This window comes from Sminthopsis crassicaudata, chromosome 6, assembly GCF_048593235.1.
Source record: "Sminthopsis crassicaudata isolate SCR6 chromosome 6, ASM4859323v1, whole genome shotgun sequence".
In the NCBI taxonomy this organism is placed as follows: Eukaryota; Metazoa; Chordata; class Mammalia; order Dasyuromorphia; family Dasyuridae; genus Sminthopsis; species Sminthopsis crassicaudata.
In genome coordinates this window covers 104316877-104388965 of record NC_133622.1, presented here as the reverse complement: position 1 = coordinate 104388965, position 72089 = coordinate 104316877, and the positions used below count along the sequence as shown (strand labels likewise).

Sequence of the window (72089 nt, the reverse complement as noted above, 5' to 3'; positions counted from 1 at the left end):
TTATCTTTAAAAAAATCATTCTGGGAGAAAGAAGAGTATCTGATTTTACAAGATACATGGCTACACATGTCTGTGTTATCAGAGAAAAAAATCAAGACCTGAGGCTGCTTGATGAAGGATGTAGTTGTACTGTTGTTGTACTTTTTATTATAAGTGTACACAACACTTTACAATAGGTAAGATCTGCCAGAGAACAAAAATCCCTACCCCCAAAGCATTGACAGGTTGAGATAAAAAAAGTCCAGGAAAAAAATCTATGAAGTCATGTGAAGCTGGAACATAACTTATCAGGTGAGTTTTCAAAATTCTGCTGAAGCTGACAGATGGCTGGATTTGTGAAAAATGTGACTTTCTTTTTTGCACTCTTCTGGATTTGCTGGACTGAGAGTGGAGGGCAAGGACTGTTTTAATGATGCACAATAATCAGGGTCATGAATGACTACAGGGAGTGAGGAGTGAGGAGCAAGTCACACTTTCTTGTTCTTCAAATGTATGGAGCTCATGATATGTGTCCCCCCTCTAGCTTTGTCTGATCAGACAAAGTTGCCTGTGCTTATCTGTTGGATAGTTCACTCAGGGACAAAAATATCCTACCAATTTTTCCTGTTTTGACTGGACCTGTGATTTCCTCAGTGTGGGGTGATTTTAATGAGGGAACTTCCTCCACCAATAGAGATCAGTATGCTGTGGGCAGCTAATTGTCTTAGAAGGTTGCCTAGAGCACTGACTAATTCATAGCTTTCCCAGAGAGACGCAGATAACACATAGCAGAGTTGAGAAGGGCAAAGGAACAAGCATTTATCAAATACCTGCTTTGTGCCAGGCACTGGGCTTTACAAATGTCTTCTCATTTGACCTTCATAACAGTTTTGTTGTTGTAGATGCTTTGACCCCCATTCTATGTTGAGGACACTAAAGCAAGACAGAGGCAAAATGACTTGTCTAAGGGCAGGTAAGTGATACAGTGAGAAAAATCATTTTTCTTGAAATCAAAACTAATCATGTTCATTAATTTAAATCTGATCTCAGATATTTACTGTGTGAGGCTGGGCAAGTCATTTAACTCTGTTTGCCTCAGTTTTCTCTGCATATCTCATCTGCACAATGAGCTGGAGAAGGAAACAACAAACCATTCTAGTATCTTTACCAAAAAAAAACTAAATGGGGTCACACAGATTTGGACATAACTGAAAAATAATTAAACAACAATAGTCATTCAGCAAATAAGTTTTATTATATACATATATAGTAATACCTCAGCCCTAACAAGGGTTCTTGGCCATGGACCCCACCTTTTTGTAGTCTAGAAAGTCCAAGTATTCCCTCTCAAAATAATGTTGTTAAATGTATAAAATACCATATAGAAGATTAATAATAATGGTAATGCCTAGAATCATATGTCAATATAAGATTCACAAGGAGTATCTGCAGGATGTTCCTAAATTCTTACTTTAATAGTTTAAAACTTCTCTAAGACTAAGATCATTCTGTATATTATCTCTTTTGGTCCTTAGAAAAATCTTATGAAGCAGGTATTTGTTAAGGACCATGCCTAGATGAAGAGGCAGGTCAATTTTCCGATAGCCTCCACAGTTGTGAATCATAAACTTGAAGGCGTTGCAAAGCAGCCTTCACAGATATTCCTTGAGATTGGGAATGAAATAAATTGGAGGCAAGAGGGAAGAGGAGAGAGGTCAGACAATGCAACTCTCTCTCAGTCTCCTTGTATCATCATCATCATCATCCTCTCACATGAAGAGGTCCATTCTACAGGTCTGAGTTAGACCTCCAGCAGCCACTGGCAGATGCCTCCCATATCACAAGATATGGTGCCCAATGTGGGGGCATAAGAAACACAAGAAACAAAGAAGCAGCAGTGCTTGAGAGCTGTTTGTGAGTGGAGTCCTCCCAGAGTTCCTTTGGTAACCCGCAGGGAAGAAAAGGGAAAAGAGGCCCAGTAAGACGTTTTAAGTTGGGGTAATTAAATGGGCCAACACATCAAAGGGCAGAGCCAGGAGACTGATGAGAGATTTAAACGCCTGTTCTGACTATAGTTCTTTTCTCCATTTGAAAGTTTGCTTCCATGACATCTCACAAGCTTCAACACTTGCATAGTGCTGTTTGCATTCCCTAGCACATGGACTCAGATATCTTAGCACGTGGACTTAGATAACAGCTAATGCATAAACTTACTGACTATGCTGTAGGGGGAAAATAATCAAGTTTCCTTGAAACAAAAAATGGGGAATTGTTAAGGACCATGCCTAGGTGAAGGAGCAGGTCAATTTTCTGAAAGCCTCCACAGCTGTGAATCATAACACCCTTGAAGGCTTTGCAAAGCAGCCTTCACAGATGTTCCTTGTGGATTGGGAATGAAATAAATTGGAGGGAAGAGGGAAGAGGAGAGAAGTCAGACAATGCAACTGCCTCTCAGTCTCTTTGTAGCATCATCATCTTCTCACATGAAGGGATCCATTCTACAGGTCTGAGTTAAACCTCCAGCAGCCACTTGTAGGTGGGCTCCCATATCACAATAGGTATTAAAGATGATAACATAATAATCACTCCCATTTTGCATATAAGGAAACTGAGCTGGAAGAGATGAAGTCATACCCAAGGTCAAGCAACTGGTATCTGAATCAGAATTCAAATTCAAATCTCCCAGACTAAATCCAGCAAGCAAATCTCCAAGAATTATAAATGAAAGTAAATATAATGAAATGCAGCTATCAAAATTTTTGTAAAAATTCACAGATCATAGGTTAACAAACAAAAATTTTAACCTCCCTGTTTTGTTTTTACAAATTGCTGTTTGGGGAGGAAAAATAAGCCCAATCTTCTTGTGATGAATTTCTTCAAGTGTTCCAAGGCTGATCCTTGAACATCACATGCACAATCCATCACTCAATCCCATGTACAAAGTCAGCCTAGCAAAACCTGCCAGGACCTATATTCCACTAGTCTTCAAGAACCAGGGTCAGAAATATTATTTAATTCAGGGCTGGTTCAATATCAGGAAAAATTATTGTCATAATTGACTATATCAACCAAACTTAGAAAAAAAAATCATATGATTATCTCAATAGATACAGAAAAAAGCATTTAACAAAATTCAACACCCATTCCTACAAAAAAAAAAAAAAAACCACTTAGAGACAGGGAATAAATGAAGTTTTCCTTAAAATTATAAGTAGCATCTATCTAAAACCATCAGGAGCATTATATGTAATTGGGATAAACTAAATTTTCATTCCCAATAAGATTGGGATGAAACAAGGTTATTTACTATCACCATTACTATTCAATGTTGTACTAGAAATGTTAGCTTTAGCAATAATAAAAAGAAATTGAAGGAATTAGAGTAGACAATGAAAAAACAAAATTATCAGTCTTTGCAGATGATATGATGGTATACTTAGAGGATCCTAGAGAATCAACTAAAAAAACCACTAGAAACAATTAACAACTTTAGCAAAGTTGCAGGATATTAATTTTTTTAAAATTCACATAAATCATCAGCACTTCTATATGTTATATATATAGAAGCAAAAGACAGAGAAATTTCATTTAAAATAATTGTAGATAATATAAAATAGTTGAGAGTCTATGTGCCAAGACAAAGGCAAGAGCTATAAGAAATTTGCAGATGAGAAAAATGTGAAACACAAGGTTTTGCAAGGGTAAATGTTTAAAATAAGCTTTGCATGTATTTTGAAAAATAAAAAGCTATTATCATATAAAAAGAACCAAGATCAGCTTCACTTCCATGGGTATATGAGTGCTAAAAATAATCTTAAACAAATGTCTAACTAATTAATCAATTCACCTTCCTTCTCTAAACCTCAGTTTCTCCATATGTTTAAGAGAGGTTAAACTAGATGACTGCTAAAATCTTCTCAAGTTCTAAATTCTAAAAAACATTTGTTAGGCACAGTGACGTGTCAGGCTCTGTGGTGGGTGCTAGAGAGAGAAATACAATGAATGAACAAAACAATCCATACTCTTAAGGGGTTCTGATCTAATGAAACAGACATATATGTAAGGTAGGTGTAAGGTTGTTATTTAAAGTTATGAGGACAGCTGACCAAACGCTGAAGTCGCTTCAGTTCAAAAAAAGGACAGATGGCTTTAAGAGAGTAAGTGGACAGTTTGGACTCTTTGGCAGCAAACAGTTTCTATCAGGTCTTAAAATCAAATCCTCTATCCTCTAAGATTGAATATAGTGAGACTTTGGACTTTGTGCGCTCACAAAAGAGGACTGATAACTGTTTTCTCTTACTGAGATCATAGCTACCTACTTATTTCACTTAAGAGGTTCTGATAGGGCAGACTGCACTGGTAATATAAAAGGAATGTTTGCCTTCATGGAGCTATTTTTAGGTAAATAAGACTTTCCATAAGAGGCAATATGATGACAGTGGTATCAAACTCAAATAGAAATGTATATAATCAGGGCATATATTGGTCTTGAAAATCACAAATTGCTCAACAAGTTATGGTATAGAATTGTGATGGAATATCATTGTGCTACAAGAAATGATAAATAAAAAAAAAGAAACTACCCATGTGGTTATCCAGAATGCATACAGAAAAGCCCTATAATAATGATATTATGATTAGCCTGCCTTCATTATAAGTTCCAATAAACATCAAATAAGGATAGTGAAAAAAATGATAAATAAGGCACTTTCAGAAAAGCCTGCAAAGTTTTTTACATGAAATGAGCAGAACCAGTACACAGTAAAAGCATTTTAATGATGATCAATTGTGAATGACTTAGGTATTCTCAGCAAAGATCCAAGACAATTCTGAAGGACCTATGATGAAAAATGCTATCCACTTCCAGAGGAAAAAAACATGGAATCTGAATGCAGACTGAAGCATACTGAGATTTTTTTTACTTTCATTTTTCTTTGGTTGTGGTTTTTGTTTTGTCTGTGTTTTCTTTCACAACATGACTAATATGGAAATATATTTTACATGATCACACATCTATGTTGTTGTTGTTGTTGTCCAGTCATTTTTCAGTCATATTCAACTATTTATGACTCCATCTGGGGTTTTCTTGGCAAAAATACTGGTTTTATTTTCTGTCTTGTCAAAAGACAAGACCCAAAAAAAAAATGGTTTGACACTTCTTTCTTCAGCTCATTTTATAGATGAGGAACTGAGGCAGTGTTAAGTGACTTGCCCATAGTCACACAGCCAGTATGTATCTGAGACCAGATTTAATCCAAAAAAAAAAAAAATCTATTTTCTTGACTCCAGGCCTGGTACTCTATCCACTGAGATACATACTCACTATGTATACACCAATGCTCACTCTTTGAGTGCTTATTATATTAGGAATAAAAATTTTTTAATAATTTTAAGAAAAAGGTTAATTAACTTGCTAATGATCACAGGCCCTAACTCAAAGTCCAGTGTTTTTGCCTCCAGAATTCCCTGAAATTGCATGGGGCCACTGAGTAACACACTTCAACAGAGCAACTGCTTGCTGAGGATTATATAACCTGAAGCTCAAAAGGGTTAAGCATCTTTATGTATAGTCATACAGAACTAATCTGTGGACCAGTACAAATCGAAGTCTAACAGATAAGAATCAAGCTCAGCATACACAGAATCAAGTGATCTAGATGGGGAAGGAAGCTATGGGAAATAAGGACTACATGGCAGAGTCAATCACCCTTGGTGAGCTTCCTTTACTTACCAAAGGAAAGGAAAAAGAAAAAAAAAAATAGGAGAGAGAGGAAAAGGACTATGTTCAGAGTAGATTAATAGCCTGTTGGGCTCCAACATGAATAATGCTAATGTAATGCTTTTATTAGGCCTCTTAAAAGAGCCTGTACCTGCTAGCACAGGTTTCCACTTATTAAAACAGTCAAGAAAATGAAGCCATTATCTGCATTCCATTAAGCACCATATGGCTACATGTGGGCATTAGGCCAAGGAAATATTCTAAACCTGGCTTCTGTGTGCATCTAAAAAGAGAATGAAAGATGCTATTTTCTACTGATTTGGCCATAACTGAGAGAGTCACAAGGTTAATAGAACAATAAGTATAAAATGCTTGATTTTTTCTTTTCTGATTTTAGGAGTTATTTAGGGCAGAGCTCAGAAACAAACTCTGAAAACAGTGGAAAATCCCAAAGATGTTTTTGAGCCTTTTTTTTCTCATTAATAAATAAGAAGAGGGACCAAAATTCTCTCCTTCTTCCAACAGTCAGAAGACAAAACCTAAAAACAGGTCAATATGAAGAGCTTTCATCCCTACTTTATCTTTAGCTGAGGGCAAGATTATAATACAAAAGACTTCAAACTATAATCAAAGGAACTGGAGATGTAGTAACAGGCCTGAGAGAGGATGACAATCAAGTCCCAACTCTTCCAAGATAGGAATATGGTGTATTACATAATGTGCTGCTGATGGTTTCCGGATATTGATGCAATCAAGATAAAGTTACATGCAGATTAGAGACAATAAAGCACCAATTTGTCATATGGTAACACCCTCCCTCCCTCACAAGAGATATTAGGCCTTTAAATGAAATGAAAGATATGAAAGGACAGGCAATGAAACGTAAAAATTTAACTATGTCTCTTGGAAATATTAAAGAAGCTGTCATTTTTGTAGAAGGCAACAAAAGTATAATGAATTTTTTTAACTAAAATGTCAATAAAAAAGTTTAGGAATCTACTTTTTAAAAAAGAATAAGATAAGAAAGAAGCTGTATAATATCAGATTTTAAGCTATGCATCTTTTTTGCAATTAGATGTTATCTTTAACATACCTCATTCAGTTGTTCGCGCATTCAAAGTGTTCCAACTTAGAATAGATGCCCAAGGAGTGGTAATAGTCAAATAAAAGTCCCTTTGATCTCATCCCCATATTATATCACTTCTAACAACCTTGAGCTTGCAACATCAATGAAGGAGGAAATTTGGTGCCTTGAATCTTAGAAAGTCAAATGAAGAAAGAAGTCTTAGTGCAACTTTAAGCTTTAAGAATAAGCTTTGCAAAATTATAAAATGATCAATGTGATGGTCTTGGCTCTTCAATAATGAAGTGATTCAGGCCAATTCCAATAGACGTGTGATGGAGAGAGCCATCTGCATCCAGAAAGAGGACTATGGGGACTGAATGTGTATTACAATATAGTATTTTCACTTTTTTATTGCTGTTATCATTTGCTTGGTTGGGTTTTTTCCTCTCATTTTTTTTCCTTTTTTGATCTAATCTTTCTTGTGCAGCATGATAAATGTGGAAATATGTTTAGAAGAATTGCCCATGTTTAACCTATATTGGATTACTTGCTCTCTATGGATGGGGAGAGGGGGGAAAGGAGAGAAAAATATAAAACACAAGGTTTTGCAAAAGTGAATGTTAAAAACTATCTTTGCATGTATTTTGAAAAATAAAAAGCTATTATTAAAAAAAGAATAAGTTTTAAAAGCTTAAAACTTCATTGAAATTTTTGGAACATCTTGTATTAATATCTCTCTATACTCATCTTCAACTAGATTGACACAATGAATAAAAAGCATTGGACACAAAGAACACCTGAGTTTAAATCCAACCCCAGATATAACCTGTGACCTAGGCAAATCCCTTAACTTCTGTCAGTTTCCCCATCTGCAAATGGATATAACAGTAACCCTGCTTTCTAGAGTTGTTGTAAGAATCAAATTTGTAAAGCATTTTGTAATCCTTAAGAGATAAATAAATGCTATTATTGTTGTTATGTAAAGGCAAAAGTATATAGATAACTGGAAATGTTTACTTTCTAAAGTACAAACAGAATTTTCACTCAGACATCTTTTCCAACTCTTCATTAAAAAGAAAGGAAAGAAGGAATGAATGAAGGGAGAGAGTAAAGATGGAGGAAAATAAGGGGGAAAAGAGAGAGAGAGAGAAGAGAAAGACAGAGAGAGAGAGAGACAGACAGAGAGAGAGAGAGACAGAGAGAGAGAGAGAGAGAGAGAGAGAGAGAGAGAGAGAGAGAGAGAGAGAGAGAGAGAGAGAGAGAGAAGGAAGGAAAGAAGAAGGTAGGGATGAAAGGGAGAGAGGAGAAAAAGGGAGGAAGAGGATGGAGAGAGGAAAGGAAGAGAGGGAAGGAAAGAGTGAGGGAAGGAAGGGAGAGAAGAAAGGGAGACAGAAAAAGCAAGGGAGGGAGGAAGGGAAGCAAGAGGGAGGGAGGAAGAAAGAGGGAAAGGAAGAAAAGTAAACAACTTTTCCCCATTCCCTCTAGTCTCTTTAATATCACATTGTTATTCTAACCTCGGAGCAACACAATACTTAGAGAAAACTGTATAGTGACCTACATGAAAAGATCCTGTGTTTACCTCTCTATGCTTGGTACCAAGTGGTTGAACATTAACAATAAAGACCATTATTTCCTGCAATTGTTATCTGATTTTACACCCTTTCCTCTCAACTATGAGAAATTGAGCCTTTTCCCTTTCCTTGACAACAAAAACCTTTAGGCTATCATAGAATGCTTCCTTCTCACACAAAGTTGTATAGACCAGTTCCTCAGAAGTTTAAAACGGGTCCTTTATAAACCTTTTGAAATGCTATACATAGCCCAAGTCTCTCTTTAAAAAAACTTTGATTCTGCATGGCAGAATATTCTGCATGTAACAGGCACCTATGTTGAGTTAAAAAAAAAAAAACTATATTATAATCTTCCCAGAAATGTTTTCCAACTTATTTACAAATGTCTCCCTTTAAATATAATTTTTATATTTAAGCTTTCATCATAAGCTTTAAAAAGACAAATTAAAACTATAAGTAAAAGCTGAAAATTTTTGGCTTTGAACTTTCTACTCAACTTTTCAATATCAACTCTAGTACTGACAGCACCATCTAGTCCAAGAATTCTTCATCTGGGACTTATGAACTTGTTTTTCAAAATAATTTGGTAACTATATACAACATGAATATATTATTTATAATTACTGTATGTTATGATATTGTGTAATATAATCAATTTCCATTGTAATCCTATATGTTTTATGCATTTAAAATTAGACATTATTCTGACAAGTGACCTGTAGCCTTCACCACATTATCACCAAAAAAAATATATATATATATATATAAATCCACACACAAAAAGGTTTAAGAATCCCTGATCTTGCTAATCTGTCAACAATTATTTATTAAATAATTAGTATGGAGCAAGTACTTTGCACTGACTTACTTCTGATAAGATATTTGCCAATTTGCCATTTATGGCTTCTGGATTTAGAGCTGGAAGGAGACTGCAAAGACCAACCACTCCTTTTAGAAATGAGGAATCTGTGAAGGGGAGAGGGAGAAAGAAGAAGGGAAGTGACTTGCCTTGAGTCAGCAAGATTTATAAGAAGCATCAGAGGTAAGATATGAACCCAGGCCCTTTGAGTTTCCATCAAACCTGCCAACAAGCTAAATTCTAAAAGCTATTTCCTCAATCACTTACCTGTAACTTGGACCACATTCTTGCAGAAAACAATATGGTGCTCAGTGTTTAGCAGGCTCATAGGTAAAGCACAAAGGCCTGAAATTCAGGCAAAGTTAGACTAAACTGGCTCTAGTCATCCTTTTGTCTTTTCTTCAGGATTGCCTCTGGAGTAGAGCTCCCAGTTTTACTGCCAGAAGTTAAAAGACTCCCCTTAAGACAAAATTTTGGCCCCTTAAAAAAATTACACATAGTAAAAGAAAAGTGTAAGTAGGTGTCCAAAACAGTAAGATTCACCTACATTTCAAAGGAAAAGCATAGTCAAGCACTCTTTATCATAAAGGGGCCTGGAACTGAAGTTAGGGGTGAAGAATTAGAGTCCTAGAGGTAATAGGGTAAAGTAATAAGGAACCGAAGCTGAAATGGACCTTGGATTATCCAGTACAATCCTTAATTTTACATACTCTGAAATAGACCCAGAGAGTTTCAGTGGCAGAGCTATAATATATAGCCCAAGTCCTCTCATTCCATTGCAAAGCTCTTTCCATTGCCCCAGATCTAGGCCTTCCTAGTTATATGACCAATCAGAAAGAAGGACAAGGAAGTTTCCTGGGAAATAGAAAAATCACTCTTAGGGATTCACTCCTTCTTCCTGCTACCTCAGACCTCAAACTGGATGTCAGAGAAAAAAAGAGCATGGAAAGAGAAATCAGGTAGAGGAGAAAATCACACATAAATTCAGTTTACAAAAGCAGGAGCTAATAGAGACAACATAAATAAAATTAATTGGTATCTGTTCTCAAGAAATTTAAAACCTTATAGAAGGACAAAAGTAAATCTAATAGATCACAAAGATCAAAAAGAATGAGAACCCAATATTTATGTTTAAAATTTTGATTATTTAAAAACAAATAATCTTATAAAAATTACATTTCTTGCTTCCTCTATTCCATATATAGAAATACTCTTTAAAAAATTTAAAGTGCTATAGATTTTATACAATTCCACACAGGGGAGGAGAAAAATCACAATTGCTCTAAGATTGATGTGGATTTTCAATACAGAATTCTTTACACTGGTTATCAGGGATTACTGCTTTGTTAATTCTTAAACTAGAGCCTGTCTTGCTGTTCAATATGGCCTTTCCAAACCAAAAGCAATTTTTTTTAAAAAGACAAAAGAAAATCAAGATTTCTACCTCAAACAGAGTCTATTCCCTAGAGTCCAGTTTTCCCCAGAGAAATTTAGGACATGTCATTGAATAAAAGTCATCCCCTCACTGGAAGTTGAGAAACAAATTAATTTGCTTTATTGTTTGTATAATAACAGGGACCAAGTATTACTATAGCAAAATGATACTGGGTCCCTTTGAGGGGAAAGAGAGATTTGGGAAGTTTCTTTCTGTTTTCCATTGTTCTCCGGAAATATACCAACAAACTAAATTTAATGTGCTTTTTAAAAAGCATCCTTTAAATGCATGGGTCATCCAAATGATAGAACAAAATTTCTAGGTGTCTATTTCACATGGGGCAAAACAAAATACTGAGTACCTGAAACAACACAGAGTACCTGAAATTTTCTCTAGGGAGCCTTGAAATATGTAGATAATCTAATTAGTGGCCCAACAAAATCTCTTCATATCCTTTTTTGCACAGAGCACACCACATTGGCTCCAGAGGTCAGTGTATAACATAGAGGAAATCTCTCTGAAGATCCAAACAAATTCCCATAGGGTCCTAACACCAAAGGGTACTCCATATTTCCCTCAAAGGAATCTTGCCACTGCAAGAATAATCCAAATGGAATTCTGAATTCGCCCAGAAATAAGATAATTAGGCTCAGTTCATGAGAAACATTCAGTTATGCTCAAAAATAAGTACTTGGGGTTCATTGCTCAGCATTTTTAGGCCAGTGGGCCTATCTTAACCTGTATTTCATAAAGATATCAGAATAAGACAAGAAGTTTATGTCTCTTTAAAAGAAAGAAGAAAAGTAGTATTTAAGCTTAGATAACAATATTTTAGGGATGCAAACACATATTTTTCATATTAGTTGAAATACTCATGCTGGACAGAATACAATAAATATCACTAAACACATTGAGAAAAGCAAAGACAATGCACTGGCTTTTAAGCATGCATACAAGAAAAATAAATTACCATATTATTATTTTCTAAAAACAAAAGAGAGTAAAAAATGCTAAATTTCCCTAGTAGATATGGAAAACTAGGATAACTAATGATTAGAATCCTAGCTGGAGAATCTCTCCAATGAATCCCCTCAAATTTGAAGGGCCCAATGTCTATCCTGAATGAAGTCCACAAAGGTTCTGAGGCTTACCCTCCCACTCCACACAGACTAGTAGGTTAGATCCTGAGAGTAGAATTGGCTACTGGTGCTCTCAGAATTCTAGGAAGTAACTTAGAGGGTTTGAAGTAGTCTGATGCTATCTTGGATGAGCTCTGTGTAGTGTAGACACTGGGTTCATTCTCCCAAACCACATTCAGTCTAACAGAATTGGCCTCCAGACGTGTCCTGAGATAAGTAGTTGTCATGTTGTAAAGTCTGAACCTGACAGTTCAAGTGAGGATTGAAGAGTGAGCCCAGAGCTTGTATAATATTTCTGGAGATACTAACTTAAAGAACCTTTCCCAGACCATATTTAGCCAATCACAAACTTAACCAAAAATCATCTCCTGGATAGCCTAATACTAGTACTAATCCAGTACTATAAAATTTCCACCAAAGTCCAGGGAATATAGCATTTGAAGGCATGGAGCAGACTCTACACTACGAACAGTTTATAATAATAATGATAACTAGCATTTATTGGCAAGGTGTTAGCTGTGGTAACTCACTTGTTCCTTTGTGAAATAGATGCTATTATTTTCCCCATTTGTATGATGATGAAACTGCAATTAAAAAAATACAGCTCCATAAAAGTGTGAGACAAGGTTTGAACTCAGGTTTTCTGACTCCAAATCCAGTGTTACCCAATGTGCTTAGTTATTGGTGAGAGATTGGGCACTTTTCCCTTTTCTATGAGATTAGAATAGGTCAAACAGAATGAACAAGCACAGATAGCCCCATCTCAACTCTCTTTACATTATCCTTTCCCCAAAATGAACTGCTCTTCCAAACTTATTTAAGAGTTCTACCATCATGGCATCATCTTTGAAATTCCACATATCCAAACAGTTGCAAATCTCTTCCAATGACTACCCACATTTGTCCCACTCTCTCTACTCATGCAGTTACCACCTTGTTTTAGGGTCTCAACACCTCTTACTGAAATAATTGCAAAAGCCTCTGAATAGACTTCCAGTCCTCTCTGATCCATCCTCCCCACAAATGCTGAAGTGATTTTCTTCACATACAGGTCTGATCATGCTAGTCCTTTATACAAAGCAATAGTCTATAAAACTTATAAAGAGATATCAAGTGGCAAAGTGGATAGGGCACTAACCCTAGAGTCAGGAAGATCTAAATTCAAAGCTAACCTGAGACCCTTAAAAGCGATATGACCCAGCAACAGCAAGATCATATGATGATTCAATTCTGACAGGTTTGGCTCTTTTCAAAAATGAGGTGATTTAGGCCAGTTCCAGTGAACTTAGTATTTTTACAACATAACATAGTATCACAACATAATATTTTCACTTTTTTTGTTGTTTGCTTGCATTTTGTTTTCTTGCTTATTTTTTCCCTTTTTGATCTTATTTTCCTTGTGCAGGATGACAATCATGGAAATATGTATAGAAGAATTGCATGTTTAACAAATGGATTACTTGCCATATAGAAGAGGGGGTAGGGAAAGGGAGGGAAAAAATTTAGAACACAAGGTTTTGTGAATGTTGAAAATTATGTATGCCTATGTTTTAAAAATAAAGTTGTTTTTTTTAAATGCAGTGTGATCTTAAGTATGTCCTTTAACCTCAGTTTTTTCAACTGAAAAGTTGACATAATAATAGTACCTACCTCCCAGAGTAATTGTGAGGACCAAATGAAATTATCTATTTTACTTTATGATTCTAGGACATCAAGGCAGTTTTCCTTGATTTACTGAAAGATAACATCTAAATTCTTTTTTTTCATTATGGTTTTCAAAAAGCTCAATAAACCTTAGATTGTCTCTCCTAAATCAATTGTTTGTCTAATGAGGTTTTTTTTTAATATTTTCTTCTATTTTTTTTTCATTTTTTTCTTTTTTCTTTTTTTTTTTTTGTTTTGCCTGACTGATTCTTGACGTGTCATTGAGTCATTTATTTCCATTTATTCTGTTCTACTTTTTAGTGAATTATTTTCTTCAGCTACCTTTTAAAATTCCTTTTGTATTTGACCAATTGGAATTTTTAAATGAGCTATTTTGTTCTTTGGATTTTTTTTTCCCAAATGAAATATCTATAAAGGTAAGTACCTTTAATAGAGTGCCAGGACATATAACAAGTGCTAAATAAATGGCTATTCCCTTTCCCTCTTTCTTTTCTTTGCCCCCCATTCCCATTCCATCCATCCCTCTCCTTGTATGCTAAATTCCTATTAATCCTTTAAAGCCCATCCAAATGCTGGATTATGGAACAAGCCTTCCTCATACCCCAAGACTCTCCCACTCAGAAAGAGCTTACATTATGTTTTATAACTCCCTAATGAGCTTATTTAATATCATATTACTTGAGTTGACTTCTTATCACTCTAGATCCTCAAAAACAGAGGCCATATCTTAGTTAAATCTTTGCCTCAGCCATAAATACAATATTCTGTACATAGTAACTGCTTCATAAATGTTGAGTTGCTATTGAATCTAAGACTGGCCCAACAGGATTTTAAACATGACTCTTGGAATGTTCACTTTATAACTGTTTAACATTACAAACATTACACAAGCTCTTTCAATTTCCATATGAAAAAGCAATATAGAAGTTAGCCAGATGAATACCACTGGCATTAGCTTTTCCCTAAAATCCCAATATTGAAAAGAAAATTCTTCAGGAACTTAGAAAAGTAGAATTTCTTTAAAAATTAAAGATATGGAAAAATATTAAATTTTAGAAAAGTTTAAAGGAAAAGGATAATAAAAGATTAAAAAACTTGGAGAAAGCATAAACTGAGGTACATCATGGTTGTAGTATATACATATAGTTTAAACTGAACACAGATCTTAGATTAGTCCAGTTATCCTATAAGCAGAATAGGAAACAGAAGTCAATGCTAGATAATGTAGCTGTTAGATGAGTCTTGGAATCTCTCTAGAAAAATACACTACTTTTTTCCCAGCCATGTCATTTTCAAGATCAGAAAAAGGACCCTTCAGGGACTTACCTGGCAGTATAATAAGGCAGATCTCCAAGTCACATGACTAACTGTCTTCAATTTAAGTTTTTTACTATACACTCAACTTCAGATGAAATATATCTACACATTGGAAATGGAAATGGCAAACCACTCCAATATCTTTGCCAAGAAAATCCCAAATAGGGTTATTTGTCAGACACAACTGAAATAACTGAACAATGTCTACACAAAGCATAATTTCTATAGTATCTACACTCAAAATTGTTACAAGTGATTTTTATATAGTATTTTTATTGTAAAAAAAAAGGGGGGGGGAAGGATAATTTGACAATTTTGAGCTAAGACCCTGGGAAATTCCCTGAGAAGATATTCTAATTTTTCCCAAGTATAAACACTTCAAAGTAGAGAAAGAGGAAGCCTGAGAGATATAGCATATAATATATATAGGATAAACAGCCAAATTATCCTACTCTGGGGACAGTTCTAATCTGTAGTTACTGCCCCTTACAAAGTGCCCAATGCAGTTAAGTCCCAACTTCTACCTGAGATCCACCAACAGCTAAGATTAGGAGAACTACTATCATGATTCCAATTTTTCAGAGGACACAATGGAATCTTTCTTTTTCGCTGATCCCAAATGAATTGATATAGAGGAAGACACAGAACAGACCAAAAAAGACATCCCAGAAGAGAGATTACTTGGTTTTATGATGAATTCTGTCCACAATAAAGAGAAAGGTAGCCACGATCAGATTACCATTAATAAGAGGCATCCATTACCCTGATTCTCACAGAGTCAAAGTTGTTGTTAACTTATGTCTGATTCTTTATGCTCCCATTTAGAGTTTTCTTGGTAAAAATACTGGAGTAATTTGCCATTTCCTTCTCCAGCTCATTTTACATATGAGAAAACCAGCAAACAGGCCAGATATAAACTCCAGATGATGAGTTCTCCTTACTGCAGGCCTGGCATTCTTTCCATTATGGTATCACCTAGCTGCCCCTAAAGTCAAAGTAAAGTGCTTTCAATTAGACAACTGATGACAACAAACTCCAACTGTGCTATTTTAGCAGTCTCCATCTTCTGTTGACATTACTTTTATTTTCTTGGTCTCTCTCTGCATTAACAAATTGACTCCAAGGGCAGTTAACAGCATGGTACATTTATCTTTGGCTCAGTTCAGGGCTTTATTTGCTTCCCATCAGGTATCTGAATCTCAGGATATTTCCTTGTGAAACAAAACAGGTCCAGGCTCTTGATGTTAATACAGGCTGGTCCTCCAATGAAGTATCTGCCATTTTGTCATTGAAAAACAGTTAAATAGCTGATTGAATATTTTCTTTTACTAATTATAATAGTAAGATGATGATGATTTTTCTTTCCATAAATTGTTCAATATCTACAATATTTTGCGTCCTTATTTTGAACCCCTACAGAATATGAGAACTAAATCAGATCTCAGAAATCATCCAATCCAATTATGTCAAGCTCAAATAAAATTAGAACCTTGCTTTTTGAAAAATCACAAAGTAACATTGCCTATGTTGTATTTTATTTATTTTCTTGAATATTTTCTATTTACATTTTAGTCTGGTTCACTAAACTTGGTAGTGCTTACAAGCTGATAGCTTGATACTCCTAAGCTAGTCCAACGCCCCTAATTTTACAGGTGAAAAAAACCAAAGCCCATTAGAAGGAAGAAATTTGCCCATGCACCTACCACTATTTAGTGACTGAGCTGGCGCCAAAATCCAGGTTCTTCTGGCTCTCCAGTTTGATCTACTATTTAAATAGTAATTATCATCTCAAAAGCAGATGGAAAAGAAAACAACCAATAAATTATTAGATCCACAGAATTATATGCATCATATTGCAAAAATTTTAAGTAGTACAAAAGACCAGCAGATGTAGCAGGCTGTGTTGGAAAGAACAATGAATTTGGAAGCAGAAGATGTGTCCTATCTCTGCCCCTTTTTTATATGCAAGTCAACTCACTCACATTTCCTTAACTATAAAATGAGAAAGTTGGATAAGATAATAAGGCCCTCTCCAGTTCTTGCATTCTGAGAGTCAATGTTCTGTTCATCAGAAATAACAATCCCAGAAAGAGTCACATGAATTGATGCAAAGTGAAGTGAGCAGAACCAGCAGGACAGTAACAGCAACATTGTGCAATGACAACTATGAATGACTTAACTCTTCTCAGAAAGACAACAATCTAAGAAAACTCTAAAGGAATTATACTATTCACATCCAAAAACTGATAGAATACAGATAGAAGCATGCTATTTTCACTTTATTTTTATGTATTTTTTCTCTCCATGACTTTCACAACATGACTACTATGAAAATGTTTTATATGATTGCACATATATAATCTATAACAAATTGTTTATCATCTTAGGCAGGGACACAAGGGAAGGAGAGAGGAAGAAAGAAAATTTGGAACTCAAAAATTTTAATGAATGCTCAAAATTGTGTACATATAATTGGAAGAAATAAAATACTATTTTAAAAAAGAATCAACAGACCTTTGGCTTCCTACATCTACAAAACACTTTTATAATTTGACATGAATATGAACATTTTATTCCACCAAAGATTCCTTATGCCACATTTCATCTGAAAGCAAAGATTACTCACTGCTAAAAGTAACTATATACTCTAAAATTAGGTCCAGCAATAAAGATGTAAGGTCAGAAGACATCAGTAAAACAATGCCTCAAAGAACTTCTACCCACTTTTAATGACTACTGTAATAAATGTCCCTTTCCTACTCTTAATCCCATGTAATAGCTCTACAATCTTTCTATAATCCTGAATATTATCATTTCCTTTGTTCCTATAAAGTAACACCTTAAGTTGCCCAGAAATTGCTGGATAATCAAAATAAACTATTTCCAAGGGACTGACTAAGATAAAAGATTCTTTTAATATTATCTCTTCCTTATCACCATATCCTAGACAGCTGGTGAATCTACATTTAGAAACTCTGTTAATCTTCTGTCTGGACTTTCGAAGTCCTCTAAATCTTATGTCTCTCCATGAATATTTTGAGCACAATGTACTGCACATTGCCTGGCCAACATTTCCCACACTATGTCCCTCAGAATCCATTAATGATATTTTCCCTCTAAAATATTAGCTATGAATTTATGTACCACACTCATCTAAATTATCAATTTTGCAGCTAACACGTTTTCATAAAAGGGAAAAATAGACATATGCTTTAAAAATGCACAAAATATCCATTTTTAAAAACACACATATCATTAATTTATTTTGGGGGTTTTTTCCCACCTAAACGTAGTTTCTGCCATTCAAAAACCATAGAGGAAAGAGAATAAAATGAGAATGGTACAAAAACCATGGGAAATTGAAAAGTAAAGAAAAAGTGCAAAGTTTTTTAAGAGGAAGAATCCTGAGGATTTCTTTCCTACCTAGCCACTCCTCAATGTTTTTTATCTGGAATTGGGAAAGAGATGGGAATACAGAACTCTCTAGAGGCAGCCTGCCACAGCAGCTAAGAAAGCATTAGAATCAGGAAGACTAAGTTTAAATTTTCCATTTGACAGCTGTGTAACCCCGGGAAAGTCTTTTAATATATTTCAGCCTCAGTTTCCTCAGCTGTAAAAGTAAGATAATAAGAGCACCTACCTCCCAGGGTTTTTAAGAATAAAATAATAATACTCGAAAAAGTGCTTTTAAGTCTTAGAACACTACAAATGTATATAGTTTTATGTTTTTTAATAGGCAACATAGATAGACAGCCAGCTTCAGTACTGAGAGCAGGATTCAAGTATTTCTGGCATATGTTGTTGCTACATAACCCTATCTAAATCTCAGTGCTCTATGCAACTTTAAGCCTCTTAGAAGTGACAGAAAGTGCCCAACTGTATTAGTGGAGGGATTTTCCTCATTTTGGAGACTCTCAATGAAATTGTGGCTCTCTAGGCCCTCCTCCTAATTTTATATTCAACATTTAGAAGCAATTGCAATCTAACAATCTAAGGCAGTGTCACAGAGTGAAAAGAGCCCTGAATTTGAGTTGAAAGACCTATATTTACATCTTAGGTCTCCTACCGATATTTTGTGTGAGATCATGGGTAAGACATTTTAGTCAATCTTGGTTTTGTTGTCTGTAAAATGAAATAATTGGACTACCTAAAATTCTATGATTATAGAGTTAGAAAGGGGAGAATAAGTTTAAAAAATCATAACAACAGGATCATATAATAGGATCAAAGGATGTCAGGAATGAAAGGGACTACTCTCATTTATAGAACACTTTAACTTTTAAAAAGTACTTTCCTCACTACGGTTTTTAAAAGCAGGTAATAAATATCACATACTTATTAACAAATATTATTTATAATAACTTAAAATATTTAAATGATGTTTAAATATATAAATTTTAATTTAATATTTATGTAAAATTTAAATTTGTTTATACTAAATTTATAATAATGTTTAAATTTAAATTAACAAATAAAATTTAAATTTATATGTTTAAATAAATATTATTCTCTTTATCTTATAGATGAGGAAAATCAAGCACAAGAAGATAAAGGGATTTGCCCAAAGCTAGTATCAGCACTCTTTCCCTGAAAAGCAGTTAGGTAGGATAGATAAAGTGCTGTACCTGGAATGAGAAAGAACTGTTCAAATCCAATCTCAAGTACTTATTAGATAGACAAGTCATTTAACCTTTGTCAGCCTCAATTTTCTCATCTCTAAAATGGGGATAATAATAATGGAGTTGTGAGAATTAAATGAGATAATATTTGCAAAGTGCTTTAAAATCTTTAAAGTGCAATATAAATACTAGCAATTATCATTATTTCTACTACACCACTCTATATACATAGGCATACCTCATTTTAGTGTGTTTATGTTACTGCACTTCAGAGATATTGTATTTTTATTTAACAAATTGAAGATTTGTGTCAACCTTAATATCAAGCAAGTCTCTTGGTGCAATTTTCCTAACAGCATGTGCTCACCCTGTGTCTCTACATCATACTGACAATTCTCACAATATTTCAAACTTTTTCATTATTATTATATATGTTATGGTGATCTTTAATGTTACTATTGTAAATGTTTTGAGCACTACAAAGCATAGGGAATTTAATTAATATGTGTTCTGTTTCACTAATAGACTATTCCTCCCTCTCTCTCTCCCTCTGTTTCCATCCTCCCTATTTCTTGAGATGGGATATTGAAATGAGGTCAATTAGTAACCCTACAATGGCTTCTAAGAGTTCAACTGAAAGGAAGAATCAATCAATGGGGCAAACTTCATTGTTGTCTTATTTTAAGAAATTGCTACAGCCACTACAACCTTCAGCATCCACTACCCTGATCAGTCAGCAGCCATCAACATGTAGACAAGACCTTCCACCAGCAAAAAGATTACAATTCACTGAAGGCTCATATGATGGTTGTGTTAAGAAATATATATGTGTGCATGTGTGTGTGTATGTGTGTGTATGTGTGTGTGTATATACGTATTTATATATATATATATGTACACATACACACACATACACACACATACACACACACATCTGTATGTAATAGGGATATAGTGAGTGTTTTACAGCTCTTTTCTCAGCAAAATACAAAAGGCTAAGGTTAAAAGAAGGCAGAGTGGGAGTGGAAAGACACTAATACCATTCGAAAAGATATTTATATTCTAACCTGTTCCTCCATTTTTCTTCATTAATTTTTTCCCTGAACTTCATAAAAGATTTTGTTGTATGTCTTCCCTAGGTTAATCTCTTTTTTGAGAATCAATAACCAGCTCATTTATGGCAGGAGAGTGGTCAGCCTAAATCAACCAGGCTGATCACATGAGGTTAGTACAACAAAGAGGATTTGTTTTGTTCTCCTGAAATGGGACATTAACTCTGGAGTTGGGAGCCTCTCCAAGACCAATAGTAAATACTTAGCAGGTGGCTAAGCTTTTCATAACAAAATGGAGACCCAGCCAGGAGTAAATGACTAAACCTAGCCGAGCTGTAGTGACCCTCTGGATGGAGAAAACAGAGATCTAAGAATCTGGACAAATACTGACAATGCAAGAAAACTAGATTTTAGAAAGGAAAGTTCTATAAATCACTAAGAAAACACAACTGGAAATGGGAATTTCTTTTTAACAAAGATTATGGTCATGCTTCATATGTTGCATCTAACACGTTGAGTCAGTGGTCTTTGATAAGAAGAGTTTTAGCCAAAGGCTTTCTTTATTAAACTATAGTGTGAATGGGCTGAAAGTCACCAGGTAAGTCCACATATAAACACTGAGATATATTCTGCTCCAGGATCCCATATTCTACTCTCTATCCCTTCTTTTAGATCAAGGGTTCTTAATCTGATGGCCATGAACTTGGATGAAAAAAAAATTAGATTTTTTAGATCAAAAATTTAGCATTTCCTTCAATTATTTAAAAATATTATTCTAGAAAAGAGTTTATAGATTTTCCCAAATTGCCAATAGCATCCATGATACAAAAACAGGTTAAAATCCCTGGGCTAGATTCAAGGAAGATTGAGACAAATTATACAGCTTAGGAAAAACCCATTACCATTATTAAAAATACAATTCAAAATACTGAGTCTACTCATCTCTGTATGAGTTCTGTTCTGGTGCCTCATTACAGGAAGGAAAAATCCCTGAATTCATGAAAGCTAAACTAGCAGAGCTCAAATTTTGTGAGGATGTACCCAAAGGGAAAGATTTTATGAACAGTCCTGAATTTGCACTATATATTTAGCATCCAAGGAAAATCTTAGGAAAATGTCAAATGCTACCAGTGGTTCTATTTCTTCTTTGGCCGCAGAAACTCAAAAAAGATCAACAGCTGAGACTCAAGGAAACTTCAACCTATATTTATGAAATCAGGACCCATTATAAGGAAATCACTGATTCTTACAGTGGCAAAAGTAAATGTATCATTTTCATATATGAAAAGAAACACAGGTGATAAAACAGTGCATAATGTTTTCAGTTTATATATGGATTGATTTTGCTGAACTGTTTTTCTTCCCCTCTTCCTTTTTTTGATTCTATGTTGCAAGGGACATTTCACTAGATAAGATATCTTTGGAATGAAAAGTAATATATGGAATGAAAGTAATATTGACAGCAAAAAAAATCATAATTTAAAAATATTAAAAATAAGTGCTTTAAGTCCTTGGGAAAACATTTTACAATTATCTCATTTTATCCTCACAAAAACTCCCTGAGGTAAGTGGATTTATTTCCCTTTTTTACAAATAAGGAAATTGAGACTGAGGTTAAATGTCTTGCCTAGAGACAAGGTAGATTACATTAGTACTCAAATCTTCCTGATTCCAGATCAGGAAGTCCAAAACCACTACCATATTTACTATGCTATCAAGCTTTCTAATAATAAATAAAAGAAAATGACAAAAACACATACATATATATGTATACATGTATATATATACATATGCTTGTGTATGTATATGAAAAACAACACAGATACATTATATCAGACATAAAAATCTCATCTATAAGAATGATTGTCAAACAGACCTTTTTTCCTATAAAATATAATTCTCCAAAAAATTACCTAGTGTTTTCCAACACTAAATGGAGAAAGCAACCTCATCTTATTTCCTTGAGTCAACTCTTTTATGTAAGGGCAGACAGACCCTGTCAGAATTTTTTATGACTTTTTCCCTTCCTGCTCCTCCAACAAGCCTGATATAATGGACACTTGGGTTCTCTGGTGTCCCTACCATCTATAGAGCTACATTTTTATGATACCAAAGGATATCTTTATATTTAGATAGAAGCCCTTTATGATGATAGAGTCAAGAATTAAAATTAATAGGCTCCCCACATCTTAAGGCTAGATGAGACCTCAAAGATCATCTAATTCAATCTAATCATTTTACAATTGAGAAAAAGAAGGCCTGGGATCTGACATATAAACAGCAGAGCACAGACTCAAATCCAGCATCCTTTCTACTATACAAGTGGAAAGGCTGGATTCATCTATCACCCACAATGTCTATTAATGAAGGAAAGACCTAGGGCATAACAAAATCCATGAAATAACCAGTGAGTTCATAAAAAAAAAAAAAAGCTCTGACTTTGTTTTCTGGAAGACCACTAAAGTCTCAGGCAAGAAGCCTTTCTCTCAATCTTAGAATCTTCCCTCTGAGACAATCTCCAACTTATCCTATATATAGCTTGTAGGTACATATTTATTTACATGTTGTCTTCCCCATTAGACTGTGAACTCTTTCAAAGCAGACTTGTTTTTTCCCCTTTTTGTATCACTAGTGTTCACCGTTGGTTCTCACATATAAAAAAACATTTAATAAATTCTTGTTGACTTGAATTAAATTTTAATTTAAAATTAATTTTGTTTGGAGATGCTTCGAGGAATATTTATGACACATTTTGATAACTGAAAACACCAAAAGTGAGATCAAAGTCAGCAGAATCACTGCATTAAAAGCAGACACCTGAGTTCCACAAATGGTTCCCCAGGTCACAACCAATCATTTAGGTTCCCTGTCTTGTATGCGCAGTCACAGACAGGTTAAGCTAACTTAACTTTCCAAATAGTACGGCTCTTGGTCCTTAACTATTCATTAGTTTCATCAGATTATTGGGAACAGAACTACTGAAATTGATGTTCATTGAAAATATTAGCATGTTCTACATTTCAACATGTATAACATATATTGGATTGCTTGCCATCTAGGGGAGGGGGTGGGAGGAAGGAGGAGAAAGGGTCAGTGTGTTTATATGTAATTGAAGAAAAAAATTAAAAGGTGCAAAAAAAAAAAAAAAGGATAAGATGCTAATTACTATGGCAAATACAATGAAGGAAAATTTCATTGAATTTGCCATGACACAGGATAAGTATAGGACTGTGCAAGAGACCATGCCAGTGACTCATTCTGAGACTTTCAGTGATGTAAAGTGAATGCTGTGAATTTACAAAGCATAGAATAGCCCCAAATAAAAGGTATTAGAAAACATTTCCAAGCCCATTCCTTTACTGAGGTAGGAGGTCCACTTGTCGAAAACATTATGCATATTTTGAGACTTTGATATATTGGTTGATTTTGCTAATTTTTGAATCTTCTCTCTTTTTATTTTTTTCTTTGAAAAAATTTTTTGAAATGACTTTGGGAAGGGATAGGGATGGTAGGAGAACTACTTCCCATTTAAAATAAAAATACAAAAATGTTAGGATTACTAGGTGAGAACTCAGGTTGTCTAGACAGTGACAAGGTGAGAATTCAGGTTGTCTGGACAATTACAAGGTGAGAACTCAGGTTGACTTGACAGCTCTCTGGCTCAGACCTTTGGTTTGGGCCTTTAAAGGGAGTTTACACTTAGGAATTCTAAGAGGAGCAAGCTCATTGGTTGAAGTACTTCTTCCCAGAAGCCCTTGCATTATCCCACGCCCATTCTCTGGGAGGATAAAAGAGGATAGCACTCCAGAGATGAGAAAAGTCTCTGCACTACATCAGGCTTGACGCGGCTCTCTGCAGGAAGGGAAGTCACTTCTCTGGACAAGAGTTAACGGCAACTGTCTGGAGACAACGGTTCTCTACAGGAAGAAGAATCTATCCTAGAGATTTGAGTTGACACAGCAGATCTCCTCCCAGAGAGCGATTGGCAGCTTCTGGAGACAACAGCACGTTACACAAATACATTGATAATGTCCTGCAATATGAACCTGAACAAGATCAAAAGATTAAAAGACATATTAAATGATATTAAAAGACAGATCATCATTTAGGTAACCCCCAATGAATGGGATGTTCTAGGTAATAACTTCTAGTCAACTGTTAACTTAGACTTAATGACTAATCAAAATGATAGGATTGTAGAATATTTATCTTAAAGGGTTAAACAAAGATACCCATAGTTTAATGATTATGGGATTAAACTAAGGACAACTGTTGCTGACAGTAATAGAGTACTTAAAGATTTACAAGAAGCAATTGGGTAGTGCCATAGCACATAGAGTGCTGGGCCTGGAGTCAAGAAGACTCATCTTCTTGAATTTAAATCTGACCTCAGAAACTTATGAGCTGTGTGATCATAGACTACTCATTTTAATCCTGTTTGCCACAATTTCCTCATCTGTAAAATGAGCTGGAAAAGGAAATGACTAACACTCCAATATCTTTGCTAAGAAAAACCCAACTGGGTCACAAAGCACAACTGAACAACAATAAAAGGTTTACAAAGAGAGGACTCACAACAAACTTTTTACAGATAGGCACTTATAGATATGAGTATATCATCTCCATTTTACAGTATCATGTTTGAAAGCACTTATAGATATGAGTATATCATCTCCATTTTACAGTATCATGTTTGAAAGCACTGATAGTCACTACAATCATTAGCATTCTTCTCATTCTTCCAGGAATGAATAAATATGAGAGGCAAGAATGGTGTACTAGAAAGAATAACATACTTAGAATTCAAAAGAACTGGTTTAATATTAGGAAAACTATTAGTATAATTGACCATATTAATAATCAAATTAATAAAACCATATGATCATCTCAATAGATGCAGAAAAAGCATTTGATGAAATCCAACATCCATTCCTACTAAAAACGCTTGAGAGTATAGGAATAAATAGACTATTCCTTAGAATAATCAGGAGCATATATTTACAACCGTCAGTAAGCATAATATGCAATGGAGATAAACTGGAACCTTTCCCAGTAAGATCAGGAGTGAAACAAGGTTGCCCACTATCACCATTACTGTTCAATATTGTATTAGAAATGTTAGCCTCGGCAATAAGAGTCGAGAAAGAGATTAAAGGAATAAGAGTAGGTAATGAGGAAATCAAATTGTCACTCTTTGCAGATGATATGATGGTATACTTAGAAAACCCCAGAGATTCTAATAAAAAGTTATTAGAAATAATTCACAACTTTAGCAAAGTTGCTGGATATAAAATAAATCCACATAAATCCTCAGCATTTTTATACATCACCAACAAAATGCAACAGCAAGAGATACAAAGAGAAACTCCATTCCAAACAAATGTAGAGAGTATAAAATATTTGGGAATCCATCTACCAAAGAAAAGTCAGGAATTATATGAGCAAAATTACAAAACACTAGCCACAAAAAATAAAGTCAGTTTTAAATAATTGGAAAGACATCCAATGCTCATGGATAGGCCGAGCGAATATAATAAAGATGACAATACTCCCCAAACTAATCTATTTATTTAGTGCTATACCAATCAGACTCCCAAAAAACTATTTTAGTAACCTAGAAAAAATAACAACAAAGTTCATATGGAAGAATAAAAGGTCAAGAATTTCAAGGGAACTAATGAAAAAAAAAAAAAGTCAGAGGAAGGTGGTCTAAATGTACCTGATCTAAAGCTATATTATATAGCAGCAGTCACCAAAACTATTTGGTATTGGCTAAGAAATAGACCGGTCGATCAGTGGAACAGATTAAGTACAAAGGACAAAAAAGGGTACATCTATAGCAATCTAGCGTTTGATAAACTCAAAGATACCAACATTAGGGATAAAAATGCATTATTTGAAAAAAACTGTTGGGAAAATTGGAAATTAGTGTGGCAGAAATTAGATATGGACCCACACTTAACACCATATACCAAGATAAGATCAAAATGGGTCCATGATTTAGGCATAAAGAATGAGATAATAAATAGATTAAAGGAGAGAATAGTCTACCTCTCAGACCTGTGGAGGAGGAAGGAATTTATGACTAGGGAAGAACTAGAGATCATTATTGATCACAAAATAAAAGATTTTGATTACATCAAACTAAAAAGTTTCTGTACAAACAATACTAATTCAAACAAGATTAGAAGAGAAGTAACAAATTGGGAAAATATTTTTATAGTTAAAGGTTCTGATAAATATAAATATATATGTATATATAAATACATAGAGAATTGATCCTAATTTATAAGAAATCAAACCATTCTCCAATTGGTAAATGGTCAAAGGATATGAACAGACAATTCACAGATAATGAAATTGAAACTATATCCACTCATATGAAAGAGTGTTCCAAATCACTACTGATCAGAGAAATGCAAATTAAGACCACTCTGAGATATCACTACACACCTGTCAGATTGGCTAAGATGACAGGAACAAATAATGATGAATGTTGGAGGGGATGTGGGAAAACTAGGACACTAATACATTGCTGGTGGAGTTGTGAAAGAATCCGGCCTTTTTGGAGAGCAATCTAGAACTATGCCCAAAAAGTTATCAAACTGTGCATGCCCTTTGACCCAGCAGTGCTACTACTGGGCTTGTATCCCAAAGAAATACTAAAGAGGGGAAAGGGACCTGTGTGTGCCAAAATGTTTGTGGTAGCTCTTTTCGTAGTGGCTAGAAACTGGAAGATGAATGGATGTCCATCAATTGGAGAATGGTTGGGTAAATTATGGTATATGAAGGTTATGGAATATTATTGCTCTGTAAGAAATGACCAGCAGGAGGAATACAGAGAGGCTTGGAGAGAATTGCATGAACTGATGCTGAGTGAAATGAGCAGAACCAGAAGATCGCTGTACACTTCAACAACAAGGCTGTATGAAGAGGTATTCTGATGGAAGTGAATATCTTCAACATAAAGAAGATCCAACTCACTTCCAGCTGATCAATGATGGACAGAAACAACTACACCCAGAGAAGGAACACTGGGAGTTGAATGTAAATTGTTAGCACTACTGTCTTTCTACCCAGGTTACTTATACCTTCGGAATCCAATTCTTAATGTGCAACAAGAAAATTGAATTTACACACATATATTGTATCTAGGTTATATTGTAATACATGTCAAAGGTATGGGATTGCCTGTCATCTAGGGGAGGGAGGAGAGGGAGAGAGGGGAAAATCTGGAAAAATGAATACAAGGGATAATATTATAAAAAAAAATTACTCATGCATATATACTGTAAAAAATGTATAATTATAAAATTAATTTAAAAAAAATAAAATAAAAAAAAGAATTCAAAAGAACTAAGTTCTCATTCAGCTTTGACTTCTAATTAGTCATGTGATCCTGGTAATATTTATTATTTATAATTATTGTTTGTTAATATTGATTAGTGTAAATTATCATAACTCACATTTACTCACTTCTTTAAGGTAAGGAGTTATTATAATATAGGTAACAGAAGTAAAAGTCTACTTTTTTAAAAAAAGAAACTAGAGCTCAGGGAAATTAAGTTATTGCTCCCACTTGCTGGGTTCTCAAAACTCAATCCCAGGTGGTCTGTTTCCAAATTGAACATTCCTTCTATGCTTTTACTCTGATCCTCAGTTTTCTCAAATGTAAAATGAGGGGGATAGAACTAGACAATTTCTGAAATCTCATCATCAAAAGTAAGTATTATCATACCATCTCTCTAAACTCTAATTTTAATTTTAAATTTTTACAGCAGTAATTTATTTCTCTTTTTTGCCAAAAAGTAATCTTATTTAGGGGAAGAGGTTACAGACAAAATAAGAAGTCAAAAAGGCACCAGAAGTGGCAAATATGAAAAAGTTAGGAGAAAATATAGCCAGCAAAAAAAAAGGCAAGTTCCCCAGAAGAATTTACGAATAACCAGAAGAAAGGAAATACTCCATGAGGTGAAAGGAAGTCATTGACTCCATAGAGGAGTTAAGAGACTAACCAAAGTTAACTAGAGTAAGGAGAAAGGCACCACTAAAAGGAAAACATAATTCGGGGAAGAGAAAACATCTCAAAGTAGACTTAGTACTAAGAAAGACAGTCATTTCTACAACAATAATTTCACAGATAATTCTCATTTTACAGCATGTCCCAAACAAGTACAATAAGACTTTGAGTAAACTCTGTATAAATGTTATCTATCATCCTCATAATTAAATCTACCTCTCTGCAACTTTCTCCATTACACCTAGTTCTGTATGAGACCTAGTAAAATAAATCTAATTTCTCTTTCACAGAGCAGCTCCAAAAGTATTTGAAGATAGTTATCAAGTGCTACCACTTGCCCTCAATCCCACCACCAAAACACCCAAAAGTCTTCAGGCTAAACATATTCAGTTCTTTTAAACAATACCAGGCACCCTATTCCCTACAATATCCCAGGCTACCCTCTTCTAACCTACCTGTCAACTTTTTTTTCCCTAATAGGAAACCCAAATTGAATGTAATATCCCATATACTACATCCCAAATACAGCACCCAGCTATGATCTGGCCCTTTTGCTCTTACCATAGTCCAGGAGTGAATTAGGTTTCTTGGATGACTTGCCTCAAATTGAATTTCCAGTTCAAAAAACACTCAGATCTTTCCTCATGAGCTATAGTCTCTCCCTATCTTTATGGGGATGTTGCTGTGCAACTGTCTTTCTGAATATAATTTTAGAACTTTATATTTATTTCTTTGAAATTTCATCTTTAAGAAGTTTTCTTTATTTTTTAAAACTTTATCGATGTGTTTTGTTTACATTACAAGCATTTGCAGATGATTCCCACCTTGTGAGAGGCCTCTTGTAACAAAACACAACAATTAAATAAGGCTAATAATAGTTACCTCATCTGAAAGCACATGCCACATTCCACATCTGTAACACACACCCTCTCCACCTCTCTATTTAAAAAAAATGAACAGAAATCTATTTTCTCTCCCTTCCATTCCAACTTAAAGGAAAAAAAGAAAAAGACACAAATTTCTCAAAACAAATATGCAAGGTAAAGCAAATGAGTGAATTCAAATGACCATACAAAATAGATAGGTCTCATTTGGTAGGGTACCCTCATGTCATGAATAGCATAGTCCTCTAAAACCACAAAGTCATTGAATTATTGAGCATAGTTTTTATGGTTTTCAAAGTTATTTGTCTTTACAGGGTTGTAATTATATAAATTATTCTCCTAATTCTATTTATTTCATTTTCCATCAATTTAAGAGTTCTCAAAATTTTTCATTTTTATAATGTCAGTGTGATAATATAAATTATTCTTATGGTTCAGTCATCTCCATTTGGCATCTGATTAGATCTGATCTATTGTTTTGGCCTTTCAGGATGCTTCTGGATGGTTTTGGACACTGATTGGTCCAATAAAGCAGTTTTCCTTTCCAGATCTGAAACATCTATAAACTTGCCAAGTTTGCTATTTATGCCTTCACCAAGGCCCTTGATAAAATTATGACAGAACACAGCACTTAGCATAATATCTTGTACATAGTAAATGCTTAATAAATATTTTTATTCATTCATGAATAACAGAGTTCTTAGCCTAGGGTTCATGAACTTGGTTTTTAAAAAATATTTTGATAACTGCATTTCAACACAATCACTTTCCTTGGAAATCCTATGTATTTTATTTCGTGTATTTAGAAATAGTACACCAAGAAGAGGTTCACAAGGTTTCACCCATGACACAAAAATAATTCAATTAATAAACACTTATTAAGAGCTTACTGTACGTCAGGTCCTGTATCTTAGGAATACAGAAAAAGGCAAGAGTTAGCCCTCTTTCCCTCCAGGAGCTCACAAAAATGCCTAAGAACCCAATTTATTTAATGATAGTATTTGCATCTTTTTTTGTTCATTTGTTTACTTTTTTTCTCTTATGGGTTTTTCCCCCCTCTCAGTCTGATTTTTCTTACACAAATATGAAAAAATGTTTAAAAGGATTATACATGTCTAATCTAGATCAGATTGCTTGCTGTCTTGGGGAGAGGGAGGAAGAAAAATTTGAAACTCAAAATCTTACAAAAATGAAAGTTGAATGTCTGTTTTACTTTATTTTGGACTCAGTTTCCCTATTTTGCTCCTAATGAACTTGATCCCACTATGATAAGCACAGAAGCTTTGAGATGCTCCATTTCCAATCTTGGCTGATTTACTTTAGACTTACTGGAGGGGGGTGGGGAAGAGAAGCTGCTTCAGAAGCTAACTTGTATTTGACTTAGTACAGACACCCAAAGGGCTTTAGGATTCCCAAGTTCACGAAATACAATATCCTCAATCTATGCAGAAGCAGGGATGACAGGTATGTGCCACACACATCCATAACCTAAAAACCTTAAGAGAGTTCTGTGGGGCAATAGAAGATAAAGGGACTTGACCTTGACCTTACTAGTTGTGATGACCTTTGGGTCACAAGGAAGACTCAAAATCATATTTTCCTAACTCTGAAGCTACTATGACATTCTGACTCTTTATCTACATTTCTCTTCTCTCATCAAAAAACACAAATAGCTATTTCAAGGAACTGATTGAATAATAGGATTCAAAGAATGAGCAACAGTGGATCCTTTTCAATGTGGACAAAGGTCTCTAGTGAAGTATCTCAGGGATTTGCTTTTGACCTCACAAATAAGAAGTTCTTTTTTTCTATCAATGGCATTTTATTTTTCCAAATACTTGCCAGTTGACATTTTCTATTGAAAAGGAGACCTGGGTTAATAAAAGACTGTCAAAAAGATTCAGCATCTTATGTGATTAAATATGATTTAAGACATGAGTACAATCAGTTCTTGGTTATCTATCTTTAACTTACTGGTATAGCCATGGCTACATCCATTGCTGCTTGTGGAATAGCACAGATAATTTTAAAAAGTCCAGATAATTCTAAAGCTTCATTTCAGTCTAGAGTTTCAATTTCTTCCCTCAATGAACATTTGAACCAAGGTGGTCCCAGGTAATAAGTTCTAATACTCAGCACATCTGGCACATAGTGTAATAAATGCTTAATGACTAAAAAACCAACTAATCATGTATTCTGTTTTACTCCATTCCTCCATACCAGTATAAATTGTAATGAGCAAAGAAATAATCAAATGATGAGTAACAAATAATGGGTAAAGGAATGGGGGGAGACCCTAATAAAAGATAATTTGGATAATTAACTCCAAAGAAATGGCTGCAATTATGTACTTTGACTTAGATATCAATATCAAATATCAGCTGAAAATATTTTCAAGAACTATATATAGTACAAGCAGCATGTCTAGGGAAACCAAGAATTCTTTAGTTCAAATTTTTCCTTAGACTCATACTTGGCTATGAATAAGTAGCTCACACTTGGTTCTGAAAGAGAAGTTCAGCAAGTCCCTTAATCATTCAGTGTCCCAGACCAGAGGTGTCAAATAATAGACCCTAATGAAAACATCCAAAAATCTCAAACTAGATAAAAATGTAATTGGGAAATATTCAATAAAATAACAACACAATAGAACATAGATAATACCTAATGTGTGGTTTTCTAACTCAACATTAGCTCAGAAGCATCCTTACCTAAGGTTTACCACTCCCTCCCTTCTCTAACTTTCTATTATAAATCTGCCAATCAGCATTGCTAGGGGAGCTTCCTCAACTAGGGTGCTTCTATGGCAATGAAATCCCAGGGTTGGTCCTTATCCTTCCAATATGGAATGTGGCAATTCATAATTAAGTTCAGACTCAAATGTTTCACTGGGGCACAGAGTTGATTCTGGGTTACTGAAGATGATGTCAGAAGAATACAAGATATGGCAAGTCTGACCAAGCTGAAAAGGGGATCAAATATAGGCTTAGGGATATATTTGTCATCTGATGATCAGTCTCACCAAGTTCAGAAAGATTCATCACCAGAAAACTATATACCAGAAGGTTTGGGGGAGGATCTGGGAGGGAACTGGCCATAGCATCTTGTGAAGAACATCTACTGAGCATGAAGAGGCTGTGATATGCATCAGTGCAAGGAGCATCCACATCAATGAAGTTATGAATCCTTTAAAGTATACAAAATACTAGAATTCAAGATAATTATCTTTGAAAATAATTCAAGAATTCCACATACGCTGCTATTATGTTCTACTTAAGGATACAATGGAAGTATACATAGTTTAACTAATAATACTAGTTTGCTAACACATTTTGTTATCCACAGAAAGCAGGATACATGGTTTATGGAGGACCTTATTTTCTATATATTTAATCAAGGAAAATCTGACCCTTTGCTGTTTCTTTACTTTTCAGCACATTAAATCATCTGTATATAAAATTAAACATCAAATATTTTAAAGACTAATTTTCAGAAATAAACATGATTTAAGTAACGATGAGCCCTGTTATGTCAGTGAACCCTGGGAAAACAATTTACCTGGCATGGGGAGGAGGCATTCAGAACTTTTATAAGCATACATCAAAGTTTAAGGGATTAAAAAAATACAAAAAAAAATCAAACAAACTACTTAGAGACACAAATTTTCAGATGAATGGTTAAAGCTGTAACTTTCAAAATGGGCATTTGCCAATTCACCTCTAAACTCCTTTTCATGGGTGTCAAAATGATTTAGAAACAAAAGTAATAAAAGCTTAGAGAAGAGATCAAGAAATATTGCCCTCCTTCCTTTCCCTAGGAGAGGTGGGGAACTATGAACATAGAATGTTGCATAAGCTGTCCCTTGTGGTAAATGTAATGGTTGGTTTTCCTTGTTTATGATTCCCCCCACCCTTTTTTTTTCTCCAAAGGAAGGCTCGTTGGGAGGGAGCAGAAAAATGCTTCAGAAATTCAAAAATGAATATGATATAAAAACAAAAGGCAACAATAAAACTTGATAAAGAGGAAACCAAATTAAAAATTAAAAATAAAGGTAATAAAAGAAATTAGCAAGGAAGGAAGTTGCTTACTCTCCAATTCAATTTAATATTCATTAACATATCTGTGTCAAGTACTATATTATGTACATAAATATTTAAATATCTAAATATGTCCCTATTCTCAAAAAAATTGAACTGGAAGGAAAAATAGAAAAATACAAAGAGAAGGACTAAACATGTTATTTCAAAAACATAGAAACATCTATGAAGTGCTTTAACAGTTCAGAGGAGGGAGAGACAAATTTCAGCTTTGGAAAGGGGTTCCAGTGAAAGAGGAACATTCGAATAATGTCTTTAAGGCCTGGTGAGACTTTGATAGGGACAGATAGCAGGACAAAACATCCAGGCTATAATGATATGAGCAAAGGGATATATTTAAGGAAGAGCAAATAACTCAGTTTGGGCTGGAGAAAAAGTACCTTGTTTTATTCTGGTTCACAGATATTACTTTTTTTTTAATTGAAGTTTTGTGGCGACCCTGTGGCAAACTGGTATTATTTTGCCAAAAGCATGTGCTAATATTATGTCGCTATGTCACATTTTGGTAATTGTCACAATACTTCAAATTGTTCATGATTATTATACTTGTTAAGGTGATCTGTGATCAGTGATCTTTGATGTTATTGATATTGTAATTGTTTTGTAGCTTCACAAATCATGTCCACATAAGAGGGCAAACTTAATAAAGTGTGTGTGTTCTGATTGCTCCACTGACAACCTTTTCCCCATCTGTCTTCATCTCTTCAGGCCTTCCTATTCCCTGAAATGCAAAAATATAGCCTCCAAGTATTCCATGAAAAGAGATTCAGCAAACTATCTCCTAAGATTCTTGTAGGATCAAATACGATAATATTTGTACAGCACTTAGCATAGTGACTGGCACAGGATAAGTAAGTACTTAATAAATATTTGTCTCCCCCCCAAAAAAAATGGCACCAGTGTGAAGGATGGGTTAAAGAAGATAAAGACAGGAGATGCAGAGACTGATGGGAAGGCTACCATAATTGTGCAAATTAAGAGGAAATGAGGGTTTAAACTCTGCTAGTGACATGGGAAAGAAAATGATACATGTGAAAATTGTTTTGGAGACAGAATGAGGAACATGTGGCACCTGATTAGATGAAAAGAGAGTAAGGAACCGAAGATAATTCCAAGACTTCATCCATGGGGACCCTGGTGATGATGATACCATTAACACAAGATCATAGAAATATCATTTAAGGCTACAGAGTATCTTATCAGTCATTTGATTCTGCTCCTTTGTTTACAGACAAGGAAATGAAGATCTTTAGAAAGGTTTAAGTGTATTACTATCCAAGGATTTAAACAATGCTTGTCTCACTCAAAATCCAGAATACTTTATCATAATATGTTATCTTTAGAAATGGGGAAATCATCAGAAAGGCCTGGAGAGACTTACATGAACTGATGCTGAGTGAAATGAGCAGGATCAGGAGATCATTATATACTTCAACAACAATACTATATGATGATCAATTCTGATGGATGTGGCCCTCTTCAACAATGAGATGAACCAAATCAGTTCCAATAGAGCAGTAATGAACTGAACCAGCTACACCCAGCGAAAGAATTCTGGGAGATGACTATGAACCACTACATAGAATTCCCAATCCTTCTATTTTTGTCCGCCCGCATTTTTTATTTCCTTCACAGGCTAATTGTACACTATTTCAAAGTCCAATTCTTTTTGTTCAGCAAAACAACTGTTTGGACATGTATACATATGTTATATTTAATTTTTACTTTAACATATTTAACATGTATTGGTCAACCTGCCATCTGGGTGGGGTGGAGGAGGGGAAAAAGTAGAACAAAAGGTTTGGCAATTGTTAATGTTGTAAAATTACCCATGCATATATCTGGTAAATAAAAACTATTAAAATAAAAAAATTTTAAAAAAAAAGAAATGGGGAAATCAGAAAGAGCAGATTTAGTGGGGATGGGAAGTTACTATAAATTTTGTTTAGTTGATGTTTTCAAGGTCACAGGACCTCCAACTACCAGTTACCCATAACTTCTGGCACAAACCCATATGATAAAATTGGGCAATTTTCAGAAGATATTATCAAGGACATAATTGATTGACCTTGAGTCCCAGCAGCATCCTTACTCAATCCCGTGCTGAATGTTGTGCCCTAAGACATTTCACAGATCACAATATAGACCACTTTAAGAAAGAATCCCCCAGGAAACACACCCAAAAACCTAGAGGCACAAACACACCCAGAAAAAGCACTCTGATTAAAAAACTTCCCAGAACTACTCTATACTACCTGAGACAGGCTTCCTCTAATTTTAATTTTCCCTTCTACCTCCACAATCAAGTCTGCAGGATGAAGGCTGGTTTAGACAGATAATCTAGCCCAAAAGCATGGATTCTCTCTGCCTTTACAAACTACTTATAGAAAGCCTGCAAGGGAACAAGTCTGATACAGAATATTCTGATGACAAGTAATAGTTGCTAGCTTCCTGCTATAGAAATCCACTGACCTGTCTTCCTGATAAGGCTAATAAGTTACCACGTTTGAAAGGGAAACAGGATATTCAGGTGAAAATAACTCTTAAAGCAGAAAAAAAAGGTTTAGGGTTTAAGATGTAAGAGAGGAACAAAGAGATGTGGATATTATCCAAATAAAGATGAAAATTGGAGTGTTGGAAGTTTATGGCATTGCAAAGAAAGTATATAGAGAAAAAAAGGATCATAAAGTGTAGAAAGAGGAAAAAAAGAGAGAAAGAACAGAGGAGGAGAGTAGCATAGTGTGCAATGACATTAGATCCAGGGGGTTATAAATAACAGCAGAGTGGAGGTGGTAGACAATGGCAAATACTGGAGAGATATAAGAGAACTGAGGGGGAAAGCCATTTCTTTAGCATTTGGGTGGCTAATAATGATTTAAAACCTTTTCCCTTTTGTTCTCCTTTTTTTATAGCATGGCTAATGTGGAAATATGTTTCATATGACTAGATGCATAACCTATGTCACATTGATTGTCATCTTGGGGAAGAATGAGAGGAGGAAGAAATAAATAAATGGAAATCAAAATCTTATCAAAGTAAATGTCAAAAACTAATAATTTTTTTAAATATGTTGCAAAGTTTAAAAAACCTTATTTAAGAATTCAAATATAATCTTGCTTTGAAACTAAATGAAAATATAAAATTGACCATGATGACAATAGGGAAAGAGAAAGGATTTGGAATAATTATGCAAATCCTAATTCTTACATTCCCAACTTCCTATCAGCATAACCCTGGGAAAATCATATCATCTGTCTGGATCTCTATATTCTCATCTGTAAAAGGAAAAAATTAGAGTCCATGACCTCTAAGATACCTTTCAGTTCTAAAATTGTGAACTATGATTTGATCTTACTTGCAAGAAAATAGCTAACCAAGCATTAATGATATTTGCAGTTATATACACTCAGGTTCAAATTAATAAATAAGCTTTGATGGTCTTATCTAGGTTTCATTCCCTTTCTAATGTCAGGATCAGGTTTAAAATGTTTACATTAAAAATACTGGGGAAATATTTCAACTTTTTTTTAAACTGAACAATGTGAAATGTGTGTAGTGAGAAAACTATTTTAGCAAGTATGTAAGTGTGAAAGTTGGTTATCTACCCTGAAGATTATGTCTTCAAAGTAATCAAATAAGTAATGGGAAATAGTTCTAAGTATGATAAAAGTATTTTGTTTTTGTTTTTTTAGTGTAGCCAAGGGGAGATCAGAGAGCATATTGGTGAGAGATCCACAGATTGTGTGCATGGAGTAGGTCTTTTTGTTCTACTTGTTATTTATCCTTCATTTTTGAAAAGGACCATTGATATCACAGGATAATGTCTTTTTTGTTTGTTTGTTTTACAATCAGGGTTAACTGACATGTTCAGGATCACATAGTCACTATGGATCTGGAGTTAGCTTTGAACTCTTGGTCCTCCTGAGTACAGGGCTGGTGTTCTATCCACTGTTCCACCTAACTGCTCTGAGGAGTGAAGGGAATGTCTATCCCAAGCATGTTTTGAAGACTTCCCCTGATGGAATAGATGGATGAGAATAATTTGTTCCAATAGCCAAAAAGGCAGCTGCATCAGGCACTATGCAGTTCGTAGAGCTTGGCCAGATACTGAAGACTGAAATCATTCACTGCATCCCAGCCCATTACCTTGCCACTGGACTTCAGTGGTCTGAAAGGAAGAGTAAAATTGATGACTTTGTTTAATTCTGCCTAATTTTAATCCAATTCACACAATTAATATACAAGTCATGCACAAGTCAAGACATCATCCCATGAAGTCATTTGTCCTCTTCAAAAACAAAGGAGGATAACAACAATACTATGTGTATATAAAGCACTCATGCCTAAGTTTGGATGAATGAAGGATGTTTCTGAGGAATTTGTGACAGAATAATCCATTTCAAAAATCTTTGTGGTAACTGGAAAATAAGCTGAATCCCTGACCTATATGATCCCTGTATAATTCCCAGCAAATTCATTTGAATAAAGGGTTATTATATAACTGGCATTGAAAAGACCTTTCCCCATAGCTTGCTCTTAAATTTCCAATTTTGAGAATCATTTTCTAAAGGAGAGGAAACATTCCTTTAGGCAAAACCAAAATAAAGGCTTTTTTATTCTACATGTCTGTGTCAGTTGTATAAGGCCCATTTTGTCCTTTTGCCATCCTGCATTTTTTGTTTGGAATTAAAATTCCTCAGTCATTTACATTCCTAAGGTTAAAATGGAAAAGATCTGAGCTCCTTCACTCTGATTCTTGTGGTTTTAAGTCTTATTTAGTGTGTTATTTACCAAATAAGCCACAAAGTAAACATCTCCTACCACTTTACTTTCAACTATTTTTTAAAAAGGTTTCCAGTTACAAGAACATTTTAGTTTTGAATTTTCTATGGCTTAGAACAATATTCACATGTTTTAAAAGATCAAGAATGTATACGATATATGAGAAAACTACGTGAATTCTTACTTTCTTGAATATACACATTTCCTTGAAAAACTGTATGTTGTGGGATATCACATGATTCTGCAATTTCCTAAGATGCTATAGTTGTTGATTTAGGTTTGACTTTTGGTTATCCCATTTGGAATATTCTTGGTGAAGATAACTTGAGTGCTTTGCCATTTTTTTCTCTAGATCATTTTACAGGTGAGGAAACTGAGGTTAAAAAAACCTCTTCCTGATTCCAGGTCCTGAATACTATCTATTGCACCACCTAGCTTATTTATCCTAAACCCCTTCTGGGTTTCCCTATAATTAATTTTTAATAAACATTGCTTCATGACTTATATTGGGAGAGAAAAATCAAAGCAAAAGAAAAACCATGGAAGAAAAAAATGAGAAAAAAAAGAAGTGAACATAGCATGCATTCATTTACATTCAATCTCCATAGTTCTTTTTCAGAATGCAGAAGACATTTTCTTTTCAAAGTCTATAGGGATTGCCTTGGATGTGTTTCTTTATAGTGGCAATTGGGCTGTAGAGTCAAAAGCACAATTTTAAGAAACAGAAAAGGAAACCTGGCCACTGACCTCAGGAAGCTTATAATCTCATTGGGCAGGCTCAACACATACACATGAAAAATGAAATATCATATGATTTGGGGAGGGTTGGGGTGAAGCAAAATTCATGGCATGGGGAACAAAAAGCATATGTACTGTAGGTATTCCAGGAAAAAGAGTGAATGAGCATGGGCTAACATGCTCAGAAAAAAACTTAGTGAAGATAGCAAATGATATTTTACATAAGTCAGCATTTTAGAAAGAAGCCAAAATTTAGCATAAAAGGGAATCTACTATAAAAGTAGGTATAAAAATGCCCAAGATAGCCCAAACATTAAGCATTTCTGGGTAGCTTTGGGTTCTTTTTTTCAACATCTGTCTCTGTTTTAGGCGGTAATTATTTATTGTTTACATATGAATATCTATTTGGGTAGAATTTCTACATAGATCTGGATTTGGAGGGGAACTCAGAGTCCAGTAATTCCCACACCTCTATTTTACAAGTGCAGGGAGGGTTAAAATAACTTGCTTAAAGCTCTTGGGTGATGTGATATCCAAAGATTCTTACTTCAGCTTGAGAAGAACTGAAAGAGTAGAGCTAATAATCTGCTGAAAAGGTAGACTTAATAAAAAATATGTCATAGAGTAGAAAGTCCACTAGATTAAGAATCAATAAAACGTGTTCAAATCCTTCCTCAGATACTATGTGACTGTGTGACTCTTGACAAATGACTTGGGCTCACTCAGTACTAGTTTCCTCACCTGCAGACCAGAAACAATGTCTTAATCTGCTCTGAAATCTACATGGGAATTACATCAGCAGAACATGCTTACAAGGACTGGATTCATTGACAAATTCCCTGATTACATGGAAAATGGGAATAATAATGTCTACGTCTTAGCACAGTGCCTGACACAGAGTTTATTGTAATAAATTGTTTATTGATGAATTGCCTGATTGATTGATCTTATAAAGTTACTGTGAGGGTAAAATGAAATGTGACAGAGATAGAGTGGGGAAAAAGAGATTGGGGAAAGGGACACTAAGGGGAAGAGGAGAGAGAGAGAGGGAGGGGAAAAGAAATGGGAGGAAGGGCAACTAGATGGTACAATGGACAGAGCACCAACTGGGGAGTCAAAATGAAGTGAATTCAAATCCAGCCTCAGAAAGTTAACAAATACTAGCTGTGTGACCCTGGGCAAGCCAATTAACCCGAACTGCCTAGGGGAGAGATGGAGAGAGCCAGAGCCAGAGCCAAAGAGAGAAGAGAGATAGAGACAAAGAAAGAGAGAGACAGACAGAGAGACATACAGAGAAACAGAGAGAGCCAGAAAGTGAGACAGAGAGAGACAAAGAAACACAGAGAGAAACAGAGACAGAGACAGATCAGCCCTATGGATCTATTTAACCCTACCTATCACTTTACTGAAATTGTTCTTTCCACAGAAATCAACAATATCTAAACTCCCAAATCCAATAGTTTAAGATTGGTTTTTTTCTCGATGATCTAAGAGCATGTCAGTCACTCTATTCTCTTCTCCTCTAGTGTCTATGACACTATTGTGACCTCTGATGATTCCTTCTCAATCTCTTTGATTGAATCATCATCTATATCTCATTTATTAATGTTGTATCACCCTAAAGATCTATCCCAGTTTCTATTTTTCTCTTTATTCTCTCACAGTGAACTCAATTCCTATATGTCCAGTCATCTCCATAGGGATGACTCAAATTTCTATATCTATTCTTAATTACTCTCCTTAACTCCAGTTCCATAACACCAGCTGTACCCTGAGTCATCTCTCCCCTCTTCCCAGTTGTCCTTTTGATAGCTCAAGATCAACATGTACAAAACAGAATTTATTTTCCACCAAATCCCAAGCATTCTTCAATTTCTATTTCTATTGAGAGAATCACCAATACTTCAAGTCACCAAAATTCAAAAGCTCAAAATTGTCCTTGACTCTTGATTCCTTCTTCCTTATCCAGCCTCTTAAAACCAATCCACTGCCATCTCCCTCTCCATGCCCTTGAAGAAGCTAGCCTTCCTCTTCTATCTATTCCCCAACCCCACATCTGAAATAAATTCTCTCCTAACCTCTACCGTTTGGATTTCCTAACATCTTTCCAGAGGTACTTTTTATAACAATCCTTTCTTGATTCCCCCCCCCAGTTGTTAACATTATTTTTCTGCTGAAATTAATTTACATGAATTTATCATGTGTGTTGATTCCTCCACTAGAGTATACTTTTGGGAACATATAACTGTTTCCTCTCCCCCCCAAAAAATATACAGCACAACATATGCCTTATAGACAGTAAACTCTTAAAAAATGTTTAGGGTTTGAAGACAATTCTTTGTTGTGTCAAGAATAACCTTTTGTATCATATTTCATATAGACTTGTAGTATCCAACATCATTTGCAATCTTCAAACCATATTATGTTTGTAACCAACACTTATTCTGTTATTGTATTGCTAAAAATTAATTACTGATCTAAGATTCTTCCTGAAAAAAAATTGACAAATGTGGAAATATGTTTTAAATGGTTGTACATTTACATATATCAGATTGCTTGCTGTCTTGGTAAGGGAGAAAGTAAGAGTGAGAAGGAGAAAAAACTTGGACATAAAATCTTACAAAAACGAATGTTGATGGTTCAGCCCCAGTCCTGAAGTCAGAAGGACCTGAGTTCAAATGTGTCCTCAAACACTTAACATTTACTTGCTGTGTGACCCTGGGCAAGTTATTTAACCCCAATTGACTAGTGAGAGAGAGAGAGAGAGAGAGAGAGAGAGAGAGAGAGAGAGAGAGAGAGAGAGAGAGAGAGAGAGAGAGAGAGAGAGAGAGAGAGAGAGAGAGAGAGAGAATGTTGAAAACTATCTTTACATGTAATTAGGTGTTTTTATTTCATTGCTATATGGAATTACAGAATATAGACCCTTCCTTTCCCACACAGTCTCTGCAAGTAGAAGTTAAGTGATTTGCCCCAAAGTTACATGATCAGTAAATTACAGGTATAGAATTTGTATCCAAGTCTTTCTAATTGTAAGGCCAACTCTATCTGCTAGAGTAGATGACGCTTATAATAAAGGCTTGCTACATTAAAGAAATCAAAACAAAGTCAGTATTTCCTCTGAATTGTCATACCCTTTCTAGAGTATAGCCTGAAAACTACATTGTAGAGGGGACATTGATAAAATGAAGCAGATCCCCAGTATATGTCTAAAATCAATTAATATTATGTCTTATGAACACTTTGAAGGAATTCAGGATGTTTAGTCTAGAAGAGAGATTTAGAAGGGTCCAAAGCTAGTTATTTTCAATCATCTGAAGTGTTGCCATGTGGAAAAGGGAGCATACTTATTTGACTTAAATCCAGAAAGAAAAAAGTAGAATTCATTATAACATAAGGAAGAATTTCCTAGCAATTAGGAAAAAACCAAATTGGTTGATTCATTAAGTGGCAAGCTCTTTATCATTAGCAGAAAGAACTACTTGCTTTTTGTTTGCTTCCTAGACCCTCATGGCACTCTGGTGAAGCCCACAAATCCCTTCTCAGAATGTTTTTCAATGTCTAAAATAAAATATATAGGATTACAAAGGAAAGTAATTATATTAAGAAAAAGTTATCAAAATATTAAAAAAACAAAAACAAGTACATGGACCACAGGTTAAGCATCCATTGCTAAGGAGGATTAGATTAGCTCCCTTACTCTTACTTTCTAACCTTGAGACTATCTGGCCTCAGTGATTTAAAAACCACTTATGTGAGTTTTTCTATTACTTCAACTCAATTACCCAGACTCAATTAAGAATTCTGTTAAGCCCATGGTTTGTAAAACATGCAACATTTTGCAGGTTACAGGGAAGATTTAGCACAAATTTTACTAGCATTTCTTCTCTGTTCAGTTCGTGTGACTTGTAAAAAAAAAAAAAAAAAGCAAACATTTAGAAAAACTATATTGTTGTTATACACATATGGGAAAGCTAAAGTGCCACAACAGAGTTCTCCATGGCCCATGGATCATAAAGGATGAAAAGTAAAGCCCCAGAGGGTGAAGAAAAGACTCAGAACTTTTGACCTCACATTCTACAAGTAATGCAAGTCCTCTTCACTTGCTTATGAGGAGGGAAGGGGTTTTTTCCTAAAAAATAAAAACAACCACCACCACCAAAAAAAAAAAATTTGAAAATCCTCAATTAAGTTTTTATTAAACTTTTCTTATTAAAGTTTCGAGATCTGAGTAAAAGAATAAAACCTAAAAGCCCAGAAATGTACTCTGTGTTTTTTCGCACATTATCAAGCAGTGTAAAAACAAGGCATACTTCAACACAATTCAGTATTGGCAGCGTCCTTGGAACTACCACAACCTCCCTCTTTACATTTTTTTCTCAATACCTGAGGCTCAGGTTACTCTCTTATCCTCCCACATCGAAATACTCCACCCCACCCCCCAAACCCCCACACATACAAATACATACAAAAGGAAACTTAAATAGGATAAGTTCGAGTAGAATACCTTCAGAACGAAGTTTTCTGTTGTGTCTGCTATAGAAACACCGACGCTTAGAAACAGAGTGGTTTAACCCGTTTCCAAAAGGAGATTGGGAGAAATCAGGCGCCCCGGGAGGTGAAAGGGCCAAAAAATGGGCCGTCCCAGGTAGAGGGCGATCACTTACACCTGAATCTCACACCCCATTCTGGGTCTCGGAGCGCACAGGTGCGAACATACCCACTAAAAAGGAAAAACTCCCAGATCCCAAAGAATGCCAGAGTCGCCACAAATGAGTAGCGCAAGAGGCCAGGTGGGCAGTCCCGAACCTGGACGGAGTGGGCACCGCCCTGCGGCGGAATTTGGGGGGAAGCGGAGGTGAGGGGATGAACCTGCTCCCGGGGACCCGGAGCTCCCACGCCAAGCCTGCCCGGAGGCCCTCCCTCCCTCACAGAACTAAAGTACCCTTCAAATTCCGGGAATGGGGGAGGGGGGAGAGCGGTTCACCGTAAGAGCGGAAGGAAGGAGTGAGGAAGGAGGGAAAAAGAAAGCAGGAATTTCCACCCCTGTAGGGGTGGGGAGGGCAAAGATTCAGCGCGGAGCCCCTGGAACCCAGCCGTAGTTCACATCTCTTTTTACGTTTGCAAACACAATGTACGGGATCTTAGATGCCTCCCCATCTCAGACTTCAAAGAAAACTGGATCTCAGTGAAATCATGTGTGTTGTTCTACTTGTGTATCATTTTTCTGGACTAGGTTGTGAACTCCAAGACCCTCGTCGGGATTAAACTCGGTAATCCTCTGAACACACACACACACACACACACACACACACACACACACACACACACCCTACCCCACGGCTGGGGAAATACATCTAAGTGAACTACAGGGCCACAATCTTGTCTAAAACGTATAAACACTTGTTATACACAGACCCACCACACCACACAACTCTCTCGGGACTGAGTACACACTGTGCCTTCTAAATAAACTCCAGAACCATATAGTCTTGACTAAACTTTATAACTCCTCACTCCGTCGATACGCGGTGAACACACCACATGTCCACCCCATTCCTCCAGACTGGACACACACTCACTGGGCCCTCGCTCATCCTTCTGAGCAAACTTCAGAGACCGTGTCATTGGTAAATTTTTATTCTCCCGGTCCCCAACTCAGCATTCCGACTTCTTGGGCCAACTCTTGGCGAAAGTTTGTGTCCCACCCTTCCCTGACCGCCCACCGCCACGACTGGCCCCAAGATGCTCGGCACACAGTAAGCGCTCCATAACCGTCGAATTGAATTATGGGCTTCACCCAAGTCCCGGCCCTCAGGTCGACCTCTAGCAGACGAGAACCCCCGCGAACACTAGGCTCTCCCCTCCCTGGGCCCCGCAGACTTCAGTCCCACACTTGTCACAAGTCCGAGCACCTCGGGGTGCCCGGCTAGGGTTTTCCCCAGACTCACCCAGGCAGCGGATGAGGAAACCTGTGGGGGGTTTGAGTGCCCGGCGCATCCAACCTTCCCGGAGCGCCTCCAAGTGCTCCTCTTTGCCCTGGATCAGCAGGACCTGCTCATCGATCCAGCCCAGGAAGAAGGTTTCGGCCACGGCCGCCGTCACTTTCTTGTTCCAGAAATGCTGCATGTTCTCGGCTTTGAAGTCTGCGAAGATCTCGTAGCCGATGTGGTGACGGGCTAGCTGCCTGCCCTGGGGCGGCTGCTGCAGCTGCTGCAGCTGCGGCGGTCCCAAAGCTGGGGCCGAGGCCCCCTGCTCCACTACGGCCGCAGGTTTCGCCGTCGCCGGCCCCCCAGCTTGGCTCAGAACTATGGCTAGGGAATGAGGCGCGATCTGCAGAAACTTATCCATTTTCTGAGGCATCGCTGGCCTGTGCTGGGGTGACTGCCGCGGCTGGGTCCCTTCTCACCGTCGCCTCCCGCTCGTGCAGCCACAGGATGTTTGCAGCTCTTGGCTGCAAAACAAAACGAGGAGTGACCCCCTGGCTGCCACCTCCACTCCCTATTCCCCCACTCCTCCCCAGAAGTTCCCTCTCGCTCCCGTCCCCAGCGAGACGACCCTAACGGAGGCTAGCCCAGAACACCAGCAGTACCTGCGGCCCCCTTTCCTCCGTTTCCAAAGGAAAGTCTCCCCGGAGACCCGGGACGCAGATGGAAATCCCTCTCCCGGCCACTCTGGTCCCATTCCAAAAGAAGGGAAAAACCTCTCCGGGGTCAAGGGAAGTCAGTCGCTCGAAAGTTACCTCCAAGTCTGGGTGGCCTTCTGGCCCTCGATCATCTTCCGCCGCCGGTGCCCCAGTGCATCGGCCCACAAACTTGACTCGCCCGAGCCCTCGCCTTGCCCTCGGCGCCTGGCTGACTCCGCGCGCAGGGGGCGGAGAGGAAAGCGGGGAGGCGGGCAGTTTGCAGAAAGGCTGGGGAAACCTCTCCTGGAATTAACCGTAGGAATCCAAAGCTGGGGGGTAGTCCCGGCGATGTTTGAGGTAGTCCCAGCGGTGGAGGAGGCCCTGGGGGAGACAGGATGAAAAGCGCAAGCGGCCTGAGAAAGCATTTATTCCCAAACTAAACTATCCCTGAGATCCCCGAGAGATTGCTCCAAGCTTTACGCCTGGCCAGGATCCTCCCTAACCCCCCATTACTGGTAAACTTCAGACTTCTCCTCCCCAAGAACAGTGGGCATTCAGATTGCAATACCTTGGCCAAGATTCCCAAAGCTCTTCTCAATCCGACCTCGCAATCGAATTGGGTACGATCTTTTTCATCTCCAACCGCAAACACCTATAACCTACATGCCCCGATACGTGATTGGATAATTCAATTCCGTTCAACAAGTAAGCACTTATTATGTGCCAGGCATTGTGCTGCACCCTTGGGAGACAAGACAAAACAGACCTGGCCTTAGAGAAGTTTAAATTCGGGGAAAAGAAAATATAGCATGTGGGCAAATAAGAAAATACAAAATGTGTTCAAGGCAATTTTGGAAAGAGAGCCCTAGCGGCCCTGGGGATCAGAAGAAGAGATGGCACCTGAGCTGGGCATTGGCATGGCCAGGGATTCCGAGAGTTCATAGGAAAAAGGGAAGGCGTGCCGGCATACGGACAGACTATGCCAAGACCCAGAAGAGAGAAATAGATGATTTTAAATGAGAAAACAACAGACTGGTTTGTCTGGAATTCTGATTGAAGGGGTGGGGGTAGGGTGGGAGTGATTTAACAAAAATCGGGAGACACAAGTTGGAGCCAGATTATAGAGACTTTAAATGAAAACAGAGTTTGTATGTTATCCTAGAGACAATATAAAGCAAGGGAAGCATCTTGAGAGAGAATAGCCCGATCTGGGTCTTAGGAATATCTATTTGATAGCCGTTGTGAATAGAGAATGAGTTGGGGGGACAGTAGAAATAGGAAGACCAACTAGTAGGCTATTGCCATAGTCCAGGATGGAGGTAATAAGGCTCTAAATGACTGTATTCAAGCAACTGTTAAGTATTGGGTTTACAATTTGTTGTTTCAACCTGAGTTCTAATCCTGCCCCTGCCTACCTACGTGATCCTGGGCAAGTCACCATCTCCACCGACTCCACTTTCCTAACCTGTAAAAGGAGGAAGTTGAAATAGACGGCCTCGAGGTTCCCTCCTAATCTCATTTCCAACACGTTGTGACCCTCTTTAGGGTTTTCTTGGCAAAAATATTGAAATGGTTTGCCATTTCTTTCTTCAGCCCATTTTACAGATGAGGAAAGCTGAGGCAAATCGAGTGAAGTGATTTGTCCAAATTCAAAAGGGAGTAGGTGTCTGAGGCTGGATTTGGATTTCAGGTCCAGTGGTCTATCTTCTGTGCCACCTACCCACCCTTTATATAGAACTAGAAAACATCTAAGTCAGACTTTAACCAAGCAAGATTTTCTGTCCACTCCCCACCCTGACCAGTTTTGTTATCTCACAGCATACTGCTAGTCTAAATGATCAGAAGGAATCAGAACCTGCTCTTAAAAGCTCACTCCTGATTCCAGGGCATTTCTTCCATTTAACATAAAGAGGGGAGTGGAGGGATCCTGGGTTCTATAATGTAAATGTTTTGAGATTCCTGAAATCAGAAACTACATTTAAAAAAAAAAAAGTCACATAGGAAATTGGAGCTAAAAGGTCATTACTTTCTCCCCAAGAAATGGAAAAGCTCAACATTGATCCCTGGTAGAGGGGACATTTTAAATTAAATTTCAGATTTCCTTTAGCATTCACTAATACAGGAGATCCTTCTCACCTGCCTCCACAGCTTTCTAGCTCCTATTTATTGCCTTTTCTTCCTCTCTTAAGAATGTAAATTCCAAAAGGGTTGGGACTATATGTATCAGAAAAAGGAAATTGGAATGGGTGGGAAGGAATGAAGGAGTATTGGAGAGAAAGCCTGGGAGCACAGTTAAGAGTACCCCATTGAGAAGACTGAAGATACCCGTGTCCTAGTCATTCTCCTCAAAAATGGAGATTCTGGGAGGAGTTAGCCAATCAAAAGGAAGGGCTGCAAAGGCCGCAGGATACTTCAAGTCTAGGAGTGGAATGAGCTCTCTGCGTAGTGTGGAGAGGTTTATGGGGCATTTTAGAGGAGAATCATAAGTATATCTACTGCTTTGATCCCCTTCTTCCCTGTTCAGGGTCCATATGAACAGGTACCATTTATGAACAGAATCAATGCCTAATACACAGCTGATACTTTAAAAAAAAATACTAGCTATTTGATGCATGTCCTTCTTCATAGATATTGTTCAGAAATGCCTGTCACAAGAAACTAATGCAAAGTGAAATAAGCAGCATTTTTTTCCTTTTTGATCTGATTTTTCTTGTGCATCATGATAAATGTGGAAATATGTATAGAAGAATTGCACATTTTTTGCATATACTGGATTACTTGTCTAGGGTAGGGGGAAGGTGGAAAGGGGGGAGAGAAATTTGGAACACAAGATTTTGCAAGAATGAATGTTGAAAACTTTGCACGTAATTTTGAAAAATAAAGAGCTATTATATATACATATATGTATGTATGTATATATATACATATATGTATGTATGTATGTATATATATATATATATAATTATACTTATTTGTCCCAAAGCAGAGCTTCATATGGATGCAAGTAAATAGGTAGTTAGTGGAAAGTGATAGTCATTTTTTTTAAAGAGAGGATATCAGTAAAATATTTTTAAAGTAAAAAAAAAAAAAAGTGAAATGAGCAGAACCAGGAAAACTTTGTTCATAGTAACAACATTACTCCATCAGTGATACTAAAGCAAATGATCAAATATGGACCTTATAGGGGAAAAAAGATTCACAGAAGATTTAGAAACCTATTGGAAACAAATAGGCATCCACAATAACAGAAACCCTGTTTCCACAAATGAGATATGAGTTTCATGAAGTTGTAATTGCCTAATGATATACCTGCCCCAACTTTCAATAGTTAAAAATTACTGAGTTGGTTAAGTTTGGTGGTATGAGGTATGCCTCACTATTAACCACTGGAGAGACTTCTGAGTCTGAATTTCAGGAGTCCTGAGCTGCAGTAGAGTTAAAGTTGAATTGATCCAGTGCCCATACTAGGTCTAGCACTAACATGATGAGCTCTGAGGAATGGGGACCCATCAGGTTTTGTAAGGAGAAAAGAATCAGCTTAAATTGGAAACAAGATAGGTCAAAGCTCCCTTGCTAATCTGTAGTAGAACTGGCCTATGAGTAACTTCTGCCTTTCCAGCCTGTGCAAGATAAGGAAGTCAGTTCTCAAAAGAAAAAAACAAACAAACAAATAAACCCAAAAACCTACCCAATGAAGCCCACAGTTACTGAGTTGCCTGCTCTTACCTCTTCATTTCTAAGAGCAGCAATGGAGATAAATCTTAAAATATACACAAGTTCTTCGTTAATTCACTTAAGTATATAGTTATTCTACACATGTTGCATCTTGTTGCTCATTCTTGTGCCCCAGCAATAACTGATTTTAATTACAAGACTACATTGTAAATGACCCTACAAATTCTCTTCCTCTTCAGATTCTTAAGGACAAGATCAATTAGTTAGTCATTAAATTAAAAAGCTCTCTTTCCAAGCTCTGCCCTGCGGTATATACCTCACTGAAAAGGCAGTGAATGTGTCATGCCCAGCTCTCCCAAAATTACAGAATTACAAACATCTAGGATTCTGTCAAAGTTCCTAAAACACATTGCTCCCCAATGATTATCAGTAAAAGCTTCATGCTTAAAAGAGCATGGTATTGGTTAAATAAAAAATAGGCATGTCCAGTGAAGTTACGTATATTTCTTCTGTCTGAAAGAATAAAAACTTGAAACTTTTTTTTTACTTAGTGAGTAAAACAACAGTAAAAAGAAAAAGGTCATTAAAAATTTTTTACAACTTATAAATTAGACTTGAAAATCATCTACAGCCAATCTAATTCTATTTTCGTCATTTATGTCTGAATGTTCATCCTGTAACTCCAGCTTCCTGGTGGACATCTCCATTTAGTTGTCCCACTGGTGACTCAAATACAAGTACAATATTTTATTGGTCATCTTTTCCCTTCCAGGTCTATTTTTGACTTTCTGAATTTCAAAATCATAACCTCTCTAGCTCCAACTATAGTTTCTCTTAGTGCTTAGGGCCTCCTCTCTCTGGAACAGCCTACCATCCCTCTAGTCTATCTGTTATGAAATCTTTTCTCCACAAGACCTATGCTACTTCTTCCTTTGATGAATGATTTCTGTTCCCTCATTTTGCAAAGCAGTCCATTCCTTCATCAGACCCATCAGCCTGCCTTTATTGCCCTCCTAGTCCTTTTCCTAAGTTTTGGACTTCAATTTCACAGTCCCCTACAATGTATCTTCATCTCCCTTCATCCCTTAATCTACCACCCACATTCCCATTTTTGCATTCCTCTTTGTCCATTATCTTCCTCCTTAAGAATATAAGTTTCTTCTGAGTGAATGCCTATCAGTTGGAGAATGGTTGAATAAGTTATAGTATATGAATGTTATGGAATATTATTGTTCTATAAGAAATGATCAGGAGGATAATTTCAGGAAGGTCTGGAGAGTCTTACAAAGGAAGAAGAAGAGAGGAAGGGAGGGAGGGAAGAAAAAGAAGAGAGGGAGAGAGTAAAAAGAGGGAGGGAGAAAGAAGGAAAGAAGGAATAGAAGGAAGGAGGAATGAATTGAGGCTTTTTTTAGATACAAAGAACAAAAAGAAAAGTCAAAAAGAAGCATGGACAAATAGGATAGCTTTAAAAGCTACAAGTTGAATTTATTGTATACTTAGAAAGAAAAGAAAGCTGTATATAACATAGATTTACAGGTTCATATACAACCTTCTCTATCTATTCTGTTACATACATTCCTATATGGAAGGTCTTGTTTTATTTTGTGTTTGTTAAATTCAGAATGAACAACAAAAATAAAATTTTTTAAATTAAAAAAAAATGTTTTCTTCCTTCTAGGTCTGAGTCCAGTACCATTTTCTCCAAGAAGACTTCTCTGATACCTTTCCTTCCCATAAATTCTTATAGCATTTTAACTGAATTTCTACTTTGACTCTATCACAGACTATACTATATGTGCCCAGATAAGTACCTTGGCACTCATCTGCTTCAAAACTTATCAAATTCAGTATTGGACGCATTTTAATAAGGGAAAAAATACTTCAGCACTTGGCACTTTCTGGGCATTCTTTGCACTGGGTTGCTGTTTTGGTTGGGAAGAAGGGAGTGAGATTGACCAGGTGTACTGCCCAGCCCTTCTCTCTTCCCCTCTCCCAGGCTGTGCTACTATTTCCCTCAGCCATGAAGGTGGCAGCCATGCATAGGACTGTCAGGTTGGAGCCCATGATGCTGAGGTTGTACGCTTTGACAGCAGATTTTGAGGCAGTTCCTACAGGACAATTTAGCTGCAGTTATAGTCTCCCAGCTCCCAAAACAAGTAGTACTGAAAGGAGAATGGGCTGGCCTGCAAGCTCAGTAGCAGGAGAAGCAGCAGAAGGAAACCAGGCAGGGAGGAGGCAGAGGACCTCCAGGATTCCTGGCTGCCAGGGCAATTAGAGTCGCCCCAAAGAAGCTCGGATATTGTGGGGGAGAGTATAAAGATCTTGGCTCTTCTCAGAAAGTGAGTTGGGTCAAAAAGGGAAGAGCCAGGCTGGGTTGGGTTGGGTTAACAACTTGAAGTTGGGTTAACAACTTGAAGTCCCCCTTGTCCCTTTAAGGAATTGGGTAGAGAGGAATGGTTAAGCTCTGGACTAGAGATGAATTCCTTATAGGAAAATTTTATTCAGTACTCATCATTTTGGGCACTCTTGATGCCTTCTGGAATTAAGGAATGATGAAATACCAAGGTACCACTGTAGTTATGCTCATGTTGCATCCCTCTTACCATTCCCAAATTATAAGTTGCTTATATGAATCCAGAATGTCAAAACTGGAAGAGATTTCAAAAGTCCTCTCGTCAAGCTGATACTTGTATAGGAATCTTCCCTACACAATCTCTTATAGACAGTTATTCAACCTTTAACTTGAAGATCTCTAGTGACAGGAAATATTCTGACTTTCAAAGCAGTTCATTCATTCTACTTTTGGAAAGCTCTCATCTTTATTTTTTTTATGATATCATCATTAATTTTTTTTCAATCATGAAAAATCCACCTTTCTCCCACACGCCCTTCCCCCATTCAAAAACAAAGAAAGAAAAACCCTGTTATCAACATGTATAGTCAAACTATACTTCATCAGCCACATTTAAAACAATATATTTTTTAATCTGTTCTGAGTCCATCACTTCTCTGTCAAGAGGTGGGCAACGTATTTTGTCATGAATCCTTGGAATCATGGTTGGGCATTGTTTTGAACAGAGTTCCAATTTTTTTCAAAGCTGTTTATTTTTGCAATTTTGTTGCTCTAGTATAGATTGTTATCATATTTTTGCTAACTTCTCTCTGCCTCAGTTCACTTAAGTCTTCTCAGGTTTTTCTGTAACTAGGACTTTCATCATTTCTTTCAGCACAATAGTATTCTCTTACATTCATATATCTTGCCAATATTCTACTTGATGATACAGTTTCTAGCTATTTACCACCTTGAGAAATATATTTATTACATAGGTCCTATCCCTCTTTCTTTGATCTCTTTGAAATAGAAACCAAGTAGTGGTATCAAAGAGTCAGAGTTTAATAACTTTTAGGGCATCATTCCAAATTGTTTTCCAAATGGTTGGACTACTCACAGCCGCAGAAACAGTGCATTGATGTGCCTGGTTTCTCACAGACCCTCCAGCACTTGTCACTGTCTTTTTAGTCATCTTTGCCAACCTAATCAGTATGAAGTGGCAACTCATAGTTGTTTAAAAGTTCTAGTGTTTGAAAAGTTTTCCCTTATATAGCCAGTAAATTCTTGGAAGGAGGGACAAGGCTGTGTAAAACTCCCTCTCCTTCACCTTTTCAAAGAGTTCTCTTGTTATTCAAGATGTTGGATAAAAAGGGAATTCCCACCCCAAGACTAAGGAGGATGATGTTCTTGCCTTCTCCTTGAATTGAAAAAAGCCATAAAAATTTCTAGCTCCCAGGACGATGGAAGCTTGATGAAAGTCTCTTCTGGAATAGATGTGATATGTAGTGACTGAAACAGAACATTCTAAGAGATGGTAGCAAGGAGAGAGTGCATTCGGGACAGGGAAGATAGCCTGCATAACAGCATGGAAAAAAGTAGATAGAATATTGAATTGGGGAATAGTATCCAGACCAGTTTGGCTAGAAATGTAGAATGCCTGAAGGGGAGTAATATACAAGACTCAATCATCCCCAGCCTCCTGGTAGCTGGGATTAATGGTGTGTGTCCTCTCATTAGTCACTGCTCCCTCGCCTCCTTTTTTGTGGCAGTGAGGGATGATGATATGGAACATTGGATATAATATCTTTGGAGACTTTTGCTGAATTTTTTTTTTTTTTGGCCTCCAAAGGCACCGTTATCCTTAGAGAATCCTAAGTTTATAACCTATACATGATTCTGTAATTCTCACCTTCCCTCGGAACATGTATCCAGTCTTTTGCTCTTGCTATTTCTATCTCCACAACTTCTCTTTTTACCTAATATGTAATATATATAATATTTATATGTGTGTATACACACATATGTGGGTACGTGTATACAAATACAGACATACATATGCATGCATGTATACACATGAGATATGAATGCACATATATAAACACACGGATACATATATCTATATTGTGTTGTATGCATATGTTTGTGTGCTGTGTATATATGTCTGTATATGCAGTTATTCAATATACACATACTCTCTCTCATCTTCCTTTGTACCAGTGGTCATCCACTTCTGATTTGAAGAATTCCTTTCTTCCATTAGAACCCAGCTGCCTTCTACATGAAACCTTTTCTCATCTAGTCTCCATCCCAACTACTTTCTATTTAACTATTTTGTATTTATTCTCTCTTTATTCTACATGTAGATTTGTTTTAGTCTGCTCTCAGATACTTAACACTTCCTAGCTGTGTGACCTTGGACAAGTCACTTAACCCTGATTGCCTCAGGGGGGGAAAAAAGATATGCAAGCTCTTTGGGAGTAGGAATTTTTTAATTCCTTATATTTGCATTCCTAACACTCAGCACAGGGACTAGCACATAATAAGCGCTTAATAAATACTTGTTGATTGATTAATTGATTGTCAGTACAGTTCTCTGAGAGGAGCAGTGATAAGAATATATTAGGAAATATAACATTAAAACAAAGGGTCTAAATTTATTTTTAATCTTATGTTGAAATTTATTTTTTTTAATTACTATTAAAAGGACCTATAATTTGAATCTGAATTTGTGAGAGTCTGGAGTAGGTGAGCCCCAGCTTGTTATATTTATAGTCATTATCTCACTTAAGTCTTCTCTATAGGCTGAGCATTCTTAAATTCCTTCTATTCATGAGCTTCAGTTCTTTCACCCCTTTCACAGTCATCTTCCACTAGATCCTTTTGAGCTAAAAGATTAGTCCAAGACAGTAATGCATTGTTGATGGATTTGTGAACTGATCCAACCATTCTGGAGAACAATTTAGAACCAAAAGCTCAAAAGGCTATAAAACTATGCAAATCCTTTGATCCAACAGTGCCTCTACTGGGTCCCAAAGAAATCACAAACGAGGAAAAAGGACCCACATGTCCACAAAAATGCTTGTAAAGATTCTTTTTTGTGGTGGCAAAAAATTAGAAAACGATTGGATATCCATTAGCTGAGGAAGGGCTGAATAAATATTGATATATAAAAGTAATGATATATAGAGCAAATATGAAAATATAAAATCAATATATAGATTATAATTTGTATGCAGATGTTAGAAAAAAGTAAGTCCGAAATCTTTCTAATATAGTGCCTTGCACAGTGTTTGGCATAGATGCTTTAAAAATGTTGCTTGAATGAATGCATGAATGCACTACTGTTCTATAAGAAATAATGAATAGACTGATTTCAGAAAAGCCTGGAAAGACTTACATGAACTGATACTGAGTGAATCAAGCAAACCAGGAAAATACTGTACACAGCAACAGCAAGATTGTGTGATAATAAAGTATGATAGGCTTAACTCTTCTCAGCAATTCAGTGATCCAAGGTGATTCCAATGGATTTTGATGAAAAATGCCATTAGTATTCAGAAAGAGAACAATGGAGACTGAATGCAGATTGAAGCATATTATTTTCACCTTTTTTTCTGTATTTTTTCTCATTTTTTGTTTTTCTGATTTTTCTCTCCCAACATGACTCATTTGGAAATATGTTTTTAAAAAATGAATTTACATAGATAACCTAAAAATTAAAAATAATTAAAAATAAAAAAGATTAGTCAAATAAGTGAAAACATGTTTCAGATATGTCCTGACTATGATGGTCATCTGCCTCATTATGGATACCATGCTTTCACTGCTGCAAGCAAACATTACATATGATTTCTTAACTACATATCTTATTGTTGGGTCAAATGAGATAAGATTTGTAAAACACTTAGCATAGTACTTGATAGATGTTCTTTTATTCCATATATAGAACTTCACATTTATCACTGTTCAATTTCACTTTATTGAATCTAATTCATCCTCAAGACTTTTTTTATGATCCTATATTTACCAACTAATTTATTAATTCTACATCACACCTTTATATCACCTGAAAATTTGATAAGAGGAGCATAAATGCCTTCGCCCAAGTTTGTTTTGTTTTGTTTTTGCTGAGGCAATTGGGCGTAAGTGACTTGCCCAGGGTCACATAGAGAGGAAGTGTTACATTTGAACTCAGGTTCTCCTGACTTCAAGGCTGGTGTTCTATTCACTACACCATCTAGCTGCCCCCAGTTTTTTGATCAAAACAAAACCAAAACATTTAAAAATTCTGAGTCAAAGTCAGATCTCTGGGGACTCTCTTATAGCAATATCTCTTCAAGTCAACAATTACTTATCAGTCACAACCACCCAGTTGCCCATCTTGCACATACTAAGTTATTAATAGATAGAGTTCCAATCTAGATTGGAATTTTTAAAACACACAAGAGGACAAAAACCCTTATTCATCTGATCTATTCCTCTTTTCAGAAATAATGCATACCAAAAGGATGAAGAAAAGCCTTAAGTGCAGGTGGCAACCAAGATAAGATCTTTAATTTATAAACCTTGCCACAGTTTATTCATTCTCTCTCTCTCTCTCTCTCTCTCTCTCTCTCTCTCTCTCTCTCTCTCTCTCTCTCTCTCTCTCTCTCTCTCTCTCTCACACACACACACACACACACACACACACACACCCAGTACTTCACTTTTTACATCTACTGTGCAAGTAAAATTCAAATTAGATATTTGTTAACAGCAAATACAGCATTGTTAATGGAATCACTCATGCATTCATTCAAGCAACATTTTTAAAGCATCTATGCTGACTTAAAAATGTTTTCTGAATTTCACTAATAGAGTAAGGTCACCAGTTTGCTTCAACATATACAAAAATTGTTTTCAAACAGTTCCCTTTTCCTTTTACAGTATTTTGAACATAATATTCAAGCTAAAAATTATAGCTTATGGAATTTTACAAAGAACATGTATGTATATGATTGTATATAATACACTATATATAAGATACCATGTATATTATATATGACATGTCATACATGCACACACACATCTATTTATATTATTATGTACATTGTACCATGATCTTAGTTAAAGAGCTTAGTTGAAAAAGGAAATCTTCTATAGCTGCTAGAAGGAACATAACATAGATCATCACATTCATTGAAACATCTTTGTATTACCCCACCATGTAAAATTGATATTGAATTTACTGAATTTACTGATCACTGAATTTTACATCAGAGATTCCCACCCAAATGAGAATGGCATCTCCAGTTATCCTAGTTAAGGACAAATATGGTAAAATATACCATTCCTTCCATATGAATTCCTATTCTGGCTGGTCTGTGAATATTCAAAATAAAAATTCTCATAACCCTTTAAAAGATTATTTTTTAATTTCTCAACAGATTTCTGTCTAATATAGATTTTGAAACTAAACTAGATACTTGTTTAGTGTGCTCTGACAAATTCTGTTTTAAATTTTTAATTTTTTATACACTCAATTCAATTTTTCCAGATTTAATGTTCAAACTGAGATGAGCAAGGCTTTGTTGTTAGGACTTCACTATATTTAAGACTTCATCCTTATCCTCATCTTAGACATATTTAGTTCCTGCCTTTGCATGGTAACAGGATAGATAAAGTGCCTTGCTGATTAGAGGGACATAACATTATATCTCTGGAATACACAGTGAAAGTAAATAGTGAGGGAGAGAAGAGGAGATAATAGGAGCTGTGCATGAAAAATATGTTTAGAATGAAACTGAGAAAATTTCTTGCTGTAGTACTTTAATGATACTAAAAAATAACACCAGTTTCAGAGAATAAACAGGAAGAGATCTTTAACAAGCAGCTGACAATGTCCAACTGGAGCTCAGGAAAAAAAATAAGGGCTAGATATATGGATTTGCCTTTAAAAATAAATTTAAAAGAATCGAGTTTTTCTTAAAACTCTGTATCCTGGCATTTGCTGCAGATACATAGAAACACTTCCCCCTAATTTGTTGTGATAGTGGTAGTGGGGTTTTTTTTGGGGGGGGGAGGATTATTTTGTTTTAGCATTTACAAAGGGTAAATGAAAAGTTGCCAAAAGATACTCTTTTGACAGATATTGCCAGCCTTTTAGCCAGAGTTAATTCTAAAATGATTCAAACTGGAGAAGGTTTAGATAAAATTAAGATGAAATTCCACAATGAACTACATTTGGGAAGGACTAATAAGTCCCTATGTAATTCAATAAACAAGCATAATTCATATATTTCATGCAAAAGTGAAATTGCCTGTACTGCAAATAAAAAATGAGTCAACAAGGAAGTGGAATCGGGCAAAGAATCGGTTGTTTTACATTTAATCTTTGTAGGATCATGTGAGATGAGCAAAGCAATTCTCCATTTCTTAATTCTTTGGAGACCTCAAAAAGGTCATTTAGTGTTGAAAACAAGGTGAATAAATAAACTGGCAAAAATTATGTGAATTATTCCAGCCATTCTGGAAAACAAATTGAAAATTGATTTTTGAATGAGCTAAGAAAGTGATTAAAATGTCTATATCATTTGGTTTAGAGTTTCCACTGTGAGAAATATATTCCAGTGTAGAAGAAGCAAAAGGTCCTAGGTTCCTAACTGCTCTACCTTTTTGCTACCCCATGATAAAGAATTATTAAAGAATATTGTAAGTTTGAGACTTGACTGGTTCATATGACTGCCTCAGTTTGTTGAAATGGCTTTCTTTTCATTCTTGGATAGTGTGACTAATATCGGGTAATCCTAAAGGAAGCCAGGAAGAGAGACTTTCTGACATGAAGTGTGGCTAGTGAAAATGCTGTCAGGAGATAGTGTTTTTATGAGAGAAACAGCAAGGAAGCCAGTATTACCCGATTGGAGACCGGAGTAAGAGGGCAGCCAGGTGGCACTGGACCTGGAGTTAGGAATATATGCTTTCAAATCTGGCCTCAGACACTTACTAGCTGTTTAACTTTGAGCAAGTCACTGTTTGTCTCAGTTTTTTCATCTTTAAAATAAGCTAGAGAAGGAAATGTCAAAACCATTTCAATAAGTTTACCAAGAAAACTCCAAAAGGCATCTCAAAAGTTGGACACAACTGAAAATGATTAAATAACAACCACAAAGGTATAAGAAGATTAGAAAGGTAGGAATGAACCAGATTATAAGGAGTGTTGAACACCAGACAGAAAGTTATATATTTGATCTGGAGGTGTTATGGAACAAACTGAATGGGGAGAGGGGTGGGAAGGAAGATCAGTTTGAGTGGAAGATGATTTGAAAAGTCTTGAAGCAAGAAGACCAAGCAGTAGACTACAGCAAAACTAGCTTAGGCATGAGATAATGAGATCCTTCACTTGAGGTTCTAAGAAGGATTGCAGAAGAGTTCCAGGGTCCCTCCAACCCCTCAGCCTCACAACCTGGGAATCATCCTGCCTCCTCACTTTCTCACATAAGCCCCATTATCCAAGTTGCTGCCAAGACTTATTTATCCATTTCACTTCTGCAACATCTCCTCTGCCATTGCTACCACTATAGTACAAGCCCTCATCACCTTATTATTGCCATAGCCCGCTAGTGGGTCTCCCTGCCTCAAGACTCTCTCCATGGGAACAAGTAGATGGCAGTGAATAGAGCACAGGACCTAGAGTCAGGAGGACCCAAGTTCAAATGTGACCTCAGACATTTAACACTTACTGGAGCAAGTCACTTAACCCAATTGCCTCGCTGCCCCCCCCAAAAAAAACCCTCTCTCCACTCCAATGTAGCCTTTGGATACATCACTAAAGTAATTTTCCATATTTCCAAAATTCATGTCTGATCATATCAGCCCCTACTCAATTATCTCTAGTGGCTCCCTATTACCTCTAGAGCAAATAGAAAATGCTCTGTTTAGCATTTATAACCTAACTCCTTCCTACCCTGGCAATCTCCTTAGACTTTACTCCCCCTTGAGTATTCTTCTATTTGTTAATACTGGCTTCCTGCCTATTTCGAACGAGACATGGCCTCTCTCAGTTCTGGGCATTTTCTTGAGCCATCCCCCATCCCCCATGTCTGGAACACCTTACTTCCTCAGCTTGGACTGCTGATGTCTCTGGCTTTCTTTAAGTACATTTTCTACAACAAGCCTTCCCAACCCCTCTTAATTCCAGTTCTTTTCTTTTCTTAATTATTTCTCATTTATCCTTGTATAGTTTGCTTTGTATATGTTTACATGCATATTGTCTCCTCCTTGGATTATAAATCCATTGAGGGCAGGGATTGTTTTTTGCCTCTTTTTATTTCTCTTTATTAAAATTTATTTTTATTTTACTTATTTATTAGCACAGTGCCTAGCACATAATAGATGCTTCATAAATGCTTGTTTCTTCCCCATTCATTCTCCCCCCAATTCCCGTAATACCCATTGGAGAGAATGCACTCTTTAGCATTAGAACGAACACCCAGGCACACTGACTGAAAACAGTGCTAGACTACCGGACTTGAGATCTTGGTCACCTTCAAGAACAATCTGCACTAGATGATGCTGTTCACTGCTCCCTCATCAATATTTTGAAAAATTGTTTCTCCTCTTTTGTTCTTGAACTGATGAAGCAATGAAGATCATCCTTCAAAAAGGCACTGAGACAAGGCTGTACTAACTGCAAGGTCCCTGAGCTGGCAATACAGACAAACCCCTCTACTCAGTGGGATTCTGTGTTGTCCATTTAGGTCTCAGCAAATGTCTCCGTAAATCAGAGCTCACAGCAGAGCATCTGAGGTGGGCTCTCTAGGCAATGCAAACAAGCCTCGGCAGCTCCTTACTTAGTAAAATGCTGCATGTCCAATCAGCTTAGTTTATGCCAATAGCAAAGCTTGTTTAACCCTTTTACACCATAGATGGCTGTAGAGAGCAACCAGCCTCTCTGAGAGGTGCATCTTTCAAGCTGCACTGGAGAGCAGCAGGCAGAATTCAGCTCTGTTCCAATGAACTTCAGCCTTTTTCTTTTTTTAAATTTTTTATTACATCTTTTTATTTACAAGATATATGCATGGATAATTTTTCAGCATTGACCCTTGCAAAACCTTTTGTTCCAACTTTTCCCCTCCTTTCTCCATCCCCTCCCCCAGCTGGCAGATAAATATATTAAAGTATCTATTAAATACAATATATGTATACGTTTCCATACAGTTATTTTGCTGCACAAGAAGAGTCGAACTTTGAAATAATGTAAAATTAACCTATGAAGGAAATCAAAAATGCAGGTGGACAAAAATACAGGGATTGGGCATGCTTGTGGTTCACCCTCATTTCCCAGAGTTCTTTCACTGGGCGTGACTGGTTCAGTTGATTACTGCTCTATTGGAACTTATTTGGTTATCTCATTGTTGAAGATGACCACATCCATCAGAATTGATAATCATATAGTATTGTTGAAGTATATAATGATCTCCTGGTCCTGCTCATTTCACTCAGCATCAGTTCATGTAAGTCTCTCCAGGTCTTTCTGAAATCATCCTGTTGGTCATTTCTTACAGAACAATAATATTCCATAATATTCATATACCACAATTTATTCAGCCATTCTCTAATTGACGGCACCCACTCAGTTTCCAGTTTCTGGCCGCTACAACAATGACTGCCACAAACATTCTTGCTCATATAAGTCCTTTTCCCTTCTTTAAGATCTCTTTGGGATCCAGGAGTAACACTGCTGGATCAAAGGGTATGCACAGTGATAACTTTTTAAGCATAGTTCCATATCGTTCTCCAGAATGGCTGTATGTATTCACAATTCCATCAACAATGTATCAATGTCCCAGTTTTCCCACATCCCCTCCAACATTCATCATTATCTTTTCCTGTCATCCTAGACAATCTGACAGGTGTGTAGTGGTATCTCAGAGTTGTCTTAATTTTCATTTCTCTGATTAATAATGACTTGGAGCACCTTTTCATATGACTAGAAATAGTTTCAATTTCTTCGTCTGAGAATTGTCTGTTCATATTATTTGACCATTTATCAATTCGAGAATTTTGGCTTGATTTCTTATAAATTAGAGTCAATTCTCTATATATTTTGGAAATAAGGACTTTATCAGACCTTTGACTGTAAAAATGTTTTCCTAGTTTATTGTTTCCCTTCTAATCTTACCTGCATTAGTTTTGTTTGTACAAAAACTTTTCAATTTTATATAATCAGAATTTTCTATTTTGTGATCAATAATGATCTCTGATTCTTCTTTGTCACAAATTCCTTCCTCCTCCACAGGTCTGAGAGATAAACTATCCTATATTCTTTTAATTTATTTATAATCTCATTATTTATGCCTACATCATGAACCCATTTTAACCTTATCTTGGTGTGCAGTGTTAAGTATGGGTCAATGCCTAGTTTCTGCCATACTAATTTCCAATTTTCCCAGCAGTTTTTGTCAAACAGTGAATTCTTATCCCAAAAGTCTTTGGGTTTGTCAAACACTAGATTATTAAAGTTATTGATTATTTTGTCCTTTGAACCTAACCTATTCCACTGACCAACTAGACTATTTCTTAGCCAATACTAAATGGTTTTGGTAACCACTGCTTTATAATATAGTTTTAGATCTGGTACATTTAGGCCACCTTCATTTGATATTTTTTTCATTAGTTCCCTTGAAAGTCTTGACCTTTTATTCTTCCAGATGAATTTTGTTGTTATTTTTTCTAGGTCATTAAAATAGTATTTTGGGAGTCTGATTGGTATAGCACTAAATAAATAGATTAGTTTAGGTAGTATTGTCATCTTTATTATATTTGCTCGACCTATCCAAGAGCACTTAATATTTTTCCAATTGGTTAGATCTGACATTATTTGTATGGAAATATAGTTTTGCTCATATAGTTCCTGACTTTCCCTTGTCAGATAGATTCCCAAATATTTTATACTATCAGCAGTTACTTTAAATGGGATTTCTCTTTGTAACTTTCACTGTTGGATTTTGTTAGTGATATATAAGAATGCTGATGACTTATGTGGGTTTATTTTCTATCCTGCAACTTTATGGATTATTTCTAATAGCTTTTTAGTAGAATCCCTAGGGTTCTCTAAGTATACCATCATATCATCTGCAAAGAGGGATCTTTTAGTTTCCTCATTACCTACTCTAATTCCTTTAATCTCTTTCTCAGTTCTTATTGCTGAGAGCTTCAGCCTTTTTTCTGACCAATCATCATCACCCAGCACAAGTTAAAACTTTTCCTTCCCTGACTATCCTGCTGTATACTTAAAAGTCTCTTCTGTCTTCTCAACTCTCCTCCTTCCAGCAGATTGTTAAACTTTTCTCCTGACTTTTTCAACATTCTCAGTGGCTCAAGTCATAATCTCTTAATGCTGAGGGACTCAACTTTATCTTGTGAAATAAAAGTCACAAAATCAATCTTTCTGTTATTTATAAAACCAACAATTTTCATTTAATTTCCCTGTCATCATGGCAGAAACTAGGTATGGACCCACATTTAACACCACATACTAAGATAAGATCAAAATGGGTCCAAGATTTAGACATAAAGAATGAGATCATAAACAAATTAGAGGAACATAGGATAGTTTACCTCTCAGGCTTGTGGAGGAGGAAGGAATTTATGACCAGAGGAGAATTAGAGATCATTATTGATCACAAAATAGAAGATTTTGATTACATCAAACTAAAAAGCTTTTGCACACACAAAACTAATGCAAACAAGATTAGAAGGGAAGTAACAAATTGGGAAAACATTTTTACAGTTAAAGGTTCTGATAAAGGCCTCATCTCCAAAATATATAGAGAATTGACTTTAATTTATAAGAAATCAAGCCATTCTCCAATTGATAAATGGTCAAAGGATATGAACAGACAATTTTCAGATGATGAAATTGAAACTATTTCCACTCATATGAAAGAGTGTTACAAATCACTCTTGATCAGAGAAATGCAAATTAAGACAACTCTGAGATACCACTACACACCTGTCAGATTGGCTAAGATGACAGGAACAAATAATGATGAATGTTGGAGGGGATGTGGAAAAACTGGGACACTGATGCATTGTTGGTGGAGTTGTGAAAGAATCCAACCATTCTGGAGAGCAATCTGGAATTATGCCCAAAAAGTTATCAAAATGTGAATACCCTTTGATCCAGCAGTGCTACTACTGGGCTTATATCCCAAGGAAATACTAAAGAAGGGAAAGGGACCTGTATGTGCCAAAATGTTTGTGGCAGCCCTTTTTGTAGTGGCTAGAAACTGGAAAATGAACGGATGCCCACCAATTGGAGAATGGTTGGATAAATTATGGTATATGAATGTTATGGAATATTATTGTTCTGTAAGAAATGACCAGCAGGAGGAATACAGAGAGGCTTGGAGAGACTTACATCAACTGATGCTGAGTGAAACGAGCAGAACTAAGAGATCATTATACACTTCAACAATGATACTGTATGAGGATGTATTCTGATGGAAGTGGATATCTTCAACATAGAGAAGAGCTAATCCAATTCCAATTGATCAATGATGGACAGAATCAGCTACATCCAGAAAAGGAACACTGGGAAATGAGTGTAAACTGTGAGCATTTTTGTTTGTTTGTTTGTTTTGTTTTTCTTCCCAGATTATTTTTACCTTCTGAATACAATTCTTCCCTTGCAATAACAACAACAACAAAATTCGGTTCTCCACATATATATACTAAATTACCTATCCATACGTACTGTCAAAAAATGTTATAATTATAAAAATTAATAAAATAAAATAAAATTTTCCCTGTCATCTCCAAACTGCTATTTGATTTGCTACTTTGAATTCTAGCCTCTTAAACTCTAAAAAAGAATTTTATATGAAAATGAGCTGAGGGAACACAATGCCCTGAAGTTTCATTAATTTCTCTGTCCAAAACAAGTTCCCTCAGTTCTCTATTTGATCTTTCTAACAATGTCTCTCTTCATTTGAAAACTGCGTTTCTTCACGCTTGAATTTTATGAGTTTGTCAAGAAACAAAAGGCCTCTTTCTGATCCTTTTACATATCCTTTTGGTTATGTAAACAATCAAGCTGTTTACCTATGGAAGGGACACTACCTTACATCCTCCATAAGTTTATTTAATTATTTTTGTAATACATAATTTCATTTTATGTTCATTTCAACAACCATACTCCTCATATATAAAATGGTTTATGTTGGAAAGTTTATGCTGGAAACACCAAATATAGAGTGAAATCAATAGAACCAGGATAATAATTTATACAGTGACCATAATATGGCAAAGAAAAACAACTTTGGTAGATTTAAATACTCAGTTCAATTCAATGATCATCCAGTTCTATATAGGACCAATCAAGAGCATGTAATTAACCTCCTGACCAAGAGATGAAAGACTAAAAGAAAAGATTTGGACATGGCCAATGGATGGATTTGTTTTACTTAACTTTGCTTGTTTTTTATAAGAAAAGGTTTAAATTTTTTTTTTTGGAGGGGAAGGGAATTTAGGGAAATGGAGGTTAGCCATAGTAATGCTTAAAAAAGAATGAAAACAAAGAAGAGATCATCAATGACATATTTTTAATGTGCAGAATAAAATAGAAGGAAGTTCAGAGGGAGAAAAATAAGAACTACATCTTTGAAATTAACATTTCAAATATTACAGCTAGGTTACTCTGAGAGGTTTGGGGGTATCTCTCCTTTACTAATATTGTCTAAAACCCCCAATGAATATGTTCCCCTGTTTGTTAGGGAGCCAGTAACTCACCCTACTTCTATTTAACAGTTTAGCAATCCATTTAACCAAGAAACAGAAACGATAAGAACCCAGGCCCCTCTCTTAGAGGGGACAAAAATCCTGAGGCTTTTTTCTTTATATCATAGCCTCTCACCAGATGTTGCAAGAGGAACAGTTTCCTCAAGCCAAGGCTGACTTTTTTTTTTTGAAGATGCCAACAGTCAAGCCTGAGCAGTCAGTTGAAAAGGCTTCTCCAAGCCATACGATTAGCCAACTGGAACCAGTTACAGAATGTCTGTGCACTATCTCTCCAAGGTACTTTCACATCATGGCATTTCTTTCAGAAGCAAGTTTTTCACAGACAAAAATAATCCAAAATTCTGCACCAGCAACAGATCCCTATGATGTAAGTGTAAGTGGCAATCATAAGATTATCTTTTATTACAAGGGCTTCCTAATATTGCACTGATGAAATGATAAAAGGTTAATACCTTTTCCTATGTTCAAGGGCTATGTCTTATAGCAGTAATGTGTAGTTCACAGCTTCTATTCTGTTTCTATTACAGTCAACAAGAAACAAACATATTCTATATTTAAATAGAGGTGCCAATTGTGTCTAGAAAACCAATTTTTAAAAAGTATTTCCTAAACAATAACTTTCCTAAACCATCATTTGTTCATTGTAAATGACTCTATGATACTAGAAGATATATCTGCGATTTAAATGCTTGGCAATATCCTTCCCTCACTTGCTGATGACAGAAATATGCATAATTATCCCTTTCATCAGTCTCAGAGAAATTTCAACATCAATCCTACTTTCTCTCCCACTGGCCCTCACTTGTACACAATAGAAAGGAATCCTTGGCCATATTTCTGTTTCCTCTGCCATGTTATTTTTATCAATGGAAGACTTTGTTCCAAACTCCATAACAGAAGTTTTTCCAGAATAATCCTATTGAAACTGCTAATCGCAGGCAACAGATTCTAGAGGAACAGACATTGTTGATAGTTATACCTTTAAAAAACCCAGATGGCCTGGTCTTAGACTATAACAACACCTGATTGTTACAGATTTCTCTGTTTTATCTGGCTCACTATTTCTGTTTTACTTCAGAGCTTATAAATAGTTCCTATCTAGCTTTCAAGTTTCTAGTTTCAGTCAAAAACCTTTTTAATTCATTACAATTCCATCAGTACTATAGAATTTTAATGGGATTTGTAAAACCAATTCAATTAAAAGTAATTTTAAAGTTTATCAAAGTATTATGATCATAGGCATGTCCAGGATTTTTGTATAGTATTCCAATCTTTTAATCCTGTGAAACCTTTATCTTTTAATCTTACAGTTTCTCTAAGTCCCCTAAATTGAGAAAATTTCTCTAATGAATAAGAAAGTCCCACATTTTTCATTTTTCCAAATTGTTGATATTTCCTATTTATTTTGCTCAACTCAATTCAATTTTTAAAAGTTATTTTCTCCACATCCCCCAGAAAGAATTAGAAAAACAATCATCATTCTTTTATTTTAAAAATGTTTATTGTCTACTATTTCAAAGCACTATTAAAGGCACCACAGAAAGTTCAAAGAATAGTTAATAGGGGTCCTGCCCTCATAAAGCTTATAATTTGGTATATAAAATATTCATATGTAATCAGGGCATCAACTTAATCTTGTTGTAGGAGTGTAGGACAAAGGTTCATTCATTACATTCCATCCCTCCAGTGTAGCTAACTTACAGAATAATATATATAGTTCTGATCTACCAGGAGCATGATGAGCATTGAAAATAATTTATACCTACAAGTTCAAATATTAGGCAAACCTCAGGGAAGTGTTTTCGCTTTGGGGGAAGTATGAGGAGGGTGGCAAGGAGAAGAAACTTAGTAGTTTAAAAAAATAGACTTGACCTAAGGGGCACTTTGTTAACCAGCTAAGGGGATAACTGTGGATCTGACTCACAAAAGAGCTAAAATAACTCGAGTCTATAATCTGACTCATAAAAGAGATGTAAACACTCCCTGGGCAGAAAATAATATCTAGAAAGTTATAGTCAGTGAGAAAGCAGCAAATGGCAATAGCACAGAATTAAAAGATAACAATTCAGTGGAGCAATTTAGTAGATGGCTCTGTAAAGAATGACCAAGTAGAACCATCAGAGAGTTGTTTGTGTGAAAACACTTGGACGGAATTTTTTTCTAATCATTTGCCATGATATTCTATTTTGTTAAATATCTTGTACTGATAATTGTATGCATCTAGCCTGGCTTTCTCTATGAGAATGTACTCTGAATAGGGCTTTAGCTAGAAGTTCTAATAGATGCTAATTCAAAGAATATTTTGAATCTGGTACAACTCTCAAGTAGAATGCTGAGGGAAACCCAGGTTACACACAAATAAGTAAAATATAAAATACATGAAATCAAAGAACAATGAAATGGTGCAAAATAGTATCATTTCAGAGGAAGGAGAACCACTTCCAGCTGGTGACAGTTAGAAGGTGAGTTAGTAAAAAAGGGAATCTTCCTAGAGGAAGTGACATTTGAACTAGTCTTAACAGGAAAGAGTTCATTCCTCGTTTCATTTTCCTTCTCTTTAATAGAATATTTTCCCCTTAAAGCTTATGGAAGAGTTAACAGTTGTAACTCAAAATAAATGGGAAGAGGAAAAAAAAAAACATGAATTAACAAGCCATACGGGACCAAACTTGATATTAGATGCTTTATTGTTTCTGTTACCCTGAGTCACCATCACCCACCCACACATAACTGCAAAGTAACATTTGGAAGCACAGAAGGACTTAAAGATGTTTTTATACATATGTGCATATAATATATGTATTTTGAAATGTCGATTTTATATGCCATTTGAAAACATAACCTTTTAATTCTGGGGGCTGGAGTAGATCTGTTGTGCCTACAAGGACAATGTTTGGTTTATTTTGAATTTCCCAAAATTGTGCTTTATCAAAAATGAGTCCCAAACAATGTACACTTTCATCTTCAATGTGGCTGCCCTCTGTTTTATTTGTCTCTATTTGTCTTGCTTTTCTCCCTCTTCCTCCCACTTCTTATGTCCCTGTCATGCTGCCTCTCTTTATATAGCACCCAATTGCTCTCACATTCATGTTCATACAGTATTTCACAAAATGTGCTTTCTTCATTCAACCCTGACAGATATCATTGTTCCCATTTTATTTCATTTCTCTAACAATCTCATTGGGTTTTCTTCCAAACTTCCAAACTGTTTCCCCTCTACATAATTTTGTTTCTTAGTTCCAGCACTTGCTGGTTGTATTATCATGAGGTAAGTTAGATGGCACAGTGTCCAGAATGGAAACACACACACACACACACACACACACACACACACACACACACAAACCAAAGATCAAAGCCTATCTCTTGGGTCTTCATGGCCTCAGAGAGGAGAAGGCCATAAGGCCTTTCTCTATAAAGCTTATTCTCTTACCAGACTTCCATGGTTTAAGATATCACAAGACCCTCACACAGAATTCTTTGCTAAATGTCAAGCCTCACTTGATAAAATTTTGCATGAAAAGCTGGTTACATTTTCAGGTTTCTGTAAATATACCTCTGAGCATAGTACATAGCTAGGAAATAACTCATTAAGATTTAGAGGTTGAGATTTAGACAAGTACAGGATAGGATAAACCAAGATTAGGCACATCAGGGTTTAAGGTACAAGTTTTTCCAGGAAAAATACATAATTCAGAAAGCCTAAAAGGTAAGGAAGTAATTATAAAGATATTTTAAATTGTTTTTGTTTTTCTAAGGCTATGAGGGAGATGTGTGGGAGGCTTACAATCACACTGAGCAGATAAGGAAAAAAAGTGTGAAAATGTTAAGTGGGCCAATGATCATAATAATAGTAGATATAATAGCTCACATTCCAATAGCATCTTAAGGTTTACCAAAAATATACTTTCTTGACACTAAAGTTGGTGTAGTATATTGGAAAGGGGTCAGAAGACTTGAGTTCAAATACCACCGCTGGCATAGTAATAATCTATGTGACTTTAGAGAAGTCTCAATTCTCCAGTATTCTGTTTTCTTATTTAAAATGAGAGGATTGAACCAAATGGTCTCTGAGTTCCTGGGTGTGATACTATAATCCTGTGAGGCAAATGGTGTAAGCATTATTATCCCCAGAAAAAAATTAGGTTGAAGCTGAAATGACTTACTCAAGGAAGAAAATAAACACTAAGCACCTACAATGTGTCAGGCACTGTGCTGAGGACTTTGCAAATATCTCTTTCTGTATTCACAACATCCTGGCAAGCAGATTCTATCATTATTTCTATTTTACTGTTGCAGAAATTGAAACAAGCAGAGGTTAAGTAAACTGCAAAATATCACACAGCTGGCAAGCATTTGAGACTGAATTTGAATTCAGGTTCTGGACACTGTGCCATCTAACTTACCTCATGATAATACAACCAGCAAGTGCTGGAACTAAGAAACAAAATTATGTAGAGGGGAAACTGAGACTTGGTGAGCTTTGAAAGATTATGAGGGAAATCTCTAAAATTCTGAATTTCCCAAGAATGGGTGTTAGCCAGGTTTGTATTTTTAGGTTGGTATTTATATTTTCTTCAGGGCCTCTTTGGGACTCTTGAAAAAGGAGTCTCCTTTCAGGACACATCAAGCTTCAAGCTTCTTTAGGATTCTTCAATTTTCATTTCTTTGGACAATTCTGTTGTCTAGCTTCATGAAGAAAGATAGAAAAGACCAACTCGACTTCAGAGTGTTGAATGAGAAGACTCAGGGAAGATAGAAGAAGAACTGGCAGAATCCATCACGTCTCCATCACCATCTTGCTGTTCCAGAAACCTTGGTAAGTTTCCCGGTCAGTGAGATCCAGGTAACCATCTCTTGGTTGAGCTTCAGGGCTGGTTAGCCTCCCCTCCTATAATATGAGAATTTCAGGGAGAGCCTTCTTAGAGGAGAATGTTCTCCCCACACTCTCCCCAAAAAGAAGCTAATCTTTAGTTTTCTGAGAGAAGATATTGATGGGGGTTGAGGTCTCTTTAAGATTCCTTTTTAATTGCCCAACCCATGGCTGACCTTGATTCACAAATCCTGGTCAAAGGCACCCTTTGAATATCCAGGCCCAAACCCACTACCAGCTCAGCTTCCCCAGCCCTCACCTGATCTGAGCTAACTGAAAAGCCCGCCAAGAACTTGGAATTATCCACAATCTTTTGGGTATAAAAGAGGTGAGCCGGAACTCCCTCTTCGTAGAAGCCCTCCCCGCCAACACATGGTATCCTTCCAGCCATGTAAGGGTTCCTGCCCACCCAGCGGCCACCTCTGGCCCTGACGTCTTTCTAACTTAACTTTACTTCCAAATTCCTACAATAAACCTTTTATTTATCAATCTAGGTTTTCGGGCCTGTAAATTCATTTACAGGGGACACTGTGCCTCATGGGATTATCTATGTGCTGAAAAATGGGGTTCCCCCTTTCCTTTCCCTCATTCATTAATATTACTAAGCAGCTGTTATTTTTGGAGAGAAGATCACATGGCCCTGAGATGGAAAAGCAGGACTAATGCAGGATATAGAGAAAGAAAAGAAATAGACTTTGCCTTCCACTATTCCTGTAATTTATTTAAAGAACGCAGGTCTCATAGGAAGGCTGTTGTTCCCCTGAAACCCTAATTTCATTTTCCTTCTACAGCAGATATTCTTTTTTTTTTAATTTTTTATTATATATATATTTTTTATAATATTATCCCTTGTATTCATTTTTCCAAATTATCCCCCCCTCCCTCTATTCCCTCCCCCCGATGACAGGCAATCCCATACATTTTACATGTGTTACAATATAGTCTAGGTACAATACATGTGTGTAAATACCATTTTCTTGTTGCACAATAAACTTTAGATTCCGAAGGTACATGTAACCTGGGCAGACAGATATTAGTGCTAACAGTTTACATTCACTTCCCAGTGTTTCTTCTCTGGGTGTAGTTGTTTCTGTCCATCATTGATCAGCTGGAAGTGACTTGGATCTTCTTTATGTTGAAGATTTCCACTTCCATCAGAATACATCCTCATACAGTATTGTTGTTGAAGTGTACAGTGATCTTCTGGTTCTGCTCATTTCACTCAGCATCAGTTGATTTAAGTCTCTCCAGGCCTCTCTGTATTCCTCCTGTACAGCAGATATTCTTAACTTTTTCTTTTTCTTGGATCCCTTTGGCTAGATGGTGAAGTCTATGAACCCCTTCTAAGAATAATGGTTTTCAATGCATACGTTAAAATATTGTTTATTGAGGGTGGGGAGGATTTGGGGGACAGGGATTGGGAGTTAGCTTGCTTTTGATGTTTGGTACCACCAACTATCTTTGCACATTTTGAACTGAATGTCAAAATTGTAAGCATCTCAAACTCTACATGTCCAAAACAGACTTCATCATAATTTTTCCTTTCAGCCTAACCTGAGTCATGAGTATCATTTGTGGAAACAGAAGAGTTTTTGATGGCAATTAAACATCAGGTTATTGCCACCAGAAACTCTAGAGGGTTATCTCTATTGATGGGAACTCTAAACTAGCTTATTCTGTCCCCTTATCAGGAAATACTAAAATGATCTCATCCTGTTCCTATCATCAATCATAATCACAGAGAGCCATCTACATCCAGAGAGAGAACTATGGGGACTGAATATGGATCACATCATAGTATTTTCACCTTTTTTGTTGTTATTGTTGTTTTTTGCTTATTTTTTTTCTCATTTTTTCCCTTTTGAC

At 36.2% G+C, this 72089-nt stretch overlaps 1 protein-coding gene across 1 annotated transcript; it reads right to left on the bottom strand.

The window, feature by feature from the left end:
• Positions 1–27824: 27824 nt before the first annotated feature.
• LOC141546155 (storkhead-box protein 1-like) lies at positions 27825–45306 on the bottom strand. The gene is made up of 2 exons (XM_074273779.1): positions 44891–45306; positions 27825–37590 (listed from the first exon to the last, which is right to left on the bottom strand). Exons 1-2 carry the CDS (start codon positions 45300–45302, stop codon positions 37583–37585), a joined length of 420 nt encoding a protein of 139 aa, XP_074129880.1. The 5' UTR covers positions 45303–45306; the 3' UTR covers positions 27825–37582.
• Between the last annotated feature and the right edge of the window lie 26783 nt (positions 45307–72089).

Bases quoted from the DNA above. Each gene is read 5' to 3' on its own strand.
- LOC141546155 (XM_074273779.1), bottom strand. From the start codon at position 45,302: ATGCCTCAGAAAATGGATAAGTTTCTGCAGATCGCGCCTCATTCCCTA.